Source organism: Pholcus phalangioides, unplaced genomic scaffold (assembly GCF_987345545.1).
Source record: "Pholcus phalangioides strain wild (caught in Gottingen) unplaced genomic scaffold, Ppha-v1.0 ptg000008l_1, whole genome shotgun sequence".
NCBI lineage: Eukaryota > Metazoa > Arthropoda > Arachnida > Araneae > Pholcidae > Pholcus > Pholcus phalangioides.
In genome coordinates this window covers 52090913-52163001 of record NW_028301601.1, presented here as the reverse complement: position 1 = coordinate 52163001, position 72089 = coordinate 52090913, and the positions used below count along the sequence as shown (strand labels likewise).

The window sequence follows — 72089 nt, the reverse complement described above, 5'->3', positions numbered from 1 at the left end:
CGGGAGGGAGCAAGAAGAAGAAGAAAAAATATATGTAGGTATTTCTTGTTATTTTACTTCCTATCCTCCAGTACAAATAAAGCAAGACGCTCGAAATTAAGCCGCAGCTTCAGACACCATAAACAACAAAAGGTTTGTAGAAAAGCACACAATTACCACAGAAATCCCCCTAAAACGTGTACAGCTGAAAGATACTGGCTTATCTTATAAAAAATATATACGTATATATTGGTTGTGTTCTTCTAAAAGTAATCGATTCCCCCAGACAAATATACAGATCGGACATTTTCTAGGGATTAATCGCGCAGATTGTTTTATAACGAAATAAACGGGAGATGTTTTTTCCTCTTTCCATTTTATCTTATTTATGTTTGATAATATCGAATAATTTTCAATCTGGAATGAACGCGTGATCTCAGAGACAGCTCGAGCTTAAACAGAGAGCTTTTATAACATTTACGACGGTGGCACCATCCAAATAAATGTCTGAAAAGGCAAGAGAAGGCGAAGACTCAAAAATTCTGGAAAAAGAAAACAGACGGTGAAAAGTGTAAAAAAGAGAAAAGAATGTGAAAATGTAAAAAAAGAAAAAAGAAGATAAAAGTGTAAAAAAGAAGACGAAAGTGTAAAAAAGAAAGAAGACGAAAGTGTAAAAAAGAAAGAAGACGAAAGTGTAAAAAAGAAAGAAGACGAAAGTGTAAAAAAGAAAGAAGACGAAAGTGTAAAAAAGAAAGAAGACGAAAGTGTAAAAAAAGAAAGAAGACGAAAGTGTAAAAAAGGCATACAAATTCGAAAGGATTGAGAAAGATAAGGGACGTGTCAAATTCACAAAAGAAAGAAGACGAAAGTGTAAAAAAGAAAGAAGACGAAAGTGTAAAAAAGAAAGAAGACGAAAGTGTAAAAAAGAAAGAAGACGAAAGTGTAAAAAAGAAAGAAGACGAAAGTGTAAAAAAGAAAGAAGACGAAAGTGTAAAAAAGAAAGAAGACGAAAGTGTAAAAAAGAAAGAAGACGAAAGTGTAAAAAAGAAAGAAGACGAAAGTGTAAAAAAGAAAGAAGACGAAAGTGTAAAAAAGGCATACAAATTCGAAAGGATTGAGAAAGATAAGGGACGTGTCAAATTCACAAAAGAAAGCCAAAGGTCCTTAAAATTGCAGAGAAAGCGAAAAGTCTTAAAATTACAGAGAAAGCGAAAAGTCTTAAAATTCCAGAGAGGGCGAGAAATCTGAAAAGGAAAGGGAAGGTGAAAATTGTGAAAATAGCGAAAGAGGGCGAAAAGTCTGAAGAAGGAAAGAAAAGGTGAAAAGTGTGGGAAAAGAAAGGAGTAGGAGAAAAGTGTGATAAAATGGTAAAGGAAGGTCAAAGGTCTGAACAATTCCAGAAGGCCAAAAATCTGTAAAAGGCAATAGAAAGTGAAGTCAGGAAAAGGCACGGGAAAGTGAAATGCCGTGGAAAAAAACGGGAGCAAAACGGAATTTCGGAAGAAACAGGATTAACTTCTTTACGTACTTGCTTTTGGCAACAAATTTAGACAATATGTAGTTGAACTAGGAGAGATAAATCTTCAAATGTTGTATTATTGTTAACGTATGGGAAATGAAAGAAACCGGTTTTCCGTTCTTTCTCTCTCTCTCTCTCTCTCTTCCAGTCATTCTTCCCCTGCACATATAATACTATTTTCTTACCTTCAAAAAATACAACGTCAAACCTTCGCGAAGGGAAAAGATAAAAAAAGGGTATAATGTTGAGAGGTAAAGATAAAAGCAATTTTCGTTAACGGGTTACCAAAACGAAGAGTCTCGAGAGAAGGGAGAGAGCGTGAATGTATATTTCTCCCATACACAAACACAGAAGACTGTTACGTTAAAGGGCTAATCAACGAGATTGTTTTATAACGAAATAAACGGGACAGTTTTGTTTTCCCTTTCGAGTTTATCTCATTCATATATTATACAGGGTGGTTTGCAGCAAATTACTGGAGAATTGTTTATCCTAGAGGCATATAGGCATTCTTTCCATTGAGAAAAAACATCCAAATGTCATTCATATTTCAAGGGCTTGTATAGTTATTAAAATTTTAAAAAAATGATAAAATTTCTCATTTTGTCACCTTGTCTTAATAATCCCAATTAAAATAATGTTACCTTGTCTCTTCTGAGGCCAACAAAAAAGAATTCCATGTTTCTAAGTATAAAATTCGTTGAGATATTTCAATTCAAAAACAGAGAAAAGTTGGGGGGAAACAGCATAGGTAATGGAAAAAGAAGTGTTTCCCAACTTCTTTCCGATTTTGGAATCCAATCATCTCAGCGAATATTGCACTTATAAAGGGGAGAACTATTTTATTGCCGTCAGGACAGGCAGAGAAAGAACTTTGTAATTGGGTTTTTTAGCATATAAAAAGTCCATATAAAAAGTTATTTTTTTTCCTCATTTCAATAACTATACAACTCCAAGCAATCTGATTGACGCATCTGAGGTGTGCACGTTATCCGAGAACTTTTTAAACTGGGCATATGCATCTATGATCAACGGTTCACCAGTAATTTTCAGCGAGGGGAGCTATCCATGCATCCTATACATGATGATATATCTCTATTAGTTTCTAATCTAGAATGAACGCGTGATTTCAAAGACATCTGTAACTGAGTTTCATCAACAATCACGACGTTGGTGGCTCCAGTCCTGAAGGAAAACAGAAAAATCTATTCCAGCCGAAAAAATCACTCAGAACGGATATCTTGCTGGGCTCATAGACTTTTGCATTTTCATTCATTGTACCGGATAATGTTCACATAAAAGTATCCTTCTTTAAGATGGTATTTCCTATTCAGCGTCCTATGAAGAGGAAACCAATTGTCAAAACTGTATTAGTTTGGTTTTGCTTTTCAGAAACTGGGGAAACAAATTCAGAAAAGAAAAATTTGAAAATTCTATGACAGGAGTAGATACTGTTTGAAGTGCCATATATATATATATATATATATATCACTTTTTAAACTTTTTTGTAACTGAAATATTGTTGTTTGTTTACTGCTTGTTTCTATGACTAATGCATTCGCTCGCAAAATGTAAGTCACCCGATACCCTTTGTACGGCAGGAAGCGATATCGATATCTATACGATATCTCTACAGTTCTATACGTACGCAAGCTCTCAACCATTCCTGGGAGTTGTATTGCTAAGAATACGAACGATTCCTACGCTTATCTGGGGATGAGGAAGCCTCCTACTCATTTCGTTGGGTCGGGAGTGGAAATACATCAAACGAAAGAAAAATAATACTGTTAAAATATAATAATGTTAATGCAGATAATGCAATTTCAGTTAAAATTTTTAGAATGTTCTTGAACACCATTTCAAGTGTCAGTTAACTCAATTATAAAAGCGTTTGATATTATCTCGAGTCGCATACACCGCTTATAACTCATGTGAAGTTACGCAAAGAGATTTTTTTTTCCTTTTTTCCTTTCTGTGAAGGGTGTATATGTAAATTAAATCAAATAACAATAAAAAAAAAGAACTGATTTGATAAACGTGTCAGGAAATAATAATAATAACCTGTTGTGATGGAAGCTGCTTCCTTCCATCGTGAATTCGAGAGGTTTTTCCAAGAAATGTTATGAAATTTATCCCTTTGAAATATATATTTTCAAAAACTTTCGCCGAAGGTTTTTGACAGAATTTCTAATTAAAATCAAGCAGCAAACTCTATCCAAAGAAGTCTCATAATTCAATTTTCGCTTCATAATCGAAGTTTGAAACTAGTAATTTTTTTTAATAGAAAATCTATAGAAAAAATTGATGATTATATAGAAATGCAATAAAAATATCCATAAACACGAAGGGGGAAAGTATATATGTATATGCATTTATGATACAGTCCATGCCGCGCTCAATGTGATCACATCGGGACTCCGGTTTTGATAGCAATAGCCAAACGATTACTATATCCGAAAAATTTCAATTTCCGCATACGTTGACCCATACATACCGTTTGGTTGAACGACATATATGGTAAACGGATACTGGTAATACTGAACAACTGCTTTTCTTTCCCATACGATTGGTTGCAAAAAAAAAATCTTCTCTTGTTCAATTTTTTCCCCTATAATCTGAAATCCTACATCTCTGCAGAGTTCATGAGAACGCCTCACATGTTCAACCATTGTGAGGCGTTACAATGGCATTGTCTAATGCAGGGTTTGTCGAATTTTTTTTTCATCCGCGGCACACCTTTCTTTAATCAGCGTTTATCTGCGGCTCCCCAGAGCAGTGTAGCAAAGAGAAAGTCTCGCAACAGACCTACAAACAGTACAAATGTAGTTCAATCATAACACATCACTCACTTCACTTCTGAAATACAGAAGGCAGCACTGAAAAATCAAACACAACACTATATATATGTAACACTATATACTCAGACAACACTACAACACAACACTACATATATGTAACACTATATACTCAGACTGTTAGGTACACACACACAATTACACTTCCGGCACAACTCATTAGGGAGTAAATCACCCATAGATGGTAATAGACCTGAGTTGTGCTCGGTTTGAAAGAAAAGAAAGAAAGTGCAACAAAGAAAGTCTCTTCGAAGATTTTTCGCCGGCATCACCACTTCCCTAACAAAGGTTGGCGGCGCACAGTTTGAGAATCCCTGGTCTAATCTATGACATGAAATTGCGATAATTTTTTTAAACATACAATACGTTTCGTCAATCCCTTGAAAAAAAGAAATTTGAATCTGGTTAACCGAAAGAAACTGATCAAAGCATTTAAATGATGGCGTCACAATAATACATGGTCCATCATATCGATCCCGTTTAACTTTCCTGACACAGGGGTACAACAGAAACAGCGACTTGACCGCAGCAAAAAATTGCTACCGCAGGGAGTCCCCCCATCGAGGGGTTAGGGCACCAACCTCTCGATGAGTATAAAAAAAAAGCCTGCCTTTCGGAACCGGCAATAAATTGTAGATCCCGGTCTAATTATCCCTCGTATGCAGAAAATGACCGCGGTGCGGCAAAAATGATCAAATGATCTTTTTTTGTTGAAAATCTTAAATACTCCCATCATATCTCCCCGACGACTATATTGTTCAAAAGAAAACATGTTAAAAGAATCAAGTCTGTTTTCATAGCTCAAGCCCTTCATGCTCTGGTGGATCCTCTCTTCACCCCTTCAACCAAGACAAGTTGATGTCGTTGTGAAGATGTGGTCTCCAAAACCATACGACATGCTCCAGGTCAGGATGGACGGCATGCTCTGGAAAGAGGAAAGAACTCGAAGAAACAAGAGAAAAAGAATAGACAAAAGGAGGCGAAACGTCTGTAAAGGGGGAAAGGAGCAAAGGAAGGCGGGTATATTTCGGAAAAGGCATGGAAAAGGCAAAAAAAGTCAGAAGAGGGAATAAGCGAAATATATGTACTATAAGTATAGTTTATAGTTATAGTTAACTATAGTTTTTATAGTTATAGTTCTTAAAAGAAGGAGCAGAAATTCAGAAAGGGTAGGAATCTTTAGAAAAGGGAAAGTGAAGGCGAAAATTTCGAAGCGGGGAAAAAGGGTATTTCGATAAAGACAAGAGAGCAAAAGGGTATTCTGAAAAGAGAATAAGGGGAAAAGTAGCAGATTAATTCAGAAAAGAGCATTTCATGTTCATTTCATATCGTGTACCACCTAGGCTCCATCGACCATTGCCAATTTTAGCCATTGCCCCAAATGAGGGGCTGGGCGGTGTCGGGTGCTTTATTATGCATATAAAATATATTACATGAATATAAACACATTATTAAAAAAAAAGGAATGACAGATTTAAATATATCTATTATACAAAGTTTATATCGATAAGCTCTCCCGATGTCTCTGTAGCTCTATTGAGTCCTTTGTTGTTCCCCGGGTCCAGGCCAGGTCCTGCACCGCGACTTCCCTGGTTGTCAGAAAAGATTGGGGTGGGGGGATGGGAATAGTATGTACAGTTGAACCAGAGAATTTTGGTGCTGTAACGAGTTTAGAGTTATATCGGATCAAGGTCGGAACAGTGTTTCAGAGCAGCACCATTACATAAATTCACACCTTCATTACGAACTACAGTTTTTCAGTGTCTTGTTAGTGCTACTCAATATTAAAATAACCTATTTTATAAGCAATCAATTAAGTTGAGAAAATTAAAACTGTAAACACTGGGACCTGGGGGGGGGGACAAATATTTCATCCTTTAACCTCTCCTCAACATTACAAGAGCGCGCCGAAATGCGTGCTTGCCCCGACTGACCAAGCATCTAGTTGCTGCCCTCTTAATAACTACCGATACCTCTCAAAATGTAATGGCCAGCGAGTAAAAAACATGCACCGCGTTGAAAAACTTATCTTGGCAACATTGAGCGAACTAGAGCAGTTTTGTTCTCTTCCCCTTATGAATAAATCCGTTTCTTCGAATAGGTTGGTTGTTTTGCTTTTTCAAGTCCCTATACACGTCCATTTATTCATGAGAAATGTGGGTTCTAGATTCCCCCGACATGCTATTCTTAATTTTTTTAAGTCGTTTGCTATAAACTGTTCTTATGTTGGCCGGTAAATAACACTGGAATGAAAAGTATAAATCCTCAGCTCCTTTCGAGAAAAAAAAAAAAAGTGAAATGAGATTGGAGAAGAGACGTGTAAATTCTCGGTATATTACACATATACTTCGTACACATCAAAACAGTAGTTGGCGTTATAACGAGTTAACGCTAAAACGGATTTCTCACATTATAATCCCTATGAATGGAAAATTTGTTCACTGAAAATTTGTGGCACTAAGCGGGGTTGGCGCTACAACGGGGTTTGATTGTACTTAGAAAAAATAAATAAAAGGAAAGTCTGAAACAGACACTGTCAATTTTTGTCCCTCCTGCCTGTTCAGAATTTCTCCCTTTTTTGCCCTAATTTTATGCACGTGTGTGGCGATGTGTGTGGGCAATCACTCCCCCCTCTTACTTTAAAGCCGACATTGGCCATGTTGCATTGGCTCGGAGGAGGTCGTGGACAAGTCAAGTTATAAAAGGTTCTTAACAACTGGCTGTTGCGAAGATAATTTTTTTCTGGAAAGAGTGAAAATTCAACTGCCTTTGCGGGGAATAGAATATTATCGTGTGAGCAAATGAGACGTAATGACAAAATAATAGCGAAATCGTTAATAGACGCTGGTGTTTGGCGATAAGTTGCCAAACGTAACAGCAGGAGGTACACTTTACAACGTCACAGTAGCCTGATTCTGATTGGCTGATAATGTGGTAAGAGAATAAAAACTTAGAATTTGTAAGCGTTAGTGGCCGGACCGGACTCAGGCCAAGCTCACAGCTGCTGACGCTGCCAACAGATGGCGACTTATGAAAGGATGACGTCACTCTCCTTGTAGTCTAGGGCGTTCACCCGGAAAGTGAAAGGACGTGGGTTCGATTCCCGCAAAAGCAGTTGAATTTTGTCTCTTAAAAAGTTCACCTTTGAAACAGCCAGTAGTTAAAAACATTGTATGGACAGCGGAGAGTGTTACAACATCCTTTTATAAGTCAAGTTATCATTGAGGTTTCACCACATAACTTTGGGACAGTGAAAATTGGTCCTTCACTTCTCATGGGCCATGTTATTTGACTTCACTGTGCCAGCCATGAGATGATTGGCGCATACACCAATACCGATCGAGCATTGACGCCACGAACTCTGTGTGTGTGTGTGTATGCATGGTAAAAAATAAACAGACGATCGCGAGACACCATAGACTTAAGATACTGTATATACAGTATACTATTATTAATCCATGCGAGACACTGAGTAGTGTGAACTTCTGTATGACCTACGTGCCAATATGCTATCCAAAATGTAAACAAATTGATTATAATTGATTGATAAATCCAGCAGTTATGTCTAAAATCATCTAAGAAAACCATCTAAGATAATCACTTTTCCCTCTGCAACGACCAACCGGCGCATATTCTTGTCACGTATAAATCCATATCAATCACCTTCCGTTTCCTATTCGATATTAGACCAAATATTTCAGCCAAATATTAATGCTCAAGGGATAGCTTACACCTGGAGTGACAACAAACCTTGGGAAGTGAAGCAGGCATCTATCGCTATTTAGCGATGTGATTTCAATGCAATGACCACTCATTGTATATGTTACTGCCGAAGCCCGAAATTGGCCAGTTCGCGACATCACAATTTTTTTTAAATTTACCGGCCAATGTTGGAATTTCGGACATCATTGACCAGTAAGTTCGCGAAGTGTCCACGTATCCCTAGCCAAAATTTGATAACAAAAGACATAATTCGAGGTCATCGACAAGTTGGCGTATTTTTTCGTGATAATTGTGTCCGCATTAGCTATGGCAACCCATCAAAATGCAGTCACAATGCTGTAATTCCCCCCCCCTTCCAAATTTGACAGAGAAACTGTGGTGGGGGGGGGGGTGGTTTATTATTAATATAAATAGTTTTTCTCTCAAACTTTTCTCTTTTTTTCTCTCGTCACATGGATCTAATCCAATATGGCTCTACAATGTATAGAAATTCATTACACGTTGGCGATGAAAAGAAAATGAATTTGTCGCCTACCTGACCGTCTTACATGCACATCGAACTTTGCCAGGGATCTCTGTCCCCTTTGTAAATTGACCGTCCAAAGTCCGAATCAGTTCTTAAAATCGGATTTTGGCCGAACCGCTCGGACATTTTGCGAAACGGCTGCATTTCGGACTTTGGCAATAACATGCACATGTGTGTAAACAGTAAAAAAAAACTGAAAACACATATTTATTATTATATAGAGGCATAAGTAGTGGTGAAAGATCTGCCTGAATCAACATCAGAACATCATTTGATATGCTTGCTCCTGGTTTCGACGATATCCCGAGCTATATTCAATTTTTTTCCTTTTTTTTCCAATACGCACTTTGCTTTGATCTTTTTGTTGATCTTCAACGGAAATTGAATGCGGGAATGCAATGTTGAATACGTGCGTACGAAGGAATTAAGTGGATCGAGAGAGAGAGAGAAGAGTCAAGATTTTTGCGTACTTTCATCCCACGCACCACTGAAATGATTTCAATTTGTCTCTGAGATGTATTTACATGAATATTTTTGTATCATGACATTTTCATGTTCTTGTTCAATAAAGAAATACCGTAACTGAATATGTTTAGATGTTTATTCAAATCGGTTTGCAATCCTACACATATTGCTTACTCCCACAGATTCGAAAGCACACAAATGACGCCCACCAAAAATAATTCAAATCAAATACAGGTTAGTGGTACTAGTAACTTCTCTCGAAATCCCATCGAGTGCCGTACCGTTTCAAAATAATGGAAATTCCTCGAATTTTATAGTTGAAAAATTCAAAATCACTAATACAGACGTCTGTGGTTGACTATATTTCTTTCAGACATCAGATAGGATCATCGATAGGATCGGTTTACGTCTATTCATCGTGGAAAGTCGTCGCTGATAATCAATTGGAGCGACCAGTCGCGGGTCCAGGATGAGAAGGTGATAGAGGAGATCACCCTCCCCCAGGAGCCAGAAATACAATGGAAAAAAAATGGTTCTGCCCCGTAAAATACAAGACATATATTCACCGTACGCTCTTTGCTCCCACTAATCCGCCCCCCCCCCAACATGATCTGAACACATGCCTGGGATCACCCAACAGTCAGATTGAACCAAACTGCTCATACACCCAGAGGCAGTTTACAGTTTTGCTGCCGGTGGGATATGGCAATTTTTCCGCACTGCTACTATTTCAGTCTAATTTTCTTGACCTTTGATTCCTCAAATTTAGCGTCCTTTGAGCTTGCCACTCTGCTGGACTACAGCCCTCTTAGCCCCTTCCCCCCATAAATACAACTCAGAATCACTCATTTGGCCACTCACATGCTTTCACACTCTCTAGGTCACCCGCATTGAAACCTGACGTGAAGTTTTTTGTTTGTCTGTAATGCTTGTTATATGTAGTGCTGCCATCTGCCACGTGTTTTTTCTAACTATGAGTGAAGTGTTATGATTGAATGATTTATCGTTGTAGGGCTGTTGCTCTCTGTGGCGAGACTTTTTAACGGGGAGATCGGCTCGCATTTGCGCCTTGAAGTTGGGAACCACAGAAAACCAACTTCAGCCGACCACCACTGTGGGGTTCGAACCCGGATCCTCGCATCGCGAGTCCGTCACTATAACCACTCGACCACCACAGCGACCACCACCACTCACGAGCAAACTTGCATACTCTTAGGTCACTCTTTTGGTCACGCACGTGCTTGCATATACTTGGTCACTCTTTTGGTCACGCACATGCTTGCTTACTCTTAGGTCACTCTTTTGGTCACGCACATGCTTGCTTACTCTTGGTCACTCTTTTGGTCACGCACGTGCTTCCATACACTTGTTCACTCTTTTGGTCAACCCCCCCCCTCCCTGCTTGCACACTCTTCATATCACAGACTGTTTTTTAGGTTCTCCCACATGCTTGCACACTCTTTTGGCCATGCACATTCTTTAGATCACGCACATTATTGTAAACTGTTTAGGTCTTTCTTTTGGTCACTCACGTGCTTTCACACTCTTTATGACACGCACATACTTGCACGCTCTTCACGTCACTCTTTTGATCACGCACATTATCGCACTCTCTTCAAGTCATCCACATGCTCGCACACTCTTTGGTTACGCACATTCTTCCATTAAATAGGTTTTAACAAATTTTCTGATTATTTCTCCTGAAAATAAATTCTGAAAAAAATCATTTGGTTTCAGTAATTAAAATTTTCATAAAAATGAATTTCATCCTTTAATAAATAAGTAATAAAATTTCAGGAATCCACTGATTTTTTCATCAATTCTTCGAAGTGATGTCTCTTTCAGTATGTCTGGCATTATTCTTTCATTACTCATGAATCGAACCCGGATTACATGCAATTGCATTCTTTAGCACTTTTTATAGTAAGTGCATATAAATGCAGACATTCACCGAAATTTTTGAATAGGCGCATATTTTCAGCATTTTATTCCATTTTTTTTTTTCTTTTTGATCGCATTGCACTAATGTTAGTAAGATTAGTTCTATCCTTTTATTGTCCAAATTTGATCGAATTCCTTCGATTTCTTCATGAAAATGTTTCACCACTGAGTTTTGCTCATTTTGGGGCTTATTTTTATAGGCATTTTTAAATGTAAATTTTTCCATCATCTACACACGTGTTCATTTATGCACATTTTTTGCGCGTATTTTCCTTTTTTAGGGAAACCTCAGCATGCATTTTTAAATGCATATTTTTCCATATACCCACAAGGTGTTCTGTTAATGGACCGACAAATTCTCAGGGTTGTTAGTAGACATCAAGAAGCACAATAATTGCAATGCTGCAAAGCAAGCAAATTGACGCTGCTTACGTCAGATATGGTAAGCGAACCCACGAACGCATTCAGCGATCAGCTGACATCCATCTTTCGTCTCCTCTGGACTCAAAGCCTACATGCGTTTTTCGCGATTTTCACCCTCTCATCGTGGTTTGAGACACCATGTTCCATTGCAATTTTTGTTCCTCTTGATGCCTACTAACACCCCTCTGAGTTTGTCGGTTCATTAACACCCTGTATAATGTATATGTGCTTCAGGCACATTGGAAAATTTTTGGCGGAACATTTTTTATTTCATGCATATTTGAGCATTTTAAATGCATACTGGAAATTAGTTGAATGAAGCCCATCAGTAAATAGTGTAAACTTCTGCGCAACATTACTCATTTTACATTCACAGGAAACCAACATTTCAAAATAGTCTGCATCCACTAATTCAATTTTCACTTTATCTCAAACTAGAGCCGATCAAACAAAATCCAATGTCAGATTCGGAATCTCAGCGCCCTCAAAATCACCTTAAAATCCTTATGAAATCTTCGAGAATTAAATCAGCGTTGAGCAGTGTTATTATTATCTATGGGAATCGGTCGCCAATTTTGACGTTATAGCCGAGGTGTCATTACAACCGGGTTCGACTGTATAATAATTATTTGCTTTTGTGAAAGCAACAGATGCAATAGTTGAATCTTCCCCTTACAAATATTCAAAACAAACCATTGGCCCATGGTTATATGATTCCCGTAACAAGTTTTAATATATAGCATATGACTAGACGAGAGGAGGGGGGGGGGTCACATTTGCATCGTATTATGTAAATCTTCTCCCAGAGGATTGCATTAAAAACCCGTTCAATATATGCACCTACGCCCTTCTTTGATCCACCAGACTCCTAATTAGGTATTCGATTCTCGTTCCGGAAGCCGGTAAAATATCATTTCCGCCATGTTCAAAACAAAAACTACTGTTATTCAAAAGCAGTCGGATCCTGTAAATTGAACGGTCTGGTATTATTATTATAATAGGACGATATATAGAGCATTAGATTATGAACACTGAAATATGAGGATATATCGAAGTTACGCGTCGTTTCCAAGAGATTTATTGTTCGACAAGGTCTCTCGCATCAAATTGCAGAATTTTCCAGCACTTATATTTCATTTCCGAACCATTGATGTCGAAATCGCACGTCTCTTTTCTCTCTCTTTCTCTCTCCGTGAGTGTCTATAACTTACAACCTTTCCGAGGAAATTTGCATAATGTGCTGATTATTCAGCAGTTTGTCAGTTGGATGTGGAAATCGAATCCATTTTGTCGAATGCATTTCTGTACATTTTTGTACGTCTCTCTCTCTATATAGGTTTGGGCTTCTCTCGCATGGCTTAAGTTGGAATTCGGATCAAAGTCTCGTAAGCCATGTAGTTAATAAAGACCATTTACGTCATCGTTCGGTAATCGTATTATGCGAATATCTCGTGCTATGCGTGTCATATTTTATGGAATAGCATAGTCGAAAGAACGTTGTGTAACTTTGGATTTTCATCGAAAACTGCTGCATCCGTGAAATTCTGTGATGTAACGTTTGTCAATTAGACATCAAGCTTTTAAAATTACAGATTTGCTGAATATCGATGTTACGTTTTAAGTTATTTTCTCGTACTAGCACGTTCGTGTCATATTAAAAAATTTACCACTATTAAAGGTAATAAACTCTATCAACGACACTATAACTAAGAAGGTTCTGTAGCTTTATGATCAGAACTTAGTTCAAAAAGTTACCAGACATACGTTCAAAAGATCTGTATTACAGAGGAATGAGAATTTAGATAGAACCTATTTATTTGGTGTTTCCTCCGAAGTAACTACCCTGTGCAATTACGCATTTTTGCTGCTGTCCATACAGAAACGTAAATGCGGATTGAAAACTTTTTTTTGTCAAACCCTCCAGTGCCTTAGTCGCTGTACTTCCTGAGAATCGTTGCCACTTGAGCAAATTCTTAATCCGAGGAAAAAGAAAAAAGTCACATGTGCCAATATCAGGGAAATAAGATAGTTGTAGAAGTATCGGAATGTGATGTTTTGATAGATAATCTTACACCAGGAGGGACCTGTGAACCAGTGCATTGTCTGACGGAGCACCCATGACTTGGCCTTTCAAATGATCTGGTCGCATGCAACTCACCGAATCATGCAGACGTTTAAGGATTCACAAGTCTCTCATGGTGTTAACAACACATTCCGAGATATAATCGTCATTGCCAAATTGAGGAGATGGTGGGTTTCGAACCCGGGACCTTGCGATACGAGTCACTGTTACCACTCGACTACCACAGCGGCACCTCGTGGAGTCAAAACAACAAACCGACCATGACCTTCGCTCTGTCTCCCATAGCTGATTATCCCCCTATAAGCTGATTAGGGGCCATTAAGTATTACGTAAGCAGATTTTTAGCCATTTTTGACCCCCCCCCCTTGTCAGCGAAATTTCGTCAGCAGCTTAGAATATTTCATATGTTCAAAAAGGGTGGTTGATGACGTAAGCGACCTTCAAACCCTCCCTCCCCACTTGTCTCATCAAAAATCAGCAAATCCGAAACCCCCTCCCCCTCGATGCTGACGTAATACTTGAATGACCCCTTACCCAGAGGGTTTGGGCCATGGTGGGAGAGTAATGTGACGCCCGGAGCACTAAGAGAAGGATACCGAAAGACCACCATCGGGCAAGAAGACGCAAAATTGAGGTTGCATTTGGCAGGTGCTTACAAAGATACGCACGTCGCCGGCAGGTCTTGAAGGGCACCCACGAAAAACTATAGTATTGTATATAAAGATATATCTATATACAATACTATATGCAACAATTGCAAAAGATTTTTAACAGCTGGCTGATGCAAAGATATATTTTGGAAAGAGAAAATTCAACTGCGCGCGCGTGCGTGTGTGTCCCTGCGGGGAATGGAACCCACGTCCTTTCACTTTCCGGGTGAACGCCCTAGAGCACTGTAGTCTAGTGGTCTAGAGCAGTGGTTCTCAACCTTTTTTTGTCCATGGCCCCCTTTCAACCATTTCTTATTCCTATGGCCCCCCCTCTTCCGAACATGAATAACTTTCTACCCCCGTTTTTCCATTAGAAGATAGTTATTCAAAAATTTCCTGAAAAATATAAATATTTTTGAATTTAATTTGATTAATTTTTAATTTATGAAAATAACGAAAGAGCAAAATAAACGTAATAGAATACAGTAAAAAAATTAGAATAAATTATTTTCAATCAATGTAAATTCTGCGCTTGAAGACGACACAATGTCATCAAGTTACTGTAAATACAAATACAACGCCACAACAGGCAAAATGCCCAACGAGGTGGCTGAGAAAAAGATGCCCATAAAAATATGGATGTCATATATTTCAAAAATACAGCAACTCAATTAAAAATGCAATTAACGAAAATTATAAACAATATATATATGCATGATAGAATACTATACAATGCCCATAAAGAATTTTATGGTTGTCTTAATCTAAGAATGGACAGAGCTTCTCGATTTACCCCAACATGTTTGTCGTATTTCTTTTTAAACATGTCAATTGTGTTACAATTTAGTACCTCCGGGGGTAAGCTATTCCATTTATTAACAACCCTATTAGAGAAAAATTCCCTGCGACACCACAACCTTGCATTGTCCCTCACCAATCGATACTAGTGTCCCCTTGTAAAAGCAGTCGATTGGCGGTGTACTAAAAGTTCATGGTCCATCCTATCCATCCCATTGAAAATTTTGAATACATAGATCATATCTCCTCGACACCTGTGTTCATCCAATGTAAACATATTCAAAAAATGAAGTCTCTCTTCATAACTCAAGCCCCGTGTGCCAATAAGGACACGCGTAGCTCTTCTCTGTACCCCTTCAACCAAGTGTATGTCCCTCTGTAGGTATGGTCCCCATACTCCAGCATACAGCATACTCCAGTCCATGACAAACTAAGCCTCGAAAAAGCGGAAGAATGACCTTTTTGAAAATGAGACCGAGCATTCTATTCGTTTTTTTCACCACCGCTGAGCAATGTTCAGAAAACCTAAGCCGCTCGTCAATGAGAATTCCTTCTGGAAATCAAGGTAAACAACATCTACATTTTTGCTCTTACCCAAAGCCTTAGTCACGTGATCATAGAAGCAAAGGAGGTTAGTTACACATGACTTCCCCTTCCTGAACCCATGCTGATTATCCGACAATACATTATTCTCGTCTATCCACTTCACAAACTGCCTTTTGATGATAATTTCCAAAATTTTCGAGATGGAGCTCGTCAAACTCACTGGACGATAATTGGACACCACTTCTCTACTACCCTTCTTAAATATCAGAACAACGTTAGCCAGTTTCCAATCTCTCGGGACGATACCCTCAGTCACACTACTCCTGTATATCTGTGCGACTGGCCCCAACAATTCATTAGCACCTTCCCTGAGAACCCTGGGATAGATATCATCTGGTCATGGTGCTTTGCTTGCACATACATTTCTTAGAAGATTTAGGACCTCCACGTCTTCCACTTGAATATATCGTTGAGCGTTTTATTACCCCATGCAACACCCGTATATCGAATATCATTATCTCCATTAAAAACCGACACGAAAAAGTCATTGAAAGCACTACACATGCCTACATTGCTCTCTACCTTTGAGCCTCCTATCGAGAGGGGGCCAACTGTCCCCTTACATCCATTACTGACGCATCGAAAAAATGATTTTAAGTCAAAGATAATGTTATCTGCCAACCTAGGTTCAACTTCTTTTTTACTATCCCTTATCACTCTCTTCAACACTCTTCTTTTATCAGTAAACAATGATAGGTCACGTCATCCACTTTTATACTCTCTGAATGCTCTTTTCTTTTCAAGATAAAGGTTACGCACGCTATCCGTGAACCTTAGAGGGTGCGATGTACAAATACGCTTTTTTCGAACAAAGGGTATGACGTCGTGCACAACAGAGGACAGCTTCGTACTAAATTCTTCCCATTCACTTACCACCCCTACTGATTCCAACCGGTCTTTGAAAACTTCCGCTAACCTTCCTCTCAAAACATCAAAGTTAGTTATTCAAAAACAAGGAACCAGTCTTTTGTTATCGACCTTACCCGAGGAAAAGTTACAGTGAAATCTGACGATACGATGATCACTGGAAGAAAACTCTTCCCCCACCGAAACATGTTCAACTAGATCCTCAGAACTAGTAAGAACTAAATCCAAAATAGCAGTACCCCTAGTGGCTTCTGATACATGCTGACACAAAAAATTTTCGAGCACCAACTTAAGAAAGTCTCTTTCATACTGATCCCTAGATGAAAGGTTCACCTAATCAATACCTGGGTAATTGAAATCCCCTAGTATGAGAACCCTCTTTCGCTTACACATGTAGGAAAATTCACCATGGATGAAATTTGTATTATTTCAAATTAGTTTATTTTTGTGTAAATGATTATGGTTTCGTTGAGAAAATGTCAGCTGTAGCTTCCAAAATACGCGTTCTTGTAGTGATAAAAATCGCAAAAAGTGGTAGCAAGCAGTTTTATTAATTTTATTCTCTTCATGCGGATAAAAGTAGTTAAGAGTAGCCCCACAAATTAATCACAATTGAAAAGTTCAACCTTTCACATAGTTTTCAACAATAATACATGTATCAAGGATGTAGGTTCATGTTGTAGCCCTACTATAAACTTAAAAAAATGAACTAAAATACGTGTGAAAAATATTTAAATATTTGTTTGAAACATTCATTCCAGAGAAATCATGTGCGCAGTCACAGGGCCGGATTAACCATTAAGCAAAATAAGCACGTGCTTAAGGCATCGGTACTGAAGGGGCACCACCAAAAAGATATCATATGGTATTTTTTTTTGTAATGTAAAAATTTTTTCCAACATTGATCATCCGATAGAAGATCCTAAAGCCGGGTTTTCCTAGGAGCAGGTTTCCTGTGCCACGCGCAACGTGATTCACCCAGCGCGACACGCCGTCCACTCACCAGTAAGAAAAGCAACATGACTGTTTTCCTACAGAGCGCAATACGCCTGACGACAGCGCTTTACGTCCGGCGTGATTGGAGGAGTCAAATGCGTCGTGCGCCGCAGTTTTGCCGATATTCTCTTCACTCTTCTGCGTTTTCTTTCCCTTCCCTTCAAACCGGAGCATGCAGACGACAGAGTAGCTAATGCTAAGGCCATATACTATAATACAGCCGCCCTGATCTGATGCGCCTCGCTAGGAAAACACAAACGCGTGGCGTGATTATGTAACACGTTTCTGTCGGCGCGAAATAGTCTAATTCGGTTCACGCTGCACAACAAACCTATTCCTAGGAAAACCCGGCTTGAAATTTTAAGAACACTTGATTGTAATAGTTGAAGATCATTATCACAAGGACGGCACAAAAGATGAGAAACTAATAATATTGCAAACTAGACCACATTATTTTGCTGAGTTTTTTGATTAGTTTTTCACAATTTTCATAAAGTACGCCCAGGGCTGTCTCTTAACATTATCACACGCCCACATACAAAGCGATTTTTCTGAGAGAGGCACTACTACCTAGCTAAAAATTCCTACCTATCTATTTGCATATTTACTCTTGAAAATCGGAACCAGATCTAATTGTCACTTGGTTGCCAGAAGTTCCTCAGGTGGGCCTACGCAGTAAACCAAGTTCTACAGAATGAGGACGCGATTTTTGTGGGTCATTAGTGGATCAACTGTGTAGTTTGATCTATAGAAGTAAAAGAAATGCTACCAGAGGTGTGCAAATTACAAACTTGAGAATGCATCTAAAAATAAAAAATACCCAATATATATAACGGTGAATCGTCAGAAATGATATACCTACTGGCAGGGCCACAACTGGATACTTAGTTAGCCGGGGCAACCACTCATTTAGGCACCCCCCCCCCGTAATGCTGAAGGATAGGTTAAATGGTTAAAATCTGCGCCCCCTTTTTAATGCGCCGGGGGCACCAGATTCGCCTACTCCCCCCAACTACTTGCGGCCCTGCCTATTGGTAATATTATGGCCATTCTAAGATTCAAAGGTTTCTCCTTGGAGTGTTGTTACAGTCTTTATCTCATCAACCGTTCGTCGTAGTTGTGTGGTTCTAATTTTAAAAATTCTAAAAATGTGACCAGAAATTACCCTGTACGAGTTTTGAGGATGAAAATACAGTGTACACAAAGTAAAAAATGAAATTTTTATACGATCCTTCCCCTCCCCCCGTCCTCTAACTTCCAATTAGACAGTTGTTGCTCTTTCTCTTCTGAGCCCAACAAACAAGTTACATGTTTTTAACTCCATTATTCCCTGAGATATTCAAATTCAAAAATCGGAGACCAGTCCAGGCTTAGGAGAATTTCACGGCCCAATGCAAAAAAACAAAAAAAAATTGCGGTCCTCTCTAAAAATTTTTTTATGTAGTTGCTCCCCGACTTACAAACTTTTCGAGTTACGAACATAAATCTTGAAATTTTGTTTTCATGAAAAGAACGAATTCTATCACACTCATTTTTTTTTTCATTATTTCAGGAACGCGTCGATAGTCTGCATCGTAATCAAACACGAGCCATTGAGAGGGAATAATTTTACAAAATTCATAAATTATTAATAATAATTGGCGCGTGGTTCACCTGCTGACACTTCATCGTGGCTCGAACCATATTCAACAGACATAAATGTTTTTCATGCTTTTAAAGCGCTTCATCATCATCTCTTTATCAAATATACGTTGCAATTCGATAACTTCGATCATTTTTCGAATTTTTTATTGATGTTTTTGTTTAATTAATGCAAATTAATAGAAGTAAAGGAATCAGGTACTAGAATTCCATGACCCCCACAAAAGTGGGGCTGACAGGCAGGATCGTCGTAATAGCATCATAGGCCCCCGTGCCAAAGGATTTTTTGGAGGCCCTAGCAGAAAAATTCTCGGAAAATTCGTAAATTGAATCTGGTAACCCTATCTGAAGACCACATAATCCGTATTTTCACTTATTTGTTCGATCATCCATATTGTCCGAATGTTTTTGTGGAAAGAAATAATTATTTTTTCTACATAAAATCGATTCTTGCAAATGTACGAATTTTGTTACTGAAATTTTCGTCTCATAAAAAAATTTTATACCAAAAAATAACAAAGAGAACTCTCTATCTATCTTTCATCATCGCATGACTTGCCTGAAATTTCGAGATTAAATGGCAGCGCCAACAGTAAATAAATCAAGCCTCCGGAGAGAGTAGGACGTCAGCGGTCTCCGCCTTGGCAGTGCTAAGAACTGTGTCCCCCAATATCTTTCGTCGGAACATCACGTGACTCGGTGAAAACAAACACGGACCCCCCCCCCCCGTTATTTTCTTATGGCATAAATAGGAGTTTAAAACAATAAATGAAAAAATAATTTCAGCTTGGACGAGATAATTCCAAAATTAATGAAAGTTATAATTTCAGCATTAAAGAAAGAAAATATTCTAGAATTAATGTAAGAGATAATTACAGCATTGATAAAAGTGGTAATTCCAAAATTAGTGAAAGAATTAATGAAAGAGATAATAATAAAATTAATGAAAGAGATAATAATAAAATTAATGAAAGAGATAATAATAAAATTAATGAAAGATAATTCCAGAATGAAGGAAAGAGATAATTCCAAAATTAATGAAAAAGAGATAATTCCAAAATTAATGAAAGAGATAATTCCAGAATTAATGAATTAATGAGATATAATTTCAGAGTCAATGACAGAAATAATTCCAGCATTAATAAAAGAAATAATTTCAGCATTAATGAAAGAAACAAATCCAGAATTGATGAAAGAAATAATAAATAATAAAGGAAATAATTCCAGAATTAATGAAAGAATATTCAAAAAATAATGGAGGAAAATTCCATAATTGATGAAGGAAAATTCAAGAAATGATGAAAGAAATGATTCCGGTATTAAATGAAAATAATTTAATCTTTTTTCACCTTTAAATGAGTTCTCTATCCTTTTTTTAAATCTTTAAAATCCAATATTTAGAGACCGAACTGTAAATTTCTATGGGCAAATTGTCAAGCGGGAAGTTTGTTTTGACCGAGGCACGTCATTTCCTCGCATTTGATGTCGCTGCAGTCGCGGTGTCTGGATGCTCCCTCCTGTAATATATAATCTCTGTCGTCTGCTTCTCTCCAGGTTACTTATTTTGGGCGTCTCCTTGTGTCCTGAAAAAATGACTGAACTGGCAGTTCGAACTTCCAGTTCTGTTTGTGAGCTTAACTAGTAGGGAACCGACTTCCTCTCTGTCGTCTGCTCATTAAGAGGCTCTTTGTTTTGGTCGTCTCCTTACGCTCAAATAAAATAACCGAACTTATAGTTTAAATTTCCAGTTCAGTTCACGAGCTTTGTTTATAAGGAACTGAGCGGAATAAAGAATATAGTTTTTTTTACTTCGAACTTCATCATCACCACATGAGTCACTTTTAAATTTGACATTAGATGGCAGCACATTGCTGCAAGGTGCAGTGTGGAAAAATTCATTTTTTACGATCTTACCTGTCGTCCGACGTGGAGGACCTTTATTTTGGATGTCTCTTTGGGTCTTGAAGAAATTATTGAACTGGAATTTTGATCTTTCAGGTCAGTTTATAAGCTTTGTTTATAAGGAGTGTAGCTGAATGAAGAATTTAATTTTTTATGCCTGAGCTTCTCGTCATCACCACATAAGGCACTTCTGATTTTGAAAGTAGGTAGCAGCACCAACAATATTTTTAAAAATGAATTTCTTAAAGTATTCTAGAGTATTAAATTAATTTTAATTCCCTTTTAAAATTGTTAGTGCCATTGTGAATTCGCGGCAAATGCTACAAGGAAAAAAAAAATTGCTATTGGTGGACGGCGTAACATTTCGAGTCACCCGGTATATACGGATTTTGTCTTTGCATACGCAGTGACAAAACTGTTCATGTGAGCATAATAATGATTGATTATCAGGATTTCAAATCCATCGGAAAATATAAATAAAGGGCCATTCAAGTATTACGTAAGCAGATTTTCAGCCATTTTTGATCCCCCCCCCCCCCCGTCAGCAAAATTCCGTCAGCAGCTTAGAATATTTCATATCTTCAAAAAGGGGTGGTTGATGACGTAAGCCACCTTCAACCCCCCCCCCCCCCCGTCATCAAAAGTCAGCAATTTTTTTTCCCGAATTTCCTCAATTTTTCGAATTCGCATATCTCGGTGAATATTGCACTTAGAAACGTGAAATTATTTTAGTTGTCATCGGAAAAGACAGAGCAACAACTTCTTAATTGGGTTCTTTGGCACACGGGGATGGTATAAAAAGTTTTTTATTTTATTTTATAACTAGACAATCCCTTACAACATGAATGACATATCTGAGTTGGACACGTGATTTGGATACCTTTTCTAGTTGGGCATGTCTTTAAGACTAGCGACTCGCCAGTAAAGTGCCATACGCCCTGTTACCCATGCAGTCTGCATACGCACGTAAAAAAATAGTTTGAGACGAAATACAGTCGACTCTCGTTTTAACGAATACCGTTATAACGGAAAAAAATACCGTTTTAACGAAAACTTTTCTAATGCCCCGGATAAGTTTACATAGGAACAATATAAAAATCTGAAATTCTTTTGTAACGAAATTTCTTTATTACTCCGGTCTCTTGGAGTTCATTATAATGGGGTTTGACTGTATTCCCACCAAAAAAAAAAATCTGATATTTTTCCACTAAAGTAATTGAACTTTTGCAATTTGATCTGAAAACAATCCTTTTTATAATGATTATGTCATTTTACTTTTATAAATTTCGGAAGGAAACAAAAGGAAGAAAGGGTGGGGGAGAAAAAAAGAAAAATGGCCAAGAGGGGCTCGGTTGTGCGTAAATGCCATGAAATTCCACTTGTGCGCAAGGGGATTCGGGCCTCACTCTCAGTTTTATGACAAAATTTCACATTTATGAGACGTTTGACTACTGTTACGATTAACCTCTCTATATATAGCATTCAATATTAAAATATTTCATTTATACGAAGCACAATTTCAATTATTTGGCATTTTCATTTTGACTCGAACTCCAAATCTTTGGCATTTAGACATCATTTCCAACTATCAAATCCACGAGGTTTTTGCAGATTGTGAAAAATGCGTCGCTGAATTGGTTTTGCATGCGTATTATCACCACTAAAAACCATAAATTTTAGGTTGACAGATACAAACACATGTAGCCGGTTACTGACATTTCAAAGTGAAGACTTACGTGAGAATTTATTACACGTTTCTGAAAAAGCAGCAGATGCCCTGACTCTCAAATAAACGGATTTAAATTGCCTTAAATGTGGTCATACGCCATTTTAGAATTTTCTTTTCTAATGTCCACAACATTGTTCTTGCAGTACAGGAAAATTGCATTGAAATTATTTGGGATGTTGCAGGCCAGCAGCAGGCTTACGTAGTAGGGCAGTTAATAGGAAGCAATACAGTATAGATTAAAAAAACTTTAAAGATGTGGTGTGAATCTTAGTCCTACTAAGTCCCAATACATTATCTGCTTGGATTGCATATAAACCAATTAGCAAACCAAATGACGTTAAGACCGTCTTAAATATGTTTAAAATCACGTTTTTCCTGTTAAATTGAAAGAAATGGCATAAGAACACTTGCGATTGAGACACAAAAGCAAATTTGTGCAATTACAGTTTCTTAAGTTATACAGCAACGTAGTTTTAAAAAATGTAATTTCGTGGGCATTTTTCCTCATGTATGATTTGGTCTCTTGGATGGAGTTCGTTATAACTGAATTCGACTTTATTTCTTTTCAGTGGAGGCAATGGGTTGGCAACCCCCTCCCCAAAAATTCATTAAAAAAATACCCCAGAGCAATCATTCCTTATTCGATTTTATAAATATATTTCCCATCAGACCCACTCAGGTTTAGAGGCGTCGCGAGTTCGATCCCCGGTTCGTCCTTGTCAGAAAACTTTCCTGACGTAGGGGTACAACAAAAAATGACAACTTGAGCGCAGCACAAAATTGCTGAGTCCCCCATCGAGGGGTTAGCGCACCAACCTCTCGATGAGTATAAGAAACAAGCCTGCCGCGCGGAATCGTCAATAAATTGTAGGTCCCAGGGTCTAATTAGCCCTCGTCGTGAGCCAAAAATGATCAATGATCAGACCACTCAGTGCCGGTTGAAGATAGCTTTGTGCTAAACTAGATGGCTATCCGTCTGTAATTGCATGAAAACGATGGGGGGTTTTTAAAAGCTTTCACTTTTCACCCATTTACTTCTTGGATTGCATTTACTACCAGCACTCAAAAGAATGTCAATGAATGGTCAAGAAATCTTTGTCTGCTTTCTTTATGGCAGCCCTCTTTGAATGAAAAGTCTTCAAACACACACAATTTTCTGTCTTTACAGTTACTCCATTTTGCTTTAAACCTCTTCTATAGTTTGTGTCAAGGCCTACTGTCACCCCCAAGTCGTAAACCCACCGAGATTACATGCAACGCTTTTTCTATTTCCTTCCTCATGTTAATGTTATAGCGGAATGTTATAGCGGAAAAATTGCGAAAAATATATTCTATGCATTTTTTGTTTGAAATTAAATTTTTTTTAGTCAGAGTGACTAAAAAAATTTAATTCCACAAACTTCTTCGTGCCCCCCCCCCCCCCGTATCAGTAGCCGTGGCTCCCCTTTTGCCAGATTTTCATCCGTGGCCCCCTTGGAATATCCTAGGGCCCCCCCCTGAGGCCATATGGCCCCCGGTTGAGAACCACTGGTGTAGAGCGTTCACCCGGAAGGCATAGCGGAGAGTGACATCATCCTTGAATTACAAAAGAGACACAAATGCAGAATAAAAATTCTACTCCAGTGCAGTGGGTCTTCAAAATACAACGAGGGGAAAATGGCATATAGAAAAGCACTATGCATGTATCAAGCAGATGCAAAGAGATATAGAAGCGCCAAATATAAAGCGTTACCTGATGCAAGGCAAAACGCTATACAAGTGCAGTGAGTTAAGAACTGCGACAGAATTACAGGAAGCATATGAAAATATGACATAAACATGTTTACGAAACTTGGTGCTGTAAATACGGAGAATAATATGGTATATATGATACTACAGAAATTGACATGATGCTGAATACATTACGTTTTGCCAATGCAATAGAACGGATGGTATAAACGACACAAAGTAGTATGATGGAGTAATTATTGCTACAAAAATAGCGAAGTAGTATATTACTTATACAATGAAGAACACAAAATGCATTTGTGGGTGTAGCATGATACAGAAAATCAGAGTGCTTCTCAGAAATTGCATAACTCCTCATGGTGTTAGATTACCTGTCCAAACATAACATTCCGACACTTTTACAATCAACATATTTCCCCTGATCTTGCCGCATGTGACTTTTTTCTTTTCTTCTCGGATAAACAATTTGCAAGTTGAGACAACGGTTCTCAGGTTCCGAAGAAGTGCAGCGAGCAGGGACGAAGGCACTGGAGGAAATGACATATAACGGGCTTGCAATCCGCATTTAAATATTTGTATGAACAATGGCAAAAATGTGTAACAATGTGCACAGGCTAGTTTTATTGAAGGAAACACCAAATAAAAAGTTTCTGTCTGTACTCATTCTTTGGTAATAAAATAAGTCTCTAATCTTTTTGAACGTAGTAGCATGGCAGAAGAGGCAACAGAACGAGACGGATCCAGGTTACCCTCCTCCTCATGCCAGGACCACAGGAACAAGTTGAATAAATATGGGCAAGTACGCAGAGGTAGAAGCCATGAATTCAAGATTCCAATATTATATCGATGATACGAACTCAAGATTACACCCTTTATTGGCAATACTAATTCAAGATTCCAATCATACATTGACAGCACAAATTCAAGATTCCAATATTATATAGACGATACAAATGTAAGATTCCAATATTTTATATCGGCTATACAAATTCAAGATCCCAATCTTATGTTGACGATACGAACTCAATATTCCAATCCTATATCGAAAATTCAAATTCACGATTCCGATTTTATATAGACGGCACAAATTCACGATTCCGATTTTATATAGACGACACAAATTCACGATTCCGATTTTATATAGACGACACAAATTCACGATTCCGATTTTATATAGACGACACAAATTCAAGATAATATTACATTGAGAATACAAATTCAAGATTCCAATATTTTATATTGACGATACAAATTCAAGGTGTCAATATTTTATATTGACGATAGAAATTCAAGATTCCAATCTTACATTAATGATTACGATTGACTTAGGCCATGTCCACACTCATATCAAGATTATGATATGAGTGTGGACATGACCTCTCCTCAATACTCTTTTTTTTTAATTCTATCCACAACTCATCCCCAATATCATTCTCTAAACAGGGCATCCTAAAATTATTGAAAAAACTGAGACCCTATTCTGTGGGCCCCGATGACATCCCAAATTCCAATCTTAAATTCTGTGCTGATGAAGTCTCCAACTATCTTTTAATCAATCCTGCTCAATGTGACACTAAATACTGCTATCCTCTCGAACGACTGGAAAATCAATAAAATTATTCCTATCCACAAATTGGGTGCACGTTCCTATCCCCCGTAACTTTAGGCCAATAGCAACAACCTCCTCCTGCTGCTGTAAAATCTTCGAATATATTGTAGCAAAAGAAATCCGTATCCACTTGGACTCCATCAACTTTCCTCCCCAACCAACACGGCTTTAGACAATCTCTCTCTACTACCTTTCAATTGGCCCTCTTCATCCACGACCTCTCGGGAGCCATTTATAAAACCTACAAACTGATATATTTTTCCTCTAAAGCCTTTGATAGAGTTCCCCATGATAAACTTCTTAAACTCTCATGCCTTGGCCTCAACGTACAATTACTGAATTGGGTGGAGGCTTTCCTAAAACATCGTAAACAGTTTGTCCATTTTATTGATCATAACTCCCCATCCGCCCCCGTGAAGTCTGCGACCCCCTCAAGGATCGGTCCTCTCCCCGTTCCTTTTCTTAATTTACATCAATGACCTTCCACAATCCCTCAACTGCTCCACTAGATTATTCGCCGATGACTGTGTAACTTACAGTATTATTCACCATCAACCTGATCAAGAACTTCTCCAACATAACCTGGCTTCCATCGCGGACTGATGTTTTTTTATGACAAATGCCAATCAATATCTCAAAAATGGTACACATGAAAGTTACTCGTAAATTACTTCCTCTTGAATACTCGTATTCCATCAATAATTTAACATTATCCCAAGTTTCTCAAATCAAATACCTCGGTGTCATAATCTCAGCCGACCTACATAAACAACCATGTTGACTACGTTTACCAGAAGTGTCTTAACAAACTTTTCTTCCTCCGCCGCAACCTTAAACACTCCACTCGGGATATATCAGACTACTCTGTTACCAAACTTATATCTCCCCCGTTTTTTCCTATGCCGCTGAAATCTAAAACCCCTACACCACCAGTAATATAGACAAACTCGAATCAATCCAAAATAAATCCATCCGATTTGCTCACGACTGCTGGTCATCTTTCGTTTCCGTGTCCGTACTTGAAAACGAATTTCATCTCCTCCATCTCTCTACTCTTCGTCTCATTTCTCGATTAACATTGTTTTATACAATTTTTCATGGTCAATTCAACATAGATACCTCTGTTATATATCTTAGCTAAACCATCCTACATCTCTAGAAGACTCGACCATTCCCTTAAATTAAAACCTATTTTTGCTTCCACTTGACTGCTTTAAATACAGCTTCTTTCCTAATATAATTGGTGAATGGAACAAACTACCAAGCTCTATTGTTGAATCCCCCACTATCTATAATTTTTTGTCCAATATCCAACAATGTCTTTGTCATTTTCAATCGCATCATCTTGTATAGGCCCCAGAGCCAAAAATATTGTATAAATAAATAAAATATCGGTAATATTCTTCTTGCAATAAATCGATCGATTTGTCGTTAGACAAGTCGCTGAATACGTGCTGCGCGATTTTGTATATGAGTGTGTCCATGAAAAGTTGCAGAAAATGCGCACAACATTGTCGCCTAACACGTGAGCTGTGACTTTGTAAATTAGTATGGGCATGGCCTTATGCGGATATAAGTTGGCGCTTGATTTTACAAGGACGTTGTGCGCAACGCCGGTTGATTTATTTATAATGCCCTAATCGCTCGGGCCAGATGTTATCGGACATCGCCAATTTTAGAAACACTGCCTTCACAAATTCGTTCAGACTACACGATACACAAAACACTCTCCGACATGCACCAATTCGTTAGAAATTCCCCCCAGAGGATGTATGTAAGGTGTAGTAGTAGTAGAAGGGGATTTTATGCTGTCTAAGCGAGGTTAAGCGACTGTATTTATTTACTAATGAATTTCCCGTTTTCGTTCGAACTCAGATATTGAATGAATGTGCATTGATGCCCAAGTTGTTGTCTGACGTGAATGCAAGCATTTTTGGAAGTCATAATCTGTCTCAATTTATGTAATTAAAAAATGACCATTTTTACTGCATAAGACCCCCCCCCCCACTTTGAGAACGTCAACTGGACGTCAAAAAATAGCCAAATACTTCGACTTTTGGATGATAGATGGTGCCATTTTAGAAAAATTAAAAAGAAAAATATGTAGCGCTCCGCAGTAAGGAATCGAATTTTGACTCTATGTTGAGGAACTTGACCGTCTCCTCAACCTGACCTTTTTACCAAACAAAGTTTTTGCAGTGCTTTATATCTCAGAAAGAGCTCTGAAGCCATCCATGTCTCTATTATTTTTTTAAACAAAACAACAGCTGATGTCCAATGGCTACAGTCGAATCCCGTTATAATGAATACAGTCATAGCGAAAAAAACTTGTTTTATATAACGAACACTTTTCTAATCCTCCAGACAAGTTTACATAGGAATACATGGAATTCCTTTATAATGAAGCTTCGTTACAACTAAATGACTTCTCCGGTCTCTTGGAGTTCGTTATAACGGGATTCGACTGTATTGCTACTCAACCGCACACGCACCGCATACACATTCCTCTGAGGAATTTGTGTGTGTGTGTGTGTGTGTGTGTGTGTGTGTGTGTGTGTGTGTGTGTGTGTGTGTGTGTGTGTGTGTGTCTAACTTATTCATGTTGTCGAGGGGTTGTGCTTGTTTAGTGTTCTTGCTAGAGATGCCACCTGTCTTCCTTATTTTGTAGTGAAGATGATAAATGGTTGAATTTTCATGCTATGTACGTAAGTATCGTGTTGTGGTCTACCTGCTCTCTACGGAACAACTTTTTCAAATAGGGGACCGGCACGCATTCACGTCTCCATGTTGAAAAACCATAGAGAACCAACTTCAGCCAACTACCATTGTGCCCCTTTTGTCCCTCACCGAGTTCATCAAATTTATGCGATGAAAAAGTTCTCAAATTTTCAGTACCCCATCACAGTTCCATTACTTTGTTTCTTGTTCAAAGCAATAACTTATGGCTCTTACCTTAATTTCCTCCCACCTGAAAGGAAGAATTTAATTTCGAACGAAAGCAGAAGAAGTCACGGTAATTAAGGAAGTGGATCTGCTCTCCCTCCCTGAGCTGAGGCAATTTGCGCGGGTCATTCTTCCGATTCAATTGATCTGAATAACTAGAAACTCAATAAAGGAAATTAAATCTCTCTCTCGCTCATTTGCCACGTTAAACATTAGCTTTTCCTCACATTTGTGAGATTGAACAGAAAATGGAGTTTCTCGCTTTAAAAGACGCAGCTAAAGACGCATTCATAAATACCTCATGTAGCATAGAAATCGCAACTAGAGTGACCAATTAATGCTAATGTAATACTGCGCGGCTTGTGAAAACGAAACACATACAAATAGAGTTTCTAGTAGTAAAGGACTGTCGCGTCGTCTATACGCAAACTCAATTCCTTCTCGACGTCTCTTAGGAGCTAATAGTTGCCATCATCAGTAGGTATAGCTGTCTACCACCAAACGTGGCATAACCGGGCACACACTTTATGAAAACGAAAACAAAATATCATTTATCGGCTTTTTATCCTCTTCACTTACACGGCCGAGAAGTTTCAGCTCTGATCGGGTTGAAGAAATATATTCTAGATCTCACTTCTTTCGAGACTGTTCATTGGTAACCCCGGAAACGGGTATTGTTTTATTTTATTTTCTGTACGTGAACAATAATACCGTTTTTGGAGATTTATTCACGCGTCGATCCAGAGTGGGGCGATGGGGGCGATCACCCCTCCCAAGAGCCGAATGATATGGAAGAAAAATCGGCCTGAGCCGTGAAATACGGGGAGATCCTACGAACCTCCCCATTGATCACCCTTCCCGTCATAGCGACCTGGATCCGAACTTGAATGTATCTCTGGTAATTCAACGTTAAATCATCCAAATTTGTTAGCAAAATCCGGTACATAAAGGGGTTAAAGTTCAGCCAGGTGATTTCGAATTGGCATTATAGACACATCTGTCAGAAAGAAAATTCAGCGTTATGTGTGAGAATAGTATGAATCAGTATCCAACATGCGAGAGAAAATGAATTCGCTCTTCAAATCAAAACCAAAACCAACCTCGTTTTTGTATTGCATCTCACCTAGCCGTGTAATATTAGTTTCTTATTCCTAGGGATTAAAAGCAGAAATTAACGAGAGGAGAAAGGGTCGATAAAGTAGTATTCGTGGCTGGTAAATTTATATTTGATCATATGATACCCCTCCTTGTAATACTTTCTTGATATCAAAATAGACCAAAGAAATAAAAACAAAACGATTCTAAAAGACAAGGCGAAGGAAATTGTGGAATATAATGTATCCTTTTATTTTCTTCCCAGGACTTGCCTTCAGGCAACTTCGAAACTTCAGTGGCTTGGAATAAAACTACTACGGATAGCCTGGATACACACAACTGAACCTAAGGTTCACATTATTTATGATGAATGTCTTCGCATCACTCTTGGAATCCTTTCAACTCACAAAGCATGAGATGTTTTTCCCTTTTATTCCCATTGCCAGGGGCTAAGAAATTGATTTTCTGAATTTATGTCCGAGAGTACGTATTATATTTTCAATATTCCAGAAAACTGAACAATTACTTCAGATCAAAGTGATCTTGTTTTTCTTTCTCTGTCTGGACCAGTTGCACTAACGTACTCTTCACACAGCAGACAGCAAATATTTGAGTGTCTGGACGTTCATCACGCGTGCAAGGAGTAAATTCATGAAAGAAAGGGAATGGCGAAGAAAAAAGTAGAAAAAGTGGAACAGAAGAAAAGGTATAAGATGAAAAAAAGACAAAAAAAAACATTAGGGGGTAGAAAAAGAGAAAGAAATGAACAGGGGGAAGAACAAAAAAGAAGTGGTAAAGAAGAGAGGTGTTGAGAAGAGAAATAAGTTCAGAATATTTTAGTAACATAAGCTCGATGGAAGGGACATAAAGAATAGAAGAAAACAGATGCAGAATAGAGGGAAGGAGATAGAAAGAGAGAGAGAAAGGAAACAAAGGATTGAAAAGAAGACGGAGAAAGACACGAAGTACATGAAAGAAACATAGACAATAAACATCAAGAAAAAGAGGAAAAGAAGAGGGCATGGAAGATAAACTTGAGGGGAACAAAAGCAGGGTATGAGTGGCTGGCCATATTTGCTCGAGAAAAATATGTTTAATTGGGCTTCGAAATAGAGGAAAATGAAGCGCCACTCCAAATTGCAATGAATGAAAGAAAAACATGAAAAATATGTGAAATAACTATTCTTATTCGTAGTCGTAATTATCGTAGCGAAATTCTGAGTTGGGAAGATAATTTTAATGTCATTGATTTGAATTCAAGTTGGCTTCGTTGAAAATACGTGAAAAACCGGGACATTTTCGCAAAAAAAGTTGAGCCAGCTGGAAAAACATGAAAACCGGGACTATACTGGCAAATACGGGGCATATGGTCAACCAAGGCATGAAGAGAAAAAGAATGAAAAAATAAAAATGGAAAGAAACTTAAAAAATTCCAGAACACGTAAGAATTGAAGAGGAATAAAATATGTATAAAGAAAAACACCCAAGAAAAGGGACTCAAAACATATAATGTAGTAGAACAGCTAATAAACGCGAGCAACAAATATGTATATACAGAAGACTCTAATCCGGCACATATCAGACCAGGGTGAGCTGGATTATCGAAATCGCCGGATTACTGGAAGTTAAGTTGAAAAAGTCCATCTGAATAATATAGTAGACGCCCCCACTTATTAGAATCATGGATTCATCGTTATTAGTCGGGTAGATTTTTACACAGTGCGGAACGGACCAATATCATAGCATGGGAAAAGATCCGTTTATAGCTGTCGGGATTTCAGTTTGTTATCAACTTTGTATTTCTTTTACGTTAAAAGCTTTTTTGCGTATTTTGATTCTGCTGTTGAACCAGAACCAGACATTTTTTCCCCACCTGATAAATTATCGTTATAAACTTGCAAGACTATGTAGGAGGTCAGAATGTGGTCCCGTTCCCCTATCAACAATCGCATCCATACTCGGTTCGCAATGCACTATTTGGGCAGAAGTAGCAGCTATTATCTATGTACGCATCAAGTTCCTTTTGCAATGGTCCACCTACAGTGGAAACTAATGTAATGTAAATACAAAAGGTCTTTCTCTAGTTCTTGATCAGTTTCTTTCAGTTTCACAGTTACTCGGCGGAAAGAGTTTTTCTAGGTGGGGTCTATGGAACTTGCCGTACATTAAAAAAAACTATCATAATTCGTAAAGCACATCAAATAGTTTCATTCAAACTCCTCATAATGGCTCAATAATATTAATAAATTCAGAATTTTAACTTAAACACAAATATCTTGTTTTAGAACAATGTGGGAAAAGAAAACGGCACAATTAAGCATTTTGCAACCAGTTGTGTGGAAAAGAAAAACCGAAGAACCCTGTTTTGATATGTCCTCTTCAATTGAAGTGGAGGTATGGTCATTTCATGTGTTTTTGGATTTCTTTCGGATATAGTTATCAATCTGTTATTGCTATTAGAAACTCGAGTCCTGGTGTTATCTACGACGCACAGACATGCAGTGACATTATTTCTTTTTCCTTTACTTGAAGAAAAAATACCGGATTACTGGATGGGCAGGATTATCTCAGGCCGGATTACCGACAGTATATAAATATAATTTTTGAATGTCTTTTTTATAAGAACTAGCTATAATACCCGGCGTTGCCCGGGTTTTCTTCAAGAAGGCTTTTTGGATCATGCGATATCTTCCTCTTTCTTTGAGGGACATACAAACCGTGTTTAAGTTAACCAATGTGGCGACTTCCAGCGTGACTCATGAAAGAAACAAATCTACATTTAAAGAAACGTAGAAATTAATATATTTTTTTCCTTTTTTAAGGGCACTAAGTATTTCGATTCCCTGCTCTTTTGAACTTCAAGTTAAGTAAGCGTTCGAAAAGTGATTGTTGAGGCCCAAAAACCATTGTTGCCACACAGTTTTCTGCCCGTTTAGTGCATTTGCCCTGCTCTGACGAAATTTTAAAGTAGCCTATCGTTCAAGCCGGGTACCATTTGGTGTATATGCAAAATTTGGCGACGATCGATCTAAAATTGTGGATTTGTATAGAGAACATACACACACACACACACAGAAAATCAATTTTACATATATAGATATACTAGCTATAATACCCGGCGTTGCCCAGGTTTTCTTTAATGAGGCTTTTTCGATCACGTGATATATTCCTTTTCCTTTGAGTAACATATACACCGTGTCTAAAGTTAACCAATATGGCCACTTCCTGCACGACTCATGAAATAAACAAATCTACATTTAAAGAAACATGGAAATGAATATACTCCCCTCCCCCTTTTTTTTGATGGGTGCTAGGTATTTCTCCCCCTGAACTTCAAGTTATCTATCTCTGCCTGTTTCAGCTTCCAAAAATGCTTAATTATAAAGCTGTGGAATTTTTTCGATGTGCTTTTTACGGGCCCATAATTAATTTTAAAATATCCTAACTCAAATGAATTTATGCAGTTGAACATCAAAAGACAATACGGAGACATTAATTTTCATTCTTGAGAAGATATAAATAAAAAGTTGAAATCAATGTTATTGCACGAATATCCAACTCATAAGAAAAAAAGGTCCGGATAATTACTTCATATTTAATCTCCTGGGCTTCGTATATCCCTAAGCGAACTCAATATTTCAAAAATCGAGAATTCTATACAATTTTTAAAATTATTGATGTGACCCACCCACCAAAACCCACCAAATTTCCGCATTTCTACATTAAAATCGGAAATTTTAACACTGATTTCTATGGGGATCATCCTTTTCCTGACCCTCAAAGTGATGCTGATGATTATGACGTCATTCAAAAAACTTAAATTATAAAGGCATAAATATTATACATATACTGACAGCGTTGAAGAAATGACAAACCATTGTAAAGGCATATACACGTCTTAAACGCATTGCTAGGGAACCACGGTAACCAAAGTAAGCGTTCGGAAAGTGATTGTTGAGGCCCAAAAACCATTGTTGCCAGACAGTTTTTTGCCCATTTGGGGCATTTGCTCTGCTCTGATGAAATTTTAAAGTAGCCTATCGTTTAAGTCGGGTCCCATTTGGTATATATGCAAAATTTGGTCCCGATCGATCTAAAATTGTAGATTTGTATAGAGAACACACACACACGCAGATAGAAAATCAATTTTATATATATAAATAGATAGATATATGTAGATGAATTCCCTACATATAAGGTGGACGGTGATACCTTAACGGAAAGGTCAATCAAGTCCTGCCTCGGTGCCCCGAGTCATGGTCCCCACAATGGTGGGGGTGTTGCGGGCCCCCGAAACGATTTTCATCCTTTTTTGTTTTTTTTACGCTATAAATTCATCATAAAGGGGCCCACAAAAGACCCCAGCCTGGGGGGGCCCCTGCTCTAGGATATTGGGGCCATGTCCCGAGTCATAGCCTATTCCTCATAAATTTGGCCCCTGGACAAATATGAGGTTTGGGGATTCCTTATATAATGCAATCTTCGTTGAGGCAGAGGCATACGCAAGGGAAGCAGGGTATGTCAGCTGTGCCTAACAAACAAAAGGCTGTAGATTTTGTGGCCCTAAAAATCTGTAGGCCCTGGGCACTCACCCGTTTGCCCATGCGAAAAAAGCAGGCACTGCCCTAAGTAAAACGGGGCATCTAAATTGCTCAGGACTTACGTTAATTCTGAGTCTTTGTGTTTATTTTGAAATAATTTCTTTCTTTAAAAAATTATGAATTTTCATCGATTCTAGAATTACATTTTTCATTGATTTATATAATTATTTTTCCATATTATGTATTTTTTCTAATGTTCTAATGTTTTTCATCAATTCTGAATTTTCGTTGATTCTGGAATGATTATTTTTTTAACAGTAAGGAAAAATGTTATATTTCACATTATTTTAAATGTTATTTTTTAACATTAATTTTTACATAGATTATGGAATTATTTTTTCACTGATTATGTAATTACTTTTCACTCATTATGTAATTACTTTTCACTCATTATGTAATTACTTTTCATTGATTCTGGAGATATTTTTCTTTCATTACCGTTGAAAATTTTCATTTATTCTGCAGTATTTTTCATAGACTATAAATCTGAAATTACTTATATGAATTTTCGTTTTTTTCCCCTTCAGAAATTGCTTAAATAATGAAAATTCAGAATAAATTAAAAATTCCATTTATTCATAATTTTCATTGATTCTGTAATTATTATTTCACTGATTATGCAACTATTTTTTTTCATTGATTCTGGAATTTTTTTCATTCGTCTCAAATTTCCACTAATTCTGAAATTATTTTTTTAGTAATTATAATTACTAATAAAAATAATTTCAGAAATTTCATTAATTTAAAATTATTTTACATTAATTCTGAATTTTTTATAATTCTGGAATTATTATTTTCCCATTGATTATTATTTTCTAGTGTTCGAAATTCTTAAATTAATTATTTCACCAGTTCTAAAATCGCTTCCAGCAATATTGAAGAGATACATAGTTAGATCTTTGCTGCTATCTGTTGATGAAAAATTGTCTGTAAATGGGTGTTATATTATCCAGATATAGATTTGCTGCTGCCATCTAGAGACAAGGTGGAAAGTCAATTTTCAACAAACATCAGTTTATAACTGTCTAATAAGAAAATAGATGCCAGCACATTTGATCTTTTTTATCAGGAAAAAGAAAAAAAAAAAGCGCCAATTTCAAATCAAATAATTCTGCTTCAACTTTGATCATTTTCATGTACGAATCCAGACAACCAGTGTCGTTTTAACGCATGGGTAGGGTTAGCAGATTCGAAAAGATCATTTTCTATGTTTTCACCACAGCCTTCTAGAGATACTGTCTGTTTACCTCCATTAATTTTTGTTAACAATGATGCTTTCATGCTGTACCTACGCTTGTTATGGGAAGTACTGTGTCAAAGTGGGGACGAATGACGTTTCACACGAATAAAATAAATCGTTCATTATTTTAACGTTTTCTGATAGATATTAGTTATCAAAGTAACCAAGTAAAACATTGTTCAATAATTTGGGGAACCCAGTTTGATAACCTAAATTACCGCGGCATGTTTTGCTGGCCCGCGGGCTACTTGGAAAGTTTTAGGCCAGCAATGTCTGAAAGGTTGAAGACCCCAGCTGTATTACTTCCGCATTGCCGCTGTGGTGGTCGAATGCTCATAGTGACGGACTCGCATTGCGAGGTCCCGGGTTCGAACCGTAGTCGACTGAAGTTGGTTTTCTGTGGTTTCCAACTTCGAGGCGTGAATGAGAACCGATCTCCCCTTTAAAAAGTCTCGCCACAGACAGCAACAGACCTACAAACGGTACAAATTTGATTCAATCATTACACTTCACTCACTTCACTTCTGAAATATAGATGACAGAATTGAAAAATCAGACGCAACATTATATACGAACTCAGACTGTTAGGTACTTACAACTCACTAGGTAGTAAATTGCCTCTAGATGACGATAGACTTGAGCTGTGCTCGGTTTGAAAGAAAGTCATCCGCATTTATATCGTACTAGCTAATACCCCGTGACGTTGCCCGCCTCGTAAAAAATTTATGTATCATTAGTTCAATTAGTCGGAATTTTAAATGCTCATTTGAAAGAAAGTGACTCAATGATGTTAAATTATTGAAATTCAAATTATTCAATGTTTGACAATAAGATTTGATAATTTCAAAGTTCAAAAATTCATTTGTTTTTATCAATTATTTTGTAAGCAAAAATAATTTCTGCATTTAATGAAAAAAAATTAATTTTAAATAAAAAATTTCAGGCAAGTATATAGCAACTCTTTATTTTCACACTTCGGTAATTTCAGCAGTGATTAGCAAATTGCATTTAAAGCAATAAATTGCAATTTTTTGGCATAATTTACTGATATCCCGTGTTTAAGATAACACTCTTCTCGATGATGTATAGTGAATCAAAGTATGAAGGTATAATTTTATTTGAACCCATATAATGCTACTGATATCAATTACAAGGGATGAATAGTTTTACCAAGTCTGCCTGCGGACCACCTATGAAACGGGGAGTCTTCAACCTTTCAGACAAAACGGGATTGAAACTTCCCACGAAACCCGCTAGCCACCAACTCATATAACTTACTTATATCTTCGTAAAAGGTATCAATGGGATCCCGAGTAAAACAGGGACAATAATTGAAGACTTTTATTTGTTCTGAAATTATTTCTTTTACTAATCGTAAATTTTGATTAGTTCTGAAACAATTTTTATCACTAATTTTGAATATTTTTAATTTATTACTGATTAAATTAATTTGATTTGATATTAATTTCAATCTGAAATCGTTTTTCTTCTCAATCTATTTTAAATTCATTTCATTCAATAATTATGCATTTATTCTTTTATTAATTGTAAAATAATTTCTTTCAGAAATTACGATATTATTTCTCTTATTGATAAGTTGTTTTTTTTTCACTACTTATGAAATTATTTAATTCAAAAATTATTTCTTTCTGTAATTTTGATTTTTCTGGCCACACATGTGACCCGCAGTATATGCGTTGAGCGCCCCGTGTTTAAAGCTGCAAAAGAACATGATATTCTTTGAAAAATGGAAAAATAAAAGAATGAAAAAAAAATAGGTGAAATAAAGAAAAAATGAAATTGATCAAATTGATCCCAAACAAAGAACAGTAAATGCACTTTTCAAAACACAAAGCAAGAAACTGAAATTCATAAACATATGAAATAAAATTATTTTGCTTTTTTGCTGCCAATTTCAGAGCCTCTATAGCAGTGTTTCTCAACCACCGGGCCTATGATGTAATTTACACCGGGCAGCGAGTGATTAGCCGTTTCATTTTTCCTCATTCGTTTTCCGTTGATCGTGTGTTCGACCGGACCTTCGACTGAAAAACGAATGAAACCGGGCCGCGGGCTTGAAAAGGTTGAGAACCACTGCTCTATAGAACATATATGTCCCGATGGAAATGAATGTGTCTGTGTCAATGATAAAATGTGTCATGAATCAGAAAATTAAAATTAAATTTTTCTTGGAAATTATTTTAAAACTCCTATATTTTATCCAAAGATTATACTCAAACACTGATTAAAGATTTATTCACGTGATTATACTTGATTAGTGCTCATAACACAGCAGAAAAGAATACACTGATCGCAGCAACACTTGCACACTCACCGAAAAAAAAAAAATTATATACTAATCAAAGCAACATTTTTTTCATTTTTATTTAGTAAACAAATCACAAAAACACAGACATATATATACAAATACAAACATAACATAGTCACAAACATAAAAACACATACACTTTGTGACCCCAAGGGATTTAAAAGTCCTTCCAGCAGGTCTAAACGGGGGGTTATAATCACATATGTTTCAGACATATGGTCAGACATATTCCCTGGTTTTTTTTTTTGCAGGAATATGCGCATAGGTTCGTTCCACATATTAACGAAGAATCTATAAGATTCTATAGCGAAATTCTTCACTATGATATTCGGCTATATAGAATATTCTTAGATAGAATATCTATGATTTGTATATAAATAACAAACGCGTACATACGTACTTTCACATTTATAAGATCACCACAATCAAAAAAAAATAAGAATGGTATATCGTCCCTATAGAATGGTCTTTCGCTTCTATATTAGATGGCAGCACAAACCATAGCAATCGAAAAGCAGAATTATGCAAGTCATATGGTCTGAAATTAGTAATCGTTTTTTCAACGGTCAGGATACCAACCTAAAGTTTGTAAATTCTGTATAACAGCCATCGTATTGAGTTGCATAAACACGGGAATCTTGTCTTCACGTTATATTGGAGTGGATTTAAATTTTTCATTTTTAGTGGAATCAAAGGAAAGCAGAAGATGGATTCGGACATGGCTCAGAGGACTTGGGAGATGAGCAATAATATCGAGACCATCCAGAACGTGGACGACATTTACAATTACGATAGGAAGCAACAGCAGGACATCCTCGCTGCAAAGCCTTGGGACCGAGAGTGAGGGAACTTTCTTTTTCTTTGTTATCGTCCATATCCATCTTTTTTCTCTATATATTTATGTCCATTATATGCCTGTGGAAATTGACTTAGTTGTAGCTGTAAATAATGAAAAGGAAAAACCCATTCGGTAAATTATCACTATACGGTATACCGCTGTTTGGCGACTTTTTCCGCTTTCTTTTAACCGCCAGACCAGTTGCAGGAGAGGCGATAAGAACTACATAACATTGGGCTAAGATTCCGTGGAATGAATGCAGTATAATCCATATCCCTTGGCGACTTTTTTTTTCGGTGCTAAACGCGTCCGACGGCTCGAGGAAAAGCCGCCAAGGTCGTCACTGACTACGAACGCCGAAAAAAAAAGCAGTGAAGAAAACGTAACAAAAGCGGAAACCAACAATAATATTACAAATAATAGTACAAATAAATATTCTTAGTGTTAAAAAAAAAATAAATAAATAAATAAAACCCGGACTCTCCTTGAAAAATAAACCGATCCGGGCACAAGTCACTGGGTATCCAGACTCTTTGAAATAATAGTAAACTAAAACATTGATAATTCTTTATGACACTGTAAACCCTGACGGAAACATAACCCTAGTGAAACAAGACAGTGGCACGTTTAGACAACGTAAAACGAAATGGCACTCTTCAAATACTATTACACAAAAGGAGATGTCTTTCGAATAGCCTGTGTTACTAGTTCCACCTGGAATGGAAAATCTAAAAATATTACATTAACCTGGCACAATTATGGGTGCCCTTGGCGATCTACTACTTTACCGCACAGAAAACTCCGATCATATATCGCCATACGGCAATTTTCAACCAGAGGAGTTGTGTGGGAGATGAAGGTTCCATCCATCGGTGGTCATCCCAGGTTTGGTAGGTAAAGAACTTGCTTCTAACGTTCTATGCTTGGATTCGAACCCATAGACCTTGATGGTAACTTTCATAGTGGAAGTCGAGCATCTTACCATGGCGCCACTCGGGTGCTGTATGGGATGGAATGACCTGGAATGGAAAATCTAAAAAAATTACATTAACCTGGCACCATTATGCCTGCCTTGGCAACTTACGGCACCCTTGACAATCTGGGTTATGTTGCATCTGTACCGATTCTGTAAATGAAGTGACAAATTTGATTATTTTTTGTCACCAATTGATTACGTTAGTTCTTTGGAGATTTTTTAATTGTTGTTGACAATAATGTTTTCCAAGCCAAAGTGCTATCTTGATGGCATTTTCATTTCTTATTGTCACCAGCATTCTAGGTCTCGTTATCGTGTTTGTCACCAGTGAAATTTAAATGCATGACCCGCAGCATATTTACAAATCAGGTAAGTGACTTGGGGTGCTGTTTCAGATCACTTAAGAGGCCCACAGAACATTCACAGATCACTCAAGCAGCACTGGCACATTTCCAGGTTTAAGTGGCCTGCAACATGTTTTCAAGCCAGTGAAGTGACCTGCGCTCTTCAAAAGTTTGAGCACCCATGACTTGAAACAAACAAGACAGAGTTGAGGGAAAATTTTAACATATTGGAATGCGGAAAAGTTGTCAGGCTGATCGAAAACTTTGACTATAATCACTGATTATTGAAATGTTTGTTTTTATTAAAATATTCTTAAAAAGATTATTAAAATATTCTTAAAAAGATTATTAAAATATTCTTAAAAAGATTATTAAAATATTCTTAAAAAGATTATTAAAATATTCTTAAAAAGATTATTAAAATATTCTTAAAAAGATTATTAAAATATTCTTAAAAAGATTATTAAAATATTCTTAAAAAGATTATTAAAATATTCTTAAAAAGATTATTAAAATATTCTTAAAAAGATTATTAAAATATTCATTTTTTTCCAGCCCTCACTATTTCAAGGACATAAAGATTTCGGCACTTGCCTTATTGAAGATGGTGATGCATGCAAGGTCTGGTGGTACTCTCGAGGTCATGGGGATGCTTCTCGGCAAAGTGGATGCTAACACCATGATTGTGATGGACTCGTTTGCCTTGCCTGTGGAAGGTACAGAGACCAGGGTTAATGCTCAAGCTCAGGCTTATGAATACATGGCTGCATACACAGAGAGCGCCAAGCAGGTAAGTTCCTTTTTTTTCACAAGCGGTGTACTTTCAAATCTTTTGGAACATTACACTGACAGTACGATAACTGTCTGGTACTTTTCTGTTATAACCACCCGATTTGCATATTTTTTTTCCCCCTTGGTGACCACTTCTTTTACTAATTGGCATGCTTGTTTTGTTTTGGCAAATGTGCACCATCAGTTTGGCTCATCTTCTTTCCATGCAAGTTTTCTCAGAGTCAGTTTAGCTCTCTCAAGCAACCACATTTTTCTTAACTTTTCAGTTAAAACCAGAGTTTTCCCCCCTCACAACCAAACTTGGAACAGCTATAGTATAATCCGCTGCCAATTTTGGCAACTTTTTCTTTTCTGCGATACACGACCAATCCCGGGCAATGGGTTGATGGGTAGTCATATCAGTCTTTTCTATTTTTCAGATCATTCTATGAAGATGGCACTAGTTGTATTGCCATTTCTTTTACGCTTTTTGTAGATGGTTCTGTAGCTGTTTGCTAGATTCTTCTACAGAACTAGGTGGCCCTAGTCCCGCAGGGATATCAAAGGAGTTCCTATTGCAACCGTTGAACTGATATATTTTTTACATAGTTTGTTTAGATTTTGTTCTTTTTGAAATTTGATTCCGTTAGGCTACATATGCGTGTTGCTTTGTGTTCTTCTTTTGTGTGTGTGTGTGTGTGGACACTGGTTTATTTTTTTTTAAGAGAATATGTATTATATTTATGCAACAGGAAGGATCGTTCCGACCATTGTTTTTTTTAAAGAGTCTGGGTGTTTTTTATTTATCTCAAAATAGTTAATTTTCAATTTTGATACCTTGTGTTGTTTTGATGTTTAGTCCATAGAAAGTGATATTTTTTACTATTATTCTTATGCTTGTAGATTTGTGTTATTGTTTTGTTTTCTTTTCTGGAATTTTTTTTTTTTTGGCGTCCATAGTGTCAGTTACGACCTTGAAACTTTCTGTTAAGCCCTTGAACTTGTCTGTCGTTAAGCTCTTGAACAGAATTGGCAGCTGATTATACTATAGCTTTTCCCCAAACTTATATCTGTTGGGCGTTGAAGGTGTTGCTTATTTAGTAGAACTCTGGATATGAATTGTCAATCAAAGGTGCATTAGCTTCCAAGACCACATTAATTTCAGCTGTGCTAATTTACATTCAAGATATTTCGATAAATTCTGTTTAATATTTTTATATCATATTGTTCTTGTTAAATATCATGTCAACAAGCTGCAGTTTAGTATTGCGGTGAAGGCACAAGGAAAGAATCGAACCGAAATGCACAAATTTTGTGTTGAAGAAATGTGAGGATGGGAAAGCACCAACTGTCCAAAGATAGCATACCAATTGGCAATGAAACCACCCATCCCCCCCAAAAAAAACCACATCCAAACCTTGTGGCCTTTTTTAATTACAAACAGGAAGAGGGAGGTGAAGCTGCCATTCAAATTTTTATTCCCATAATTCCTACATTTGTCCAGGGCTTGACACATCACAAAAAAAAAGAAAATAATTGAGGTGTTAGACAGCTTCCACCCCGCATGGCTCAACCCATATGGAAACCCTTTTATCACGGAAGGGATAGAGCCCTGGTCTTGTCTGGTCTGACAGACAAAGGAGCCAAACATAGTTTTTTCCTAGAAAAACGGTCCCGGATGATGTTTTTTTATCTATAGACAATTTTAGGCACCAATGCATGATTATATAGGTGACATGGCATCTGGGATTTGTCTAACCCTGTATTTACCATTGCTCAGCGAAGTTGAATTTACAGTGAAAACTCACTATAGCAATACTCAATATAACAATGAATCCCTCTGCAATGATATTTTTTCCAGTCATGTTTGGAAATGCCTGTAGTTTAATTTCAACCGCCTCAACAAACCGCCAACTCAAATTGTTTACCGCCTCTTGATATAGTGATAATCCCTCTACAACATGTCTGGTGGAGGACAGCATGCCAAATACACTTGGAGTGCCAATCAACATAAATTGGGTATAAGTTAGTGTCACCTATTTAGATGGATAAGTGATTACATCATAACAGTCTCTATCAATTAAAGATCTTATTAGAAGTGTCATTTACATTGATTAAAACCATTTGGTCTGTGACGAGAGGTATGAAATTTCGAAAGTGGCAGCTCTCTTCAGTATGTTGAATGTATATGTTGTATTCACATTGTTTAGCAATACAATCTATTCTGCTTTTAACATTTTTCATGAGACTGCCATTGAAAAAAATGTTAAGCAGGAAAACGTTTTAACCCTTTTTAAGGCTATGGGACGTATTGCAATGAATGGAGTTGCATCAACGGCAGAGCCATAGCTAGAATTTTTGCTGCCCCCATAACTTTAAAATTTTATAATTTTATAACAGTTCCATAACGTGGGTGGCCACATGAGCTGCTTACATCCTCATGTTTGTACTTTCTCCTTCAGAATGTCTCTCTTTGTCTCCTTTCCTTGTCCATGTCTCTCTCCTTCTTTACCGTACTTCGGCTCCTGGTATGCGGCTGACCAGTTCTCCTCTCTGACCGTTGATCCTTTCCACGCATTCGTCAAGGAGGGCCATTGCAGATATCTTTGTTCCCACCCAAAATTGTCGCCCAGGGCAGTTGCCCCCCCCCCCTCTAGTTCCGTCCGTGATCCCCGGATTCATAATACTTTAAATTCATGCAGACAACAAATGGATTACGAGAAAACAGTTTCCACCCAGACATATTTATTTCCACAGACAAGATTATCAGTTACAGTCGTCATCATTCTTCAGTGTCCCAATTGGGAAAAGCTAAGGCAAATTTTGTCCATTACTCTATCACCAAGTAGTGTAACACTAGTCGTGGATCATGTAGTTATGAAGAAATAATATTCTGGGGAAATTTCCCAGAGTTTGCAACAACGTTGCGAACCAAAGGCATAGTATGTTACCATTTTACTGAATCCCTGTACGTGGGAAATTATAGTAAACTGCAACAGATAAAGGCCATATCTACATATTTGAGGCGACTCCTGTCTGCGTTACCCTTTTTAAGAAAAGAAGCAGAGGAGGTCTCCCAGGGATATGGCCAGGAACTCAACATGAAGTTATTGGAAAGTAACACATGAGAGTTCAGATTAGAGCAGAGAGGTGATACTCGCGCGCCATCTGGGTTGTTTGGTTTAAACCACGTTGGTTTAAACCTTTGTTTTAACCAAGTGGTTTTTAAAAAAAAAACCATTTCAGTTTTTTTAAAAAGTCAAATAAAAGTGGCCTAAATATAATTTTTTTCTTGAAAATATCATATTGGTTCATTATTAGCCAAAATTTTTCATTTTTATCACATTTTATATTCTTGGAGTACATTTTGATGGTATATCTTTAAATGGCATAAGAAGGTGTAAGTGTTTTTTTTTCAAAAGTCATAAAAGTGTCCTGAATATATATATATATTTTTCATATGAAGTATCTTAGCTATTTAAAGTTATACACAGAAGCCAAAATTTCTCATTCTTACCACATTTCCTAACCTTTGGCTATATCCCAATGTTCTATCTTTACCATATTCATGAATAAGGATTGTATCACATATCTAAATGTAGTGGTATATTGTCTCACATTTTTTCCTTCACAAAGAAGTAGCAACAGTAGTGACACCATCATGCTAGGGGCAGGTGGTCCTATAATCCAATAGACACCAGCTGTCTTTAAAGGACAAAGACTAGTGTACTAGTAGTTACATTACCTCACAGACATTTTCATTTTCTTTCCCATAAGAAGTAGCACATCTCATACTGTAGGCCTATATCTCTCAGTTTTAATATTCAATAGTTGTTTTTTTTTATACTTTCACTGTTAGGCCCAGTTAATCAGAGTTCTACTATAGTAGTAGTAACAGATTTGTGAAAAATAATTGGCTATATACAGGGTGATTATAATTAAAGTTTTGAGTCCAAAACTATACAATAAGTACTGGTCAGAATGACTTGGAAATTTGCATGGATACTCCTGAAGTAATGGAATTTTCTTTGGCAAAAGAAAAAAGTGCAAGTAGTGCAAAATGTGCAAGTAGATGATGCTGTACTTGGCCAGCAGTATAATCTATTTTGTGCAACCACATCATTTTGGCACTTCCACAGCATCAGTGTGTGGATAGAACAACTTCTATCAAGATGCACATTGCAATACCAGCAAAGCAGCTGCTGAAGACCCATTTTGACAATAACAGGATTGCAGGACACCTGGCTGGCCATCAGTTCATTTGATCTTAATCCTTGAAACTTCTGGCTGTGGGGGGTACCTCAAAATGTTCTGAACAGTGGTTGGATTGCAAACTTTGAATTGCAAGCTTCAGCGCATCCCCTATATGCTAGATGTTCCTCAGGAATATTAATGTGGGGGCGCGTTTGATAAAGGGGAATTACAAGTGCATCCACATCATGACCATAGCATACTCTTATCTGTTGTGAACAAGAATTTTTGTGCTTTCACTTCATAGCCAAAACACGGTGGACAACATATTTAACATTTCTTGAGTAAGTTTTAGTTATTTGTTAAATTACTTCGTTTTTTTTTATGTTTCCATGAATTATGAAATCGTGCAATACTATAATAAAGTTATCATTTTGCCATGACTGATTATCTCTTCCATTCTGCAAGAAAATTTCCCACGTGTTGGATGATGTCATTAATTTTGCATTTTAAAGTCTTTTTTCCCCCGTTACTTAATAAAATTATATTTCTTCAGGAATATTTTCATGTCAATTTTCAAGTCATTCTGACAATCATTTTTTTTTTTTTTTTAACAGTGAACAGTTGAGTTTTGAAATCAGAACCTTAGTTATAATCACCCTGTATATCGTAAATCATTGCTAATTAATCTTCATTATTTATGCTTCATTAAATACATTATATTCACCTAATTTTTATTAGTTTTTGCAAAATAGCTTCCTAATTAAGTATACTGAAAGTAACAGGAGAAAACATCTTTATATTATGATTAATAACAACATTACTTCGTGTACGAAGTAATCCATTGAGTTAAACAAAAAATAATTAAATTGCAAAAGTTGGTTTTTGTTAAAATATATGAAATATTTATTGATTAATTAAATATGGGAATGGCGTTAATTATATTAATAAACATTTTATTTTAATTAATTATTAGAAGTTCTGAATGATTTTTCAGAAATTTTATTGAATTTATGAATTGAAATTGATGAATTATGCAAAATTTTCAGGTAGGGAGATTGGAGAATGTTATTGGTTGGTATCATAGTCATCCTGGATATGGCTGCTGGCTTTCCGGCATTGATGTCAGTACTCAAATGTTGAACCAGCAATTTCAGGAGCCATTTGTAGCTATTGTGGTAAGTTTTGTTTTCAATTCTTTCCATTGAGTTTTATTATGAAACGATTATTGTTTATTTTTGTCATATATTTCATTCAATGTTGTTATTTTATTGGTTGGGAAACACAATCTCTGCTGAGAATAAGTAGGGTTTTCATCCTTGAACCTTCTAACTGTCCCGTAGTCACATGCAGAAATATTGTAATGTTATTTGCCATTTGCAAATTTGCTTTTTATAAAAACTGTTGTGCAGTGAAAATCCATTGGAGGTCAACTAGCATACAGCCTTAATGTGGAAGTGCAAACAGCCTAAAGCTTGATTCAACAGACCACAATTTTTAGAGACTTTCGGTCCAACAGACAATTTCAGTGATGTGATCAGGAAACAAGAATGACTCTGAACAAAATAATAGTGGCACCTATAAATTTATGCTAACATTGTCTGATCCATTGCCAGTGGGCAGTCAGCTTTTGCTCAAAGTTTGATAACAAGGAGAGAGATTTTTCTCTTTGGGGTGGTGTAGGAATATGAATGTGGAGGGGGTTGATCAAGATGATCAACCCCCCCCCCCCCTAGTGAAATATGATAATTCTTAAAATTTTTGGGATTTCTACAAGATAATATTGCAACAAATTCAAGAAAGCTTCGAGTTAAAAATTGAAAAAAGTCGGGATAGAGGGAGGGAAAACAAAAACGGGGGACTGTCATGGGAGATATATACATGACTAAATTTTGGGACATATAGTTAGCGCGTGCCAAGACTAATCATTTAGCGATTTGTAAAATTCCCCCATCCCAACAGCGAGCTCTATATCCAATCTTACATATGGGAAGAGTTGGGAGGAATGGGACACTTTATACGAAAAAAAAAATGTTTTCGTGAATTATAAATGTAATTAATTAAAATAAGAACCTTATCACTTTTGGAATAAGAAAAAAAAATGACATTTAAAAAATGAGTAATATTTTCTCTTTTATGAGAAATTCAAATTTGTAAGAATTTGTCCCATTCCTCCCTCCCCATGTGGGTGGAATGATCTAGTCTGTGAGTACGAAACCGAGACATTTTCAACACTCTAATTTTGGTGGACATTACAGTGTCACATTGCAAACTAACAATTGTATTACAAAAACATTAAACACTACTTCTCCACAAAGGGTGCAAAAACGAGTAAAACATCAGGATACCTGTCATCATCAGATGTCCCGTCTGGTATGTAGGCTACGTGATTGAAGGGCATATGCCATGAATTGGTGAGATGCATTACATTATGTAGGCCTACTCATAAATTACTGGGGTGGGTAATTTAAGTACCCTTAGTCTGATATTATAATATTTGCTTCTACGAGCAGTAGAGAAGTGGTTTGCAAACTTACTAATTCATTTTTGAATTCCGTTCATAAACCAAATTGTTCAGAAGCGAAGATCGTCGCCCCCCCCCCCCCCCCATAGGAATCAATGTAAAATTAATTATTTTCAAGGATTCCAAATATTTTCAATGCAAACTCTCCCAGTTGTGATTTACGCTCAAGTGCATAATGTAAAACCGATTGAAGTCATTAGACTAATACTGAAAATGTTTCCTCCTAGGAGAGACAATCCCAACTTTACGAGATAACAGGCTTATATCCCATGCTGTAGCAAAGGCTGAGCAATGTCTGGTTTCCTTTAATATCATCTACAATCTCTGTGTCAAACCCCTAGAAATTTCTGCCTGCAATCTGCCCACAATTCCTTCAAAAATCAATTCATTTTTCATTTCAAAACAAGGCTACAATGGGGGAGGGAGAACTGAGCAGGTTTATATTCAATAAACCATCCTCATTCAAATCACAATATCGCCCATGTAAACAGGGCTGCAGCTGTTCAAAATGGATTTGGCATTCTTTGGTTACGAAAATATTAACATGGTAAAAATATCAGTGAAATAATAAATTCCTAGATAATATCTAACGTAAGAGGGTTCTCAGCCACCTTGTTGGGCATTTTGCCTGTTGTGGCATTGTATTTGTATTATTTGTAAATTAAAAGTTAAAATGTGAAAAATAGTGGAAATAATACTATTTCATTGTGCAAGCAAAAACTTTTTGGGACAGGGCAAAAACCAGTGAAAAACCAGCCACCCTAGCTCGAGGCCTCAACTGACTTAGAATATCAGCTCATTCCTCCCTCTAGTGGATTCATAAATAAAAAAAGTCACAAACATAAGCTGAATGTCAATACTTGAATATACACTGTGTTCTGTTAATGGACAGACAATTTTCACCCTCTCAATGTGGTTTGCGACATCATGTTCCATTGCAATTTTTGTTCTTGATGCCCACTAACAACCCTCTGAGTTTGTCAGTTCATTAACAGGACACTCTGTATTCAGAATTGATCTCTTTAAATTATATTACCAGTCTAATTTACATTCAAAAAGTAATAAAATTAAAGATTACTTCATAAAATTAAATGCATTAACTTACTTTTGAATAGAGAATAATGATTTTTCTAATTATAATATAGAAAAGCTTTTTAGTCCAAAGTTTGTTAGCAATGAATGTGTAGCATTAACACTTCTATGCATTGGAAAAAACGAATTAAAGCAATTTGTGTCTACTTCTCCCACTGTCCCATACCTCCCTACTCGCCCCTACAAGTATAAATAACAGAAAAATGTAGAGTATTTCTCTTCATTTTTTTTTCATTATTGTATCAGTGTTTGAGGGGCACTTATCAGCTGCACAGAATTAGAGAGAAGAAAAGATGCTCTTCTTGAAAAAAATAAGTGACATTTTGCAGAAAGTAGTGATTTCCACTCTGACATGCAGATCGGGAAAATTTTCAAAACCACTTAAAGGGTTAAGTTTTTCATTACTTAAATTTTGCTGCTGCTTATAAAGAGATATTAACTGTGACTAGAGCGCGGATTATATGCAAATGCATATGCACTTGCATATTTTGGCCTTTTTTAGCATTAATGCATATAAATGCATAAAATCAAAGTATTTTCAGAATAAGTGCATATTTTTGAAGGTTTATTTAAGCTCTATCACTTTTTTTAAAAATAATTTTTCAAACAAATAATTGCTCAGAATATTTTCATAACATTTTTATTTTTTCTGCAGGTGGGATTTAGTGAATTTATAGAGATGTTTGTATATAATACTGTATTTTCCAAATATCAACCATTTTACAAAACTTGTAACCAATACATTTATTGGTTGCATTTTCAAGTTTTATAAAAGTACTTTTATCAAAAAAAGCTAGAGATATGCCAAAAAGTGTTAAATTTGTTCAGAAAAATTGATGAAATTGTTTTGTCACTGGTATTTCGTTATTGAGCAGCTACAGCAAAGAAATTCAGAATGTGTAAATAAAAACTATGTAGAGTTATTTGCATATGCAGTATATAGTGTACATATGTAGGTATATATTTTTTAAATGAATATACACTAAGAAATGGAAAATATTCATTTTTAAAAACATCTCTTTTCTTGCATGATTTTTCATGCATATTTTCTCAGTTTTGATACATATCCTGGAATTATTTTTTTTTTAATTTTCCAGATATGCTTTTTATGCACATTTTGGGTTTAAAAAAACCAGTGTTTTAACATTTATAGTGCTCTTGATATAAAATGTAAGAAAAGCCATTACTGTAATGGTTTAACAAAAGAAGATAATAAATAATCAGAAATTATATTTCAATTCTTTCATAACATCGCAAGGACCAGAATATGAATACTTCAACTGCTGTACACTAAAAGTGTGTTTGAGAGCCATGTTTCTGCCATGAAGCTGGGCTATAAGAGAGCAACTGGATAAATTAGCAGCAGAGTTCTGATGTTCATTCATCCATTAATGCACACTAAAGAAGATACTGAATCGATACACATGGATGTAGAATGCAGCTGGCCTGCATCATAATGTCATGGCTCCCAATCACTGTCTATTATATTGATGCAGGGCACCCACTTGTCCTACTTTTCGGTAAAATGTCCCACTTGTCCTACTTTTCCATCAAATCCTATCTACCAAATTTGTGTAACAGGTTTTATTATTGAGCAGGGAATCATTGAAATATTGCTAAATAGTGCAAATGCTGTAGATTGCAATTACTGATCCTGCAGAAGCAGAAATTGTATAGTTTTCAAGGTTGTGGGGGGGAGGCGTATGTGAACCACTAGGTTTATTAATTTTTCATTTGCTTAGTTTGAGGGTTCAACAAGTAGAGTAGTCATTAAAAACTTCGGTCTGAATGGAAAAAATAATTTTGTATTTATTTTTTATGGTCTTGGACAGTAACTGTCAATCATCATTCCAAATTATGGTGCACATTTTGTGTATAGGTGAAACAACAGTTTGCATTACAAAGCAGTTGGATACATAGGCCTATTCTACGTTTGGTGATTCTGATACTATCCAATAGCATTTCATTGTCTTCTGTATTTTCAGGGCATGCAGGCATAAACAATGTATACAATACTCAGCAAAGAGCTAGAAATGAAAGTGCTTTAATTTTCAAAAACAATTACACTGGTATTGAACAGTAAAACGTAAACAAATCCCTTTAAAAAAAAAGGATGGCAATGCAATTGACTTATTTACATCGGAACTTGTAATTTACATATTTTACACACTGTGCTTTTGAAAGTGGTCTCGAAGGAACGTTATTCTTAAAAATCTTACATGCCTTTGTTACTGTCCACTTCCGGACTATGTTACTGTCCACTTCCGGACTATGTTACTGTCCACTTCCGGACTATGTTACTGTCCACTTCCGGACTATGTTACTGTCCAATCACGTCCGGGTCACCACTGTTACTGTCCACTTTTATTGTATCATCGAGAACATAACATGTTGAATCAGCGTTATCTTCAGGTCTGTCTAGTCACAAAAAATTCTCTCGCGCAGTCCCCGCACTTGGCGACCGTTGGCCACAGTCTTTGGTGAGCCGCCGCACCTTCATAATTTGCTGTACATTGTCGAAGAGAGTTGACAGCTTCGACTGAGGAAGACTTCAAAAAAATGTAATTTATGATTTGAGGAGAACAGAAAATAATTTTCTGTGGTTGCTAGTGCATTGTTTTGGCCAAAAATTAAATAAAAAATTTAGGATTTTTCTTTTGTTATGCTATGATTATGTTGTTTAAGGGGGGTACCCTGCCCCATCCTACTTTTTGGTCCTACTTTTTCTAATTTTTTGAGTGGGAAGCCTGTTGATGTAAAAATTGCATTGAGAAGTATCAAAACTGCATGCTCCAGAGTCTCAATCAGCTATTAATTCTTACCATTATGAATCTCATCAAAAGATTAATTCCCCCTCTCTCAATTTTTCAGTTTTCTCTTGTGTTTTATGTGCAATCAGGGAGACAAACTTTGTTGCAAACTATAGTTGCATGCAGGAGCATAATGCTGACTGTAAGGTGTTTTCTGCTCTACTTTGGTGAAAAATATTGATGTTTTGTGAATTGAATTGGTATAATTCCTATTATAAGAGTTATAATATAATTATCTATCTCATTTTTTACTTCATGTTCATTGGATATTACTACCTTATGATTTCGTTTCTTAAAGTACTTTTTTTTTTACTCTTTCAGATCGATCCTGTTCGAACAATATCTGCTGGCAAAGTCAACCTTGGTGCCTTCAGGACCTATCCCAAGGTTTGATTTCTATTTTTTCTTTTATCAACATGTCTATCCTCTACTTGGGAAAGTTTAATACACAGATTCTCTCACATGATACGTAATTCATGGCACATGTTTTTTCCTTTGTTCATTGAAGTGTTGTTTTTTCCCTTGGAGTCACTCATATCAGATGTGTTCTTTCAAGAATATGATTTTTGTTTAATATGATCACTGTCATATGATCATAATGTCTTTGTTGAAATGCATTTTATATAAGATTTTCATAACGTGATGGCATATTTACTTGAATACAATATTTTTAATGTTTTAATGTACCAAGGCTAGTACCATAGTAGAAGCAGCAACAATAAAAACCAAGAAAAAAAATCATTCTGACAGAATTTTTTTTTTGAAAAGGTTTCAGAAGGTAAATTAAACTACTGTATTATCGTGTGTACAGGGTATGGAAAAAATCATGACTTTTTTATTCAAATCAGATTTGGTTAATTTAAATCAGATTTTTTTTGATTAAAATTAACTAATTGACTGCTTATTAATTAAAACAAATCTTGTTAATCATTAAGAATGCATATTTTCATATCACCTAACTGTTTTTCTTCTAATTGCTCAAATTTAATTAAGCATTAAAGAATAAACTGCAAACAAATTGCAAGCAAACAGTACGAACACCAAAAATCTGTGTTTATGTAACATGAAAGGTCATTGAGCCCAAATTAACTTCATGGATTAACATTTTTTATAGAGAAAAGTGCTTTTATTAATGAGCCCCCCACTCATTAAAGTGAATGAGTGGTGGCAACTCAGTATCACATGTATATAGCAGGTATCTCAATTCACTCAGTCAGGGGTGGGAACTCTGCGCCAATTGTGCCGCACTACGCCAAAATTAAAATCTTGTGCCATCCTGCTCCAATAGGGTATTTTTGTATTTTTCTGCGCCAAATAGCGAATTTTGCTTCAGTATGCCCGGAATTTCGGAAAGGACGTCAAAAAATTTTTGTTCCTGCTTGCCGCGAAACAATTCTTTCCAAAAAGAGTGTGTTTTATTCCACTGGCTTTCCATCGCGAAACCCCAAAAATATCCGTGATCGTGCAACTGAGGATGGTTTGCCCACGACTGCCCAAAGTCTTTCAGCTTTAAAGTGCAAATGTGAGTCAGTTTCCGTTTTAAAAAAAAAAAAGTCACCACTGGAAGCAGCAGAAATTACTGTGGTCGATCGCCATTGCGTCAAATCCCAAATCCAGATGTTTCGGGGTGAAAAAATATTCCGCGAGTGAAAAGAGCATGTCTGCCGAATTATGATTGCTAATTTAGAAACTTTGCCGAGTAACAAGTGTTAAATTGCCAATGTTGCAGAATAATAAGTGTTAAATCGCTAAATAACGAGTAAGATCGCCAATATCGCCAAATAACGAGTGTCAGATCGCCAATCTAGCCAAATAATGAGTGCTGAATCGCCAACCATCGTGTTGATTCTTCCGAAATTCCCTCCCATTTTGCAACAATTTCTCTCTGAGTATAAACAAATTGAAAACTTGATATAGAAAATTTATAATATCTATAAAGACTGAGAAAAAAAATATTTTTTTTGTGATAAGACTAGAAAATGTTTAGCCCATTTGAAGGGCTGCTGTTCTAGACAGCGAATAGTGCCCGGAGTAAACAAAAATCATCTTGAATAGACTGGTGCGAAAATTTTTATGACAGGCGCTCTTTCAAACAAGGTGTCAAAGGCCTGAAACACCAAAAACAAAAAACAAGTTGATGAAAAGATGTTTGATAACAAATGGCAGTGCAGTTGTTCTATTTTGCAAAGGGGTGAGGGTTAACGAAAATATTGTTGTTAATTTCGCTGCTGCAAAACAGCTCAGAATCCTCAATTTGCTGCTCCAAAACTGCTCCGAATCCTGAATTTTGCTGCTCCGAAATGGACTTTGTCACTTCCCACCCCTGCTCAGTGCACAACCAAAGGGCATCAACTGAATAAAACAAATTCTATTGACAAGATTGTTTCTTGCATAATTAATGGATGTGTTTTTGGCTTGCATGATGTTGCTTAATAGTTTACACTTTTTTATTCTATTTTTATTTGTTTTTTCATACTTTACTTGAGTTTTGATAAAAATGCTAAGTGCAACTCCTTATATTTTTATGCAATTATTTCCATGCACAAAATCCAGAAATGAGCGAACTCAAAATTTTAATGCAAAAAGTCAAAAGCCCAATGACATTTATGTTGGTACAACATCTATTATTTTGAATCAGCAATTAGGGCATAGAATTCAAAGCTTCATACCAAAAAAATAGTTCCTCTGTTTTTTAACTGGAAACCCTTGTGCTACATTGTAATGCATTAAAAATACTTAGTGAGGTTTAACTAAGTGCAACTCTCTCTCCCTCCCCCCCCCCCCATATTTTTATGTAATTATTTCCATGCACAAAATCTAGAAATAAAACAGTTTTCTTTCTGCACTGTATCTAGGGTTTAAGTTCAAGTCTATATTTACCACAAAGATCTTCTATTCATATTTTAATTAAGAACTTTGCCACCTATCAGTAACATGCATACCAAACCAGGTTACGTTTACTTCAATATCATTGACGTTATGTGAAAAAAAAATTTAAATTTTGTGATTTTAATGCTGATTTAAATTGGCATATTCTGCGTGTGTGAGCAGACTTTTTTGTTGAAAAATTTGTTCCTTAATTTAAGGGGTTGGCTAATACACAGGTGTGTTTCTGGAGAGAAAAGTACCCCCACTTTACCAAATCTTATAGTTACGTAGTCTCCGCACAGATAGCTTGCAAATCCGCTGCATCATTGATCTAATTTAGATGATGTCTCTAATCAGCAGAGTAGTTTTTGTAGCTATAAATGCGTTAAAAATCATTAGCAAGATTTTTGTAGCTATGTTCAAACCCCACAGAACTAATGATGTTAAATATAAATCAAAAACATTATTGGCTTTGATAACCGGTGGACTCAATTTTTTTACAAATGTGTAGATGTTATTCACTTATCACTGTTTTAATAACAGACTATCTTTTTATTCTATTCGAGATAGGTTTCCGTCTCATACAGTGTCCGTCTTAGGTTTCACTGTATTAGCATCTAAGATATTCTATGTATGCTAGACAAAAAACGAAAATGCTACATGCATTTCCCCATTTTTTTTCATCAAATTGTTGGATGCTCCATGTTTATCCTGCTGAAAATTAAGTGAGCACATTATCGGTGTTTCATGTGGTGGAATTATTGGTGTTTTTTTTTTTTTGTTAATTATCTTGTCATTTGGGTGAAAATTATGATTATGCCAAGTTTTTCTGAAGAAAGCCAACTTCAATGGTTTTGAAGTGATTTTTTATTTTAATAAGACAAGGTTCTCGTACAGTCCTTGAAAGTCCTAAAAAAAGTTAATTTCCAGGTCTTTAAAATTCCTTGAAAAAAAAATTTAAGTTCTTGAAAATCTTTTTTGTGAATTTCACTAATTTTTATCCACCCCCTTAAACTATGTTCTGCTGAGAATTATGAGACAATGTTCAAAACAGGACATATGATCACACATACCTGAGATATTTCAGTTTTAAAAAAGCATTTCTTAAAATCTGGCAGCAAAACACTTGGATTAAGATATTGCTTCAAAATATTTCAAACTATTCAATTAATGTATGACAGTTGCATATGTGTTGGCTGACCATATTTCCTTGATAAAAATACAGGAAATTGGGATCCCAAGTAAGGGAAAATCACCAGTTGTCAACAAAAAATGACGATAAAGGTAAGCAAAGTTGCAGTTATTGCTAAAACTGGGAAAAATTCCCCAAACGCAGAAAAAATGAAGCACCATTGCAATGAAGCAATGGGGCGAAAAAGTTTAAACATGACAAAAAAATGTGAGATGAATTTTCATATTATTTATAGATTGGGAAAAAAATAATTCAACTTGATTGCAGTAAAGAATAAAAATTCAAAAAGGCATATAATAATTACAAACAGAATATAATTCCTGTATATTTGTGGAAAATATACAGGAAATAATGGGACATTTTTGTAAAATGTCGGGATGGCCTTTCTGCTTAGATGTTATTTGTATGCTAAAAACTACAATGTCTTTTTTAAAAGCATGATCTTCAGAGCTTTATATTGTATTCACATGTTGAAATGAACTGTAATTATATTTAAAAAATTATATACTGGTGTTCTTTATGGCAAATACCAATCAATATAAACCTAAGTACTTACTTCCGTAATTACTCATAAATTACTTCCTCTTGAATACTCGTACTCCATCAATAACTTACCGTTATCCCAAGTTTCTCAAATCAAATTCCTTAGTGTCATAATCTCAACCAACCTACGTTGGAACAAATATGTTGACTACATTTACCAGTTTAAACTCCAAACAAGTGTCTAAACAAACTTTTCTTCCTCTGCCACAACCTTAAACACTCCACTTGGGAAATTAGATTACTCTGTTACCAAACTTATATCTCCCCCGTTCTTTCCTATACCACTGAAATCTGGGACCCCTACACCTCTAGTAATATAGACAAACTCGAATCAATCAAAATAAATTCACCCGATTTGCTCATGACTGCTGGTCATCTTTCGTTTCCATGTCCGAACTTAAAAACAAACTTCATCTTCTCCCTCTTTACTCTTCACCTTATTTTTCGATTAACATTGTTATATAAAATTTTCCATGGTCAATTCAACATAGATACTTCTGGTATCTTAGCCAGAGTTTTCTCTAAAAGACTCGACCATTCCTTTAAAATAAAACCTATTTTTGCTTCCACTTGACTGCTTCAAATACCACTTCTTTCCTCATACCATTGGTGAATGGAACAAACCCCCAAGCTCTATTGTCGAATCACCCACTATCACTAGTTTTTTGTCCAATATCAAACAATATCTTCGTCATTTTCAATCGCATCCTCTTCTAGGATAGTCCCCAGGGCCAACAATATTGTATAAATAAGTAAATAAATATAAATTTGTAAATTTATTATTATTAATTCATTAAAATTAGAATTTCAAACTCAAAATTAAAAATAAGTGATTCTAAATAAAAGAATCAAATTAAGTTGATTTTTTGAAAAAAAATCATAATTTTTATCAATTGGGATATGAATCTCCTTGAATTTGGAAATTTTGTCTGAAAAAGTGATTGAATAGCCCTTGAATGGTTATTACTTTCAAAGAGTATGAATCATGTGAATAATTGTGTATTGATAAAAATCAATCTTTTTTTTTCTTTTTTTCATATTAGGTTAGCTTTTTTAAGTTAATTTTTATAGTCGGTTGTTTTCATGTTTCCAACCCATGCAATAAGCTAGTTCACATTTAATTATCTGTTGGTAAAAAAAATCAATCTATATTTCTTTCAGGGTTATAAGCCACCCGATGAAGGTCCATCAGAATACCAGACAATTCCTTTGAATAAAATAGAGGATTTTGGTGTGCATTGCAAGCAGTACTATTCTCTGGAAGTCTCCTATTTCAAGTCTGCCCTGGACAGGCGTCTGCTGGATTCTCTGTGGAACAAATACTGGGTTAATACTCTCAGTTCTTCCAGCCTCTTGACGGTCAGTGCATAGTTTTTCATTCTTCATTTACAAAAGTTACAGGATTACATTCGAACACATTTAATGCATTCTATATTTAGCTAGCAATGATGGTTGTTCAGACTCCCTTACCCTTCTTCCCTTCTGATTAGAGATATAAATTTATCTGTAAAAATCTCTTTTAGAGAAATATCTCTGGAAGGGCTAAAATAATAAATTACTTCGTCTTAAGGATTTAATTTGTGAATGAATGGTTAAAAAATATTTATAAAATGCTACTTATATTCAGGAATAAGTTTAAAAAGAAAACAATCTATAGTAAATGGATTTCATAAGTAAAAGAAAGCTGTATTTTGTTTGAGTTTTCTACAATCAAACTTATACAGGGTGAAAGTGACCTGTCCTGCCAAACAAAAGGGAGTGACGGACGAGCCCAACTGAAACAGGAAACACCCTACCAACCCTGCCCTATCTCGAAGTTTTTGAGTTATAGGGAATATTTGATTATGGAGAAAAAAATGTATCAAGTCTGAAAAAACCTGAAATTGGGAAGTTTACGCAAGCTAAGCTCATATTTGGAAAGGGACAGAAAAATCCTATAGAGTGATGCTAATTCCATCAGAATTTAGCCTTTTCCCATAATACAACATGGAAATCTGCTTTCATCAAAGTTGATATTCCATTAAAATTAAGAATTTTTGATTACAGATTTTTTAGAAAAAAATCCTATTAGTTGACATTCTTTTCTATCAGGTTACCTGGATTTATTGGTGAGCTACAAGCGCTGAGAAATTGGCGAAGTGCAAAATCAAATTTTCGCTAAATTCTACTAAATGTCTACTTTGACAACACTGATTTCAGTGCCGTATTTCAAACAAGAGGATAAATTTCTCTTGAATTAGACACAGATATAGTTTATTGTTGGATTTTTCGAAAGCTGGGGTATGGACAAGTTTTTGGTAAATTTGACCTATTGCAGCTAGAAGGGCATTTGTAAAATTGGCAATTAAAATTTTGGCTACAATCAATTTTGAACTTCACAAATCTTTCAGCTCTTGTAGCTTGCCAATAAATCTAGATATTCTGATGGAAATGGTCACCTTATAGGATTTTTTCCTGTTTACAAATGTGTGTTTAGTTTGTGTGTATGTCTCAGAAACTTCATTAATTTGGGTTTTTCAAATTTGACACATTTTTCTTCCATAATCGAATGTTAGGGAAAACACCCATACAGAGCAGCCGTAAAAAACGCCTTGGTGACTGCATTTAAGCAACTGGTGAAGACATGACTTTGTTTACTTAGTGTTTATTGGCAATCATTTATCAGGGGACCTTGGTTGCCGAAATCCCTGTATAATTGTTATTGTATTCCATTTACAGTCATGCGGCAAACACAATAAGTTGTTTGTCAGTAGCTTTATACTGTATTTTGACGTTTTTTTAATTGTTTCCTCTGAATAGATATGTCGTCAAAAAGAAAATATAAAACTGCTTTTAAGAGTTCATATACATGAATGAGATTATCAATCACTGATAGCATCCACAAAAGGAAACATTTATGTTCTATGTACAGTATGTAGATGTGATTTTCCAGTTCTGCATGGAAAGAGTGACAGTGAATTATATTTTGCTCAGGGGCAATACAGGACCTGCCCAGGAGGGGGGGGGGGTGGAACTTTTTCTTAACTAATTAAAACAAATTGTTAATTTTTTTTCCTGATTGGGTCTATGGGTGCGGGGTTGGGGGTACCCCCCTCCCGGAAGAATCTCTGAATTCCAAAAGTTTGCACGTCTGCAACCTGTTCTTTATGGGAACTCTTTCTCAACTGGCGCTCCCTTGGGGCTCTGTGTGCACTTCCAGGGACTGCAAAGCCACTCGAGGAAAATAAAATAAATCAATAAATTGTATGGATAAATAAAAAATAATCCTAAAGGGTTCTGCCATATAAATTATACACCGGAAAGTGCTCTGCTAGTCAGAACCACAGCATTAGAATATCAGAATCTACCAAACTGACAATCAGTATAGTCATCAAAGCATTTTTCCTGCAATTGACAAAAGCTCGCAAAATTTCCCATTAACTTCACTTCTAAAACATTAAGAGAAAATTACACTTCAGGTGTTTAAAAGAAAAAAAAGCTAATAGCACTCTAAAACACCTACCTATCATTCAGATATTTTGGATCTTTCATTTTTCTGTAGTGTGAGTTTAAGCAAAGATGACTGTGAATTAGACTTTGTTCATCACTCTGCTTATGGAAGCACTTAGAATTTGCACACAAGACCAGATATGCACTCAGGCTGTTAGGTTGTACACTTCTGGCACATCTCACTGTAGTAAATTGCTCATAGCGACTAACCAGAGTTGTGCTTGATTTAAAAGTAAGAAAGAAAATCACCTACATAGAAGATGTGCCATCAGAAGAGATTCTTGCAGAACTGACCAAGCTTCCCAAAAAAGATTTTTTTTTTTGGAAAACTATATGCTATAAAGTCTTCAGGAAATCTTTGTGCTGTCATGTGGTAGGAAAGAACATTGGAATGAGTTTGGGGAGATATAATATTATCCTATAACACAAAAAAGCAGCCAATTTTGGGACCTGAAAATCTGTGGGTCTTGGATACGTGTCCGGTTTTCCCATGGCAGAAGCAAGCTCCGCATTCAGGTCTAAATTTAGCTGCTTTTGTAAACACAAATGATTTTTTGGAAGTCAAATTTTTATGACTGATGCCAGCAATAGTTGAATTATTGGTTTGCCATTTTTGAACAAATTTTTGGTGTTTAGTTACTCATGCATCAAGATTTCCCATAACCATGTCTATCACAATATTCATATAGAATGAAGTACATTCTTGGATGGTGGAATAGGATCCTAGAGCTGAGAGGAGGTAGATGATTATTAAAATTAAATCTTGTCCATTTCTAATGAACTTCTCAGTAATCTTTTAACCAGCTAACAAATTCACGTACTCTTAAGTTAATAATCCTATTCCACCTTCCACAGAGTCTGGAATATGCTTTATTCCACGCAAAGACATCAAAAGATGTATCATCCAAACATGGGGGGAGATCTGGATGTATGAACAACCAAATACCAAAAATGTGTTCAAAAAGGACAAACCAATAGTTCACACAATTTTGATTACAAAACTTGCCGCATTCTCATTCATAATTTTTATCAGAACTTCCAATGATTTTGTCATAAACTTTAAGTAATTCCAACTATTGATGCCAGCTTGGTCAAATTTTGTGGATCATATCAAGTATCAAGAAGAAGTTGTTTTATATGTTCCATCAGATAGCTCCGGATTTTGTTTTGATTCAACAGATGGCCCTGTCAATCAACTGCCAATTTAGCTCAATTGATACAGAAGAACTCTTATTCAACTGGCGGAACTCCCCTTTTTTTCAAATTTCTTTATTGTTCTACATGATGTTCTGGAAGATGGCTCTCCACTGTCACAGTCGAAAATCATGAACCAATGAAAGAACGAATAATTGTATATTTGTTTTGAAAAACATGTTTTTTTATTTAGCAATATTAATACTCATTATGCTGCTGAAATGCCATAGCTAATCTTGTTGAATACATGTAAGAATAATAATATAAATAGATAACTTGATTCTTGATTCATATTGTCTATTCTCGAATGTTTTGTAATGGTAATGAGAATGAGGGTTGAAAAAGAATTTAACTGAAATTTTAATATTGCAATTGTCAGAGAAAAATGCCAAATTCACTGATTTGACATTAAAAAATCTGGCATCCTCCAGACTTGAGGAGCACCAGATTTTTGAAAATGCTAGATTTTCTGTGGTTATATATGACTGAAAACAGTTCTTCAGAAGTTCAATATTATTCTGAATAAATTCTCATCTCCAAACTCATAGAACCACAGAACTTAAATCTCTCCAAGGACCGCCCCCCCCCCCCCCACCACAAACAGTTTGTGGGCCGCTGGTTAATATAACCACTGACATACACGAAGATTACATATGATCATAAGATCCCCAATCCGGTTCCGAACTTTGCAAATGTGATCCAAAATCTATGCTGGAAATCTGAATGAATCGTTATCAGTTCCCAAATTTTTGAATGTCAACCTATAATTTCGTTTGCAAGTTTTCAATTCAGTTAATGTTAATTAACTTGTTTAATTGCATTTCCAATGATCAGGAATTGGTTTAATATGCAATGTTAGTTTGTAGTGGAGAACAGTATCTCCTGTCTCTGGGAAAAGTGTTCAAACCATGTCATTTCATTTGAATTTTCAAGTCAGTGTGTTGAAATATAAATAAATTCCTGTGATTTATTTATTTCTTCTTCCTTTCACAGAATGCTGACTACACCACTGCTCAGATCTTTGATTTGTCTGACAAATTGGAGCAGTCTGAATCGCAGCTCGGAAGGGGCTGCTTTGTGCTAGGTGTTGATCCGCACGAGAAGAAGACTGAAGACAAATTGACCAAAGCAACGAAAGACAGTTGTAAGATCACCATTGAAGTCATACATGGATTGATGTCTCAAGTTCTTAAGGACAGGCTGTTCAATCAAGTGAACCGGAAGTATTAAGTTCTCTGTGTTCTTTTCAAATGTTTGTTGTATAAGATGTACTATATATATATATTTGTGTGTGAATGTTATAACACATTTCATTTAACTTTGGAACTCGCTAAATCTTTTTCGTAATAAAGGATTCAGATGTATTTAGTTTTCATTCTTTTATATTTAAATCACTCTGATGTGTGTTTCTTGATGATTAACTTGTTTGTAAAATCATCATTTAATTTGCAAAAGATACATTTTAACATGAAAAGTACGTCTTAAGAGAAATTGTTGTGTAGGTGTCCCTCACTTTGCATTACTGATTGGTTCTGTGGTATAATTTTTCCACAACCACTCAACCGTCAACCGATTTTATATAATTATAATTCTTTAAAATCGGTTGAGTTTAACATAGGTGAAGTAGGAGTTTTCTCTCTGATGATAAATGCAAGCCTGTAACTAAGCCGAGGCAATTCGGGCCTCAAGCCGAATGGTGGGCCTCACAAAATATGTATACTTATTTTGCATTTTTATAACCTTCCCAAAGAGTTCAAAGAAAATGTCTTCCTGTGGCATCGAGTAGCCACGCTAGGACCATGGATGAAAGAATGAAAACTTATCACCCATGAGTAGTGTTATCCAAAAAAATAATTTTGAAGAGTAATTTCATTCTTCTTCCGAATTATAAGGGGTATCTGTGTAAAAAGAGGAGTATTATTATTACTATTATTATTTTGTATTAGTGAGAAATAATTCTATATAAAAATTATCTAAAATTTTGAATGATTAATTGAGGAGTATTTTCACTCGACAAAATTTGGAGGAGTAAATTCAAATTTTGATGCATGAATCACACTCATCTAGATGCATGTTGGCGAATGCCCAATGAATGAAAGAAAAATTTAATGAGCTATTTTAAAATTTGCCTCAACGGCTGTGCTTCTTGTCTCATTATGTTATGTCATCAGGATTATTCTATACCATAGTTTCCCAACCTTTTTTGTCCCATCACCCCCTTCTTTAGAAATTTTTTTCTCCCATCACCCCAACACAATCTAACCTATAGAATCCTATGTTATATCTGTGTAGCTTCTACCGCCCCCCCCCCCCCAGAACATTCCATCACCCACGTTGGGAATCACTGTTCTATACCATAGTTTCCTAACTTTTTTTGTTCATAAACTCCACCTCCACAGTTCTGATGTATTTTTTTCTTATCCCTTTTCTTCCTGGGTGATTTCATAGAATCCATAATGTATCTGTAATTACATACTTTTATTATTGTACAAGTACAACTCTGACAATATAAATTGATAGGATTTATCTGATTAATTTAAATCTTGTATATACACTACTCGCCATCCAAAATACATCACCTTGAATGTATTGCACTACATGTTTGAAATTTTTATCGGACAAAGTAAACACATACAGAAGTAAATGGGTAATGATCCGAAAAGAAAATATGCTTTATTTCATGTTTACAAAGAGTCTCAACGACCTGCTCCATGTATTTGTGGGACTTCAAGAATGTAAATTTTGTGACAAAAAGGTATTGAAAAAACAAAAATAAATTTTTATTTGTCATAAAAATCTAAATTCATGTACTTCCATAAATACATAGATCAGGTCATTCAGACTTTGGTTTTGGGTATTTTCATACCTCAACAGTATGTGTATCAAATTTGAAGAAAATCTTGGTCATGCAACTGGATTTCTATGTTTTGGTCATTAGTGAGGGATGAAATGTTTTCCAGCTGGATTGTTGTGCAAAGTTTTTTTTTTATTCTGTAGATTTTGATATATAGATTCGGAATACCTTAGGTGCCATTTTTTTCCTACACATTTTTGAGATGATTTTCAACATGACGCCCAAGATGGCTGCCATTTACAGATTTTTCTTAATATTATCATGAAATACTCTCTTTGATGACAACAGCTGCATTGTGAAAAATTCTTAGCACCATGGAGGCCTGAAGTTGATTGTGATTCCTGGGCTGTTTAGAGACTTCATTTGGACAATACTTTTCATAAAAACTTGAAAAAAATGTGATATTTCTGGTGCACACAATAAATACCTTTCGAGCACACTTTCATTCTGAGCTAAACCAATAACTCTACCAATGTTCTTCAGGTCTTTCATTTTCTGTTCCAAATTCTCGTCAGCAAATAGTTTAGTAAATGGCTCATTGGATTTGTATATTGTAAAACTCCCAGCTTCAAGAGAATTCTATACTTCTGGGTATGTTGTTTTGAGGTCCTTCATCTGTGCTATGTGACACTTGTACTTGGAAATGAAACGTCCATACTTGTGTGAATGATTATGTCATCATGGTGTGAGTAACAGGAAAAGAACCCTGCTAAATCACTAACTTTGCACTTCTTGATGACATCAATATCACAATCTAACGTAAAATTAGTAAAAGTTATTGTGTTTACTGAAATATTTGGAACTGCTTTGTATAACATTTGTACATCCGACGACGTGGGTTTTATGTATAGTAATAAAACTGATGTGTGTGTGTGTGCACATTTCAAAATAGCTTATTTCTTTATCCCAAAAACAAATAATTTGACATACTGGTCAATAGTGTGCCATGGATATTAAGAAAATCGGTAAATGGCGGCCATGTTAAACACCATTTTGAAAATACCTCAAAAACATGTAAGAAAAAATGGCACCAAAGATATTTGGAATCTACATATCAAAATCTACAGAATGAAAAAAATATCAAACTTGGCACAACAATCCAGCTGGAGCCACATTTCATTACATTTCAAACCCTAGTATTTGATCTGCCGTTAGCTATAAATTTCATGAACATAGATACTAAAAGTATTAGAATATTTCTTATTTTGAAACAAACATTTTTATTCTAAACTCTGCCAATTTGCTTACACAAAAATTAAATAGAAAATTATGGGAACTGAGTATTCAGTTGTAATGCATTTTTCCAGCATGGCCCAGGTCTTTTCTGTCTCTTCATTGAGACAGCGGCAGGTCATGTTCCTGTTAGGAGGAGGTTGCAATGCATTGAAAATACTTACTGGAATCATAACCATAGCTCTTTGTATATTTAGTTTTGATTAAGCTTCAAATTAAGTTTTTTCTCCCAATTATATGATTGGAACAACCTTCTATCAAATTCTGTAGACTGTACTTCAATCTCTAATTTTGTATGTAGTGTCAAATCGCCTATGTCAAATTCCGTCACTGCACCCTCTTGTTTTTATAGGCCTAGGCCAAACAATATTATAATAAATAAATTTCTCTGCACACACAGGTTTTTCAATACATGAGCAAATTTAGAAATACTACAATTATCTTTCTGTACCATATCTTGGAATATTGTTCTAATCTATATTTATACCAAATCTTCTGTATTTCTTTTAACTTTTAATCGAAAAATTTATCACCTTACCACACAACAATATTGAGCATACTGTATTAGGTTATGTTTACTGGAAAGTAATTACAGGTATTCCCTGGCTTTACGCGATATATTTGTTCCGCAAAATCATCAAGCAGAACAACAGCTCTAGTTTCATTAGGATCTTTGGTCAAAATTCTGATAGGATTGTCAATGTTATCAAAAGATGTTGCTTAGTGAGATCTAGTGAATCAGATTTAAGCCTTTGTCTCGCATATCATTGTTTTATCATTACCGCATTTTTCTCATGTAAAGCATAAAATCCAGTGGATTTTGTAATTTTAACTATGCCATATCTTCAATTTGCAAGTCCATTTTTACCATGATTACCATCAAACTCCAAGCCAAATTTTGCAGGTTCTAAAATAAAATTTCTAAAATCGTGTAAAGTGAGACTGGGTAAAGCAAGGGATACATGTAATGTAGCATAGAGAAAAATAGAATTCAAATAAATTTCATGATTTAGATCATGATCGGGGGAAAACAACTGATTTAACACAAGAAGGGGCCGATATGATCGAAATGGCCAGAGGTCGAGTTGTGCTCTAAAATTTTGATTTTCATGAGTTTATGATTAACTTATGATTCATTATGATTAAATGTACATACATATGAATGTGTGAATAAGCAATAAAATATGAAAAATATGGTTTTTCAAATAAATTTGCATACTTATTCAATTTTACTAAATACTAGCAAAAATAATCAGTGTTGCCCCATGTTATCTCCATATACTACGGAAATTCAAAGAGACAAACCATTATAAAGAAATAAACTATTATAATAATACTGGCATCATTAAAGAAGTGACAAACCATTATGAAGTCATGCACATGTCTGAAACGCACCGTAACCAGAGTAAAAATTCTGAAAGAGATTGTTAGGAACCGTGGGCGGAGATACCCCAAAGAGTCAAATGTGGAGTCGACTGATCTAATGTATATATGTATAGATGAATTAACATCATCATCATCGTGCCCCCCCCCCCCCAGACTTCCAAGTCAATCTCCGCCTATGTTAGGAACCCAGTAACCATTGTTACTCGAATGTATTTTGCCCATTTCGGGCATTTGCCCTGCTCTGATGAACTTTAAAAGTAGCCTATGGTTCAATCCCAGTCCTGTTTGGTATGTATGTATGTAGAATTTGGCGCCGATCAGTCTACAATTGTAGATTTGTATGAAGGACAAAACATGCATACATTCTTTCACATTTATATATAAAACCATCAAAAATACCCGGTGTTTCATGGGCTTTCTTCAGTTACTGGGAGGATTGAAAAAGTGACAAACCATCATAATGGAATGAACTATAAATACTGGCAGCATCAAAGAAGTGACAAACCATTCTAAAGGTGTGTGCATGTCTGTAACACATTGTTAGGGAACTACTGTAACAGAAGTAAACATTCCGAAAGTGATTGCTGGGGCCCAGAAACCATTGCTGCACAACAGTTTTTTGCCTATTTCGGGCATTTGCCCTGCTCTGATGAACTTTTAAAGTAGCATACGGTTCAATCTCTCGGTCCTGTTTGGTATATATGTAAAATTTGGCAACGATCGGTCTGAAATTGTAGATTTTTTTGAAGAAGAAACATGTACATACATACTTTCACATTTATATATAAGATTTATAATAATCTTATATATTATATATTGCTTTTTGCGTATACAAAAAAAACCATTCTTAACATTATAACTGCGCAGTTGTATTTGCACACAATTACACTTTTTAATACCTTTCGTACATTAGAAATGCATTTTCCGCTCACAGATATCTTATCCATTGAAAATGTATAGCTTTTTTTGTAATTGCATTGCAGGATCTCTGACATTGCTGTCTTTTTTCCTTGATACAGTGGTGCTTGCTTTTGTTGTCAGCAAAATTCTTATTTCTGAACAAATAAGGTTCTCTCTAAGCTTTTTAGCTAATTGCAACAAGAAGGAAATTAACTTTCCCATTTCCCCCCATAATTGTCAAAAACATGCGCTGGCAAATGAATGATATTTGCACAGAATGCTTTTGAGCCTTCTGATTAACGCTATACTTTGATCTGATTGACAATATACAGTAGGATCCCCAAATCTTAGGATGTGTAATGTGGACTATTAGGCCAAATTTTTTTTATCCAAACAGGGACTTTCGATTTTTGTTCCTTATCAAAATTCTGTCTTTTATGTAAATTGGCTATTTTACTTCTTTTTTGTGCCACTTATTGTTGGGGTTCACTGTAATTTTCGGGCTTCTGGGAAACAATAGCAACTGTGTGTGTGTGTGTGTGTGTGTCAGAAAGTCATATCTGATCAAAAGAACTTTTCTTCCTTCATTTCATTTCTGAGCACTGTAGAAGTAACTTCAGTGTTTTAGAACTTCAGTATTATTTTCTGTGATTATCTAATTGAATTTCTGAAAGTATCGAAAATGTCAAGCGATTTGTGGCAGGTACAAGCTGCAAACGCAAACATGATGCTTTATGTGTGAGAACCTTTGCTAATCGCATATCACTTAATTAACAACATCATGCAAATTGGAAACAAACCCACCAATTGTGCAAGGAACAATATTATCAATAGAATTTGTTTCTTATTTATCTGGTGTTGAATGACCCTTTGGTTGTGCATGAAGTGAATCTAGAAACCTGCACCATATTTGATACTGAGTTGTGAACAGTCATTCAATTTAAGGGGGGGGGGCCCTTATGAATAAAAGTGTTTTTCTCTACAAGAAAAATGTTAATCCATGAAATTAATTCAGGCTCAGCGACTTTTCATGTTACATAAACACAGATTTTTGGTGTTCACATTTGTTGCTTGTAGTTCATTTATTGTTTATTCATTAATGCTGAATTAAATTTGAGCGATTAGGAGGAAAAAAAAACAGGTGATATATGAAAATATACATTCTTAATGACTAACAAGATTTGTTTTAAATACAGTCGAATTCCGTTATAACAAACTTCAAGATACCAGAGAAATTACTTCGTTATAATGAAGTTTCATTGCAAAGGAATTCCAGGTTTTTGCATCATTCCTAAAACAAGATTTTTGCTTTAGCGGTATTCGTTAAAACAAGATTCAACTGTAATAAGCAGTCAGTTAATTTTGATTAAAAAAATCTGATTTAAATCAAAATTTGCAATTTTTTTTTTAAATCATGGTTTTTTTATACCCTATTTGTCATGGATAACTAGTGATAGAAAATAAATTGCAATTTGTCGTTTCAATTAAGGTATCTGTTACTAGACACATATATATTTTTTTCAGCCACCTCGTTGGTTATCAGCCACCTCGTTGGGCATTTTGTCTGTTGTGGCGTTGTATTTGTATTTGTATTAATTTTTTTCAAAGGAAAATATGAATCGAAGCGCTCAAAGAGGTATATTGCAGCTTTGAAATGTGACAATTTGGGAAATAAACAAAAGTGAATCCACATAATCTGGAAGGTTCCTTAATCAGAAATCACTGAGGTCCCAAAGTGTCCAGATTTGGGAGGTCCTACTGTCCTATTCTACTTTGTGTTGTGAAACTCGATTTCAGGAATTTTTCCCACTTTGAGAATATACAGGGTGCTTAGCTAACAGGGCGTACAGTATTTTACTGGCAAATCGTTGATCCTAGAGGCATACTTTCATTTAGAAAAAGTATCCAAATAACAGGTAATACTCAGATTAATACTCTGGTAATACTCTGTCATTCACAGTAATACTCTGTCATTCACAGTAATACTCTGTCATTCACAGTAATACTCTGTCATTCACAGTAATACTCTGTCATTCACAGTAATACTCTGTCATTCACAGGTAATACTCTGTCATTCATGTTTCAAGCAGTTGTATAGTTATTAAAATAGAAATATTAACTTTGTATACAGTTACCCTGGGCTCAAGAACCCAATTAGAAAGTTGTTGCGCTGTCTCTCCTGATGACAACAAAAAGAATTCCACGTTTCTAAGTGCAATATACACAAACACATTAAAATTAAAGAAACTGAGGAAAATTGGGAAAAAAGTGTTAAATATGGGTAAACCATTTTATATCTGCATTCAACACGGACTTTTCCCAACTTTCCTGAGTTGTTCGCATACAAATATCTCTGTGAATATTTTACTTAAAAATGTGGAAATTTTTTGTTGGTATCAGGAGAAAAAGGGCAGCAACTTTCTAATTGGGTTTTTAGGCACAGGGTGTCCATAAAAATAAATTGCCCTTTTAAATAATTGTACAACCCCTTAACAACACGAATGACGTTGCTGTAATTCCTGACTTCACACATTTATTCTGCAAGTATGACCAACCTGTCACCATTTTCTTGCCATTCAATTTTGGATACAGACAGTCGATTGTGGGACACTATACCAAAGTAGTATTATTCTGCTGCAGTTTTTTTTCAGCAATTATTGGGGAAGTGGACAATCTCATCAATCACATTTCTACATGCTTTCAGATGAGATAGTGATCCACATTACTACCTTTTTGACCAAAATAGTACTTCTATTGAATCATTAGTCGGTCAGTAAGGCTATTTTCAATCAGCCAAAGCGAGCAAAACTATATTAGAAGAAATTTGATGGCTGACAAAAATTTTGTATAGAAGAGAATATTGTGCATAAATCTTGCTTGAAATAGAGGAAAATTTGAGCTTTTTAAGCTCTGCTTCCACCTATTGAAAGAAAATAAAAGTTTGATATTCGGGAAATAAAAAGGTTGCGGGTTGTTTGTTTTTAACTAATATGCAGCATTAAAGTGAACAATATGCAGTCAGAAACCATAATTTTTATGTTGCATACCCTCGTAAATTTGATACGTCCAAATAACAGTTACTGTGTTTTTGAGTTTTCTGCAAAATCACTGTGTGTGAACATTAAAAAACATAGTAACCAGTACTTTGGAACAATACTTATGCCGGTATGCAAACAAAAATAAAAATTATTAGTTTCAAATCATATACTGAATATTTTCATGCTGCACATTGGTTTAAAACGAATAATCATTTCAGTTCAAGAACTGTAGCAGATAGTTCTATCTAAGCCCATTGGTAAATATTGAAATTATCACTTTTACTGGCGATCGCGGATAATAACCAAGTGTCGTTGGTAAATTTGATAAATACAGTCGAATCCCATTATAACGAACTAACTCCAAGAGATAGGAGAAATCATTTCGTTACATCGAAATTTCGTTAGAAAGGAATTCCATGTTTATGGCATTGTTCCTAGGTAAACTTATCTGGAGGATTAGAAGAGTTTTCGTTATAAAACTAGAATTTCGCTATAACGGTATTCGTTAAAACAGGATTTGACTTCTTGAAATTTATCGTCTTTATCTGTGATTATGCATAAATTAATACTCTAGTGTAATTGGTGAATTTGATAAATATGGAAAAAAAATTCCGAGTCTAGTATGTGTGCTGCATATAGTCGGATCTCTCCCGATATAATGATAACAAATTTTACGATCGTACCCCCGATATAATGATACAATAAACAAACGATCTTGGTATAAGTTATCATGTATATTATACAAATGCATGAGATTTATCATTTTTACCAAGTGTCGCTACTCTTGGGTACTGTACATGATCGCCGGTAAAGGTGATTAATTCAGGGAAGTTAATCAAATCTACCAGCAACGCTCAGGCACTATGCGCCATCACAAAAGTAATAAATTTAGGAAAATTACCAAAATGCTCGGCGATTATGCATAATAACCGGATATATCAAATCTACCGCCTAACATGTACACACACACACACAGTATATACCCCCCTTAGATACTTTTATGCAAATAAATTAATTTGTTTTAAATTTTACTCAAGTATATCCAGTCATAATATTTTTTCGGGCATAACATGGGAGGTAAAAATTAGCTTCTGATTTTTCAATGGCATGTAAAAATATTAATTTTCGGGCAACTATTACTTCAAGCTATAATACATGCCCGACCGGGCATGTGAATTTTTTTTTTTTTTTTTGGAGATTTTTCCAGACCTGGTGTGGAGCAGCCTACACTCATTAAACTCGCGTTACATGATAGGAACGGACTGAGAGGGAAAAAAAATCTCAGGAAAAGCCATAATTTCAGCTGAAGAACTTTGATGAAGTCATTGGGGAGAGAGGATCCGGAAAACCCTTTTCTCCTCCCCAACGAAAGTGAATCCTAGCCAAATGGTAGTGATTTCCCCCCTCTTTAAATCCCATCCAATCAAGTCATTAACCCTCACAAGTCCCGGATGTCTAAGGCTATTAACAAGAAGTTCCGAAATTAAGGAAGGCGAGTGTCGTCTCCGACGATGACACGCGTCGAGATCGTCGTTAAACGATAATGGCCCGGCTGTCTGGAATTTTATGTTCCACGCGATTCTCTCGTTGCACTGTAT

The 72089-nt window shown here is 35.9% G+C and overlaps 1 protein-coding gene across 1 annotated transcript; it reads left to right on the top strand.

Annotated features, from left to right (window-relative positions):
• Positions 1-38846: 38846 nt before the first annotated feature.
• Positions 38847-62448, top strand: CSN5 (COP9 signalosome subunit 5). The gene is made up of 6 exons (XM_089234894.1): positions 38847-39088; positions 40962-41196; positions 46418-46546; positions 52116-52181; positions 57559-57756; positions 62074-62448. The coding sequence occupies exons 1-6, from the start codon at positions 38955-38957 to the stop codon at positions 62308-62310; spliced, it is 999 nt and encodes a 332-aa protein (XP_089091020.1). The 5' UTR covers positions 38847-38954; the 3' UTR covers positions 62311-62448.
• The last annotated feature ends 9641 nt before the right edge of the window (positions 62449-72089 follow it).

Bases quoted from the DNA above. Each gene is read 5' to 3' on its own strand.
- CSN5 (XM_089234894.1), top strand. From the start codon at position 38,955: ATGGATTCGGACATGGCTCAGAGGACTTGGGAGATGAGCAATAATATC. The intron at 41,197-46,417 runs GTAAGTTCCTTT...CAAAATTTTCAG, and splicing joins ACACAGAGAGCGCCAAGCAG to GTAGGGAGATTGGAGAATGT. The intron at 46,547-52,115 runs GTAAGTTTTGTT...TTACTCTTTCAG, and splicing joins AGCCATTTGTAGCTATTGTG to ATCGATCCTGTTCGAACAAT.